The sequence below is a fragment of the Chenopodium quinoa genome, unplaced genomic scaffold (assembly GCF_001683475.1).
Source record: "Chenopodium quinoa cultivar QQ74 unplaced genomic scaffold, ASM168347v1, whole genome shotgun sequence".
NCBI classification, from domain to species: Eukaryota; Viridiplantae; Streptophyta; class Magnoliopsida; order Caryophyllales; family Amaranthaceae; genus Chenopodium; species Chenopodium quinoa.
The window spans coordinates 141,965-214,053 of record NW_018742275.1 but is presented as its reverse complement, the minus strand read 5'-3'; the positions used below and the strand labels follow the sequence as shown (position 1 = coordinate 214,053).

The window sequence follows — 72,089 nt, the reverse complement described above, 5'->3', positions numbered from 1 at the left end:
TTCACAAGGGGTCTCGCTGGACAAGGAACTTCTTCCGCATAAGTTCAACGCCACTGACATCCCTAAATTCAAGGCAACATATAACCCTTACTTCCACCTAAGAGCTTTCAAAACTATAATGACCATTAAGAGTATCGATAAGAAGGTTTTCCCCTCTCTGTTCTCACTATCTCTTGAAACCGTTTGCCAACAATGGTTCTTCTCCCTTGACAAGGAGAAAACCTCTACCTGGGAATCAATAGTAAACGCTTTCGTTGATAGGTACAAGTGCAATATCCAAGTTGAAACCGATCATAGACAACTTGAGATGCTAAGACAAAAAGAAAATGAAGGCTTTACTTCTTTCTTTAATAAGTGGAGGGAAACTTCCGCCAAGATGATTGAAGTCCCCACCGAAAAGGAATCTGTGAGGATGTTTATCAAGAATCTCCAAGAAAAATATTCAAAGCACTTAAAATATCAATACAACTTGAATACTTTCAAGGCCGTCTATGACATAGGTATCGAGATTGAAGATGACCTGGCAAAGCAAAAAGCTACTAACAATAGTAACCACGGTGGCTGGAAAGGAAAGAAGAACGACAATCCTTCTTCTTCCAAAAACGCCCACTCTAGTAACAATGTTAGTACCTTTGATCTCAGTGAAGTTTTAGCCATAGATAACCAAGGATCTAAGAAGCAACTAAGGAAAGACTTCACCCCCATTGGGATGAGTTACGATACTGCCTTCAATCGACTCCATGCCAAAGGACTCATTACTCCCATTGGACCTATTCAAGATCCTGCACCTGAAAAGAGATTGCCAAGTTGGAATCCAGACGAACACTGCAAGTACCATCAAGGTAGGGGTCATACTACTGAGAGCTGTTGGAAGCTAAAGGAGGCTATCCAACATTTGATTGATAATAACAAGCTTCCCATGCCTCCAGTTAACAAGAAGACTGGGTGATGATGAAGCAAATGACACAAGACAAGAGGCGAGCTTCAACGACAAGATTTCGTGACCTCTTTTTTCTATTTCTTTTTCATCTTTTCTTTCCCCAATAAGTCTAGCATAGCACCTTTTCTTTTCCTTTAAATTAATTTTGTAGATTATTTTCTTTCTTTTCCTTTAATAAAATGAGCACTTATTTCCTTGCATATGATCATTTCATTACATTGCATTCAAAAAAAAAAAAAAAAAAAAAAAAAAAAAAAAAAACCATGTCAATTAAGCACAAGGTATACCAATGATTTGAGGCACCCCTTGTAGCCACATCATATCTCCTTTCGCCTTTCTAATTTACATCCTTTCTTCATTAACCACTTTGAACCTCGTCTAATGATAGACCCTTCTTTTTTCAACCTACATCTACCTAACCTTGGGATGGGATGGCGTGCAACTTATGCAATTCTAAAGAGAGCTTGAGCAAATTCAAAAGAAAGCAATAGCAAAAAATAAGCAAAAAAAAAAAAACAAAACAAGTGTAAAAAAAGGGCAAGCGTTCCAATGTCTTTGATATGAAAATATCTTCGATAAGAACACGTCTCAGATTGCGTCTCTTATTGAGTGCTCGGTACCGTGCCTGAGAAACATGAATGCCAAGTGAGTGATAGACCGCATGATCGGGATTGCCCACACTTACAAAAATAAAATAAACGCTAAAGCAAAAAGAGCTAAAAAAGAGTACAAAACCTCAAGCATAAAAATACAAATATTCAAAAGCAAGGTTGCACACCTTGGGGGCTTATCTAGGGTCTTGAGCCTTTATCCCCTTCTTCTTTAAACCTTTAGCCTAACCAAGTTACAACCCTTAAAAGACCTTTTTCAGGTATACACACACTTGTGCGAGGTTCGGCTAGAGCTACGTTCGGCCTGATTCCTAACGGATACGTAGGCAACCTCACATCGAGGTGCGGCCGTAATAAACATGCATTCATATTCACATTCACACACTTGCACCATGATCATATCAAGGGATCTCCAATGCTCATCCCTATTCACTTAGAGCTAGACTTGGGGGCTTGATCGCTACATCATTAGCTTACCTAGCCCAAGAGTCACCATTATTTGGCTCTTCTAACAATAATATCTTTTCACACACTTAGCTCTTGTGGCCTAACTTTAGTGTCACTATCACACACATCACGCATACATGACCAAATATATTTCCCTTAGGAACCCTTTGTCATGAAATCTTAACGCTGAAGCATGGTTTGTCAAAATCACTCATAATTGTCATTGCATCACGAAGTATGAAGTGCTTAGCCTCCGTGCCTAAGTTACCCAAATACTTTCATCATGGAGTCAACCATTGAGATAGCTTAGGATGGATTAATCCTTGCACCTTGAGAGATAGTATCGAATGACGTTTGACTAAGCTCATTCAACATGCATCTTCAAACTTTTTATTTTCTTTTTCACGTCTTTCTTTTCCGGGAGAAAGTCGGTACCCTCCACAAAATGATGGAAATTTTTTGCTTTTTTGGCATTTTCGAGTCGCACGATCACATTACAATGCACACACGAGTCATGTACACATTGAGTCATGTCGTGCCATATCACTTTGATTTGAGTCACACGTGTCATTTCACTTTGAGTCGAGTCAACCTCGAGTCGGTCAATCACATCGAGTCAAGTTTATACCTTGAGTCGTGTCAAGTCAATGAGTCAAGCAATGCTAAACCTTAGGTCAACCCTAAGATAATTAAAAAGATTGGCAAAGTTCTATAGTCAAAATAAATACAGGTGCAGCAGAACAGGGAAGACCCTATCGCAGCGTTTGTGACGAACAAAGCAAGAAATAAAACGGAAATTTAAAGTGATTCCCGTGCTGGCGCTAGTCCCTAGGCATTGGCGTCACATTATGTGCTTGGCGCCAGACGCCAATTTCAGCGCATGGCGCTAATGCCATAAGTCTGGCGCTGATTGATTTTCAGCGACGCCAAAGCAGCCAGCCACCTGTTGAGGTTGTGCTAGCCTTCTGCAATATATTTTTGGGTTCCTTGGTACGCCAGTTAGCCCCTATAAGCAATATTGACATGATTGAGTAGTCGATTTGATTACAACAACAAATAAGTGATCGACTTGATAAAAGATCGTCTCACTTAGCTTAAGGCGCCTAAGCATTGGCTCATTAACAAAAAGCACCGACATACTGGTTCATTTCCAAAAGGACACCGACGTATAGGTTCAAAGCAACGAGAGCGCCGACGTACAGGCATAGCAAAAACAAAGTTCGAGCAAGCTTTAAAGATCGACAAGTGTTGGTCTTCGGTAATTTTCTTTGGAATATTATCGCAACAACTGAGGATGACTTCAAGTAAAAGTTATTTTCGACAGCGTTCACTAAGATTGTGGAAGTTGTCACCAAAGATTTGAGAAGATAGCACGAGATGGGCAGTCTTCGACGGCATTCGCTAAGATTGTGGAGGTTGTCACCCAAGATTTGAGAAGATAGCACGAGATGGGCGGTCTTCGACGACATTCGCTAAGATTGTGGAAGTTGTCACCAAAGATTTGAGAAGATAGCACGAGATGGGCGATCTTCGACGGCATTCGCTAAGATTGTGGAGGTTGTCACCCAAGATTTGAGAATATAGCACGAGATGGGCGGTCTTCGACGACATTTATGATTGGAAAAGTTGTCACTATGATTCAAGAAAAGGCTCAAGATGTAGCAACATTGATCGACGGCATTCCCTAGATTGCGGAAGATCGTCAAAACAAACAGCAAGATGGCGTTCCCTAGATTGTGGAGGGTTGTCACAAAAACAAAACTGAGAATTGTTTCAAGAGAGATAATTTTCGATGATATTCCCTTGGACGTGGAATATTATCATTGCGGAGAGGATAGTTTCGGGCGAAGCAATCTTCTAATTTGGAAGCAGTTACAAGGAGTAGCAGTTTTCAAGCGGGATGTCATTCTCTAGCTTGCAGGAGGTCGTCAAAATACAGCATGTGGTTACTTTCAGAGACGTGTGCTCGACGGTGCAAGATATGTGTTTCTTAACTCTTTTATCTGTTTAACTAACGCTAGTTTGCAGATATCGGCGTTACAAGATTGATTTAGGATCGCAGAACGTTCTGAATCATTCTCCGTCCCTATCGATACTTTGACTTTCGTTTTTCGAAACTTGTGTTTCTCCAAACTCAGTCAAAGTGGGGGCTTCTGTAGACACCCATTTGTGTCTCCCCAAAACCAAACCCAGTGATGAGTGCCTTTCACGTCGAATCATAATCGAATGAAACGAAAGTGTGAAAAGGTCTAGTGTTGCGGAAAGTTTTATTTCTTTTCTTTTCACTTCTCTCTGTTTTTGAAAACTTTATTTTAAGAAAACAGCCAATACATTTTGGTTGGTCCATGATATGGGTCCAATAGTGGTGTAGTTGGATGGGGCTTTCAAAGACCTTTCCAACGATATATTATAAGCCCAATTCCGATGAATATTGAGGAATTTATGGCCAATTTACTAAACTGGGCCCGGTTTGAGTTTTAAGTACGGCCCAATGATCTAGGGGAAGGCCTAATATGATTTATCATTCCTAATGTAATTAGGAATAGTTTTGGTCTTCTAGAACATTCTAGAAGGTTCTTATCATTCTTAATTCAATTAGGATTCTTTAGAGTTTTAATTAGATCAAATAGCATTTTCGACTGAAATTATATTATTTTATCTTCCAGTACGGTAAAATTATCAGATTTTCGAAAACGTGTTAAAAGCCGGTTTGGAGTCCAACCCCAGGCCTTGGCGCCTGGAACCAGGATTGGCGCCAGACGCCAGCCATTGGCGCCTGGCGCTAGCCACTGGTCCTGGCGCCAATGAGCCAGGGCTGGCGCCAAGTTGTTTTTGCGATCTTCAGACTCTGTTTTGATAAATTATCTTTTTTGGCTGATTTTCTCTATAAATATCGTATCAAAAACTCCGTTTTGAGGGACGGATTATCATCTATCATTCACCACTTCTTTTATTCTTAAGTTTTAATAAACTCCGTTTTGAGGGACGGATTACCATCTATCTTCACCATCTACAATCATCATTCATCAACAATCTCTTTACAAAATTATTCATCAACTCTCTTCATCTTCATCATTCATTCATCAATTTTCAATAACATTGATTCTTTAGCATTCTTTCTAAACCTTGCTTTTTCACATAAAATTCCGCATTCACAAGATCTTGATACACCTAGCCATATTCGAAGTTGCCTTCGCCCTAGACGTGAAAGGTTTTAATTTCTAAGGGTTTGGTCCCAAATCTCTATTTCAATTATTTAATTTAATTGCTTTGTTTATTACTTTCCTTGAAGTTACTAACGTGTGTATTTTGTAATTAGAAAGAGGTACGAGGCATCCAAGTAAGTACTTAATTGATTTTATGATGTAGACATCATGTTTATATTGTTATTATGATATTCTTAGTATCATGTCTAGGGTGTTTTTAATATTAAGCGTGATTAAGAGTATGATGCTTCCTACGTTCTTTCTACCATTTATGATTATGAATGATGATGATTATTTATTATGTTGCTTGATGCATATTATTTTATATTGTTATTGCTTGATCACCTTTTATTGCAGGTTAAAGGGAATTGGTATTTGCAATCACGCTTAATAAGATATTAATAATCTTGTTAGGTTAATTGTGATTTAAATTCAAGTGATCGCCAATAATAGTTTATTTGTGCATTAAATTCAACCAACATAGATTAAACAGGTTTAGGGTTAATCCTATTGATTGCATGTTAGTCAGAAAGCGCACATGAATACGAGCAGAATAAAGTAGAGGCCTATTAATAGGGCAGGTTCAATCTCTTTTAGGTTGGATTTGTACCTTCATCCCCGAACCCTTATTTGGTTCATGACCTTATGGAGTTGACGATCTCTTGGATCGTTAAGGGGTGTAACCTTCACCTCGTGAACGGTTTACAAGTTCCTTAAAAACTTGTTGGCGACTCTTTTGCTCTATCTTCTTCCCTTTTGGACGCCACCGTACTTTAGTGTATGATCACAGTGGGGTTCAAGCTAGTGGGATTTTAAAGGCTTGAAACTATTTCCTACAACGGTTCAGGGCCTACAAGTGGGCCGTTGTGCTGTGGCGGAGTCGTGCCGAGCCCGTGCCGCCCACGTGCTGGTACGGCCCATGACCATCTTCAAGTGTCTCCATATGGCGAACTCGTTAGTTTTTTTTTATCACTAGTTGTTTGTTTTTGTTTAGTTTTCTTTTGTGTGTTAAAGTTATAAAAAAAATAATCATCTTTTGCCCTATTATCAGTTCGTTGGTAAAGATTTGTTTGGGCTGGGGCAGAGCCAGAATTTATTCATTAGGGGGGCCAAAGATAATATATGTATTATTATCTTTTGCGCGAATATAATATTGAAAAAAGAATGTGAGAAGCAAAATAAAATTAAAGCTAAAAAAAATATGTTAGGAGTAACCTTTGAATCTCATACCTCTAAAATAGATTTAGTTATTCTACCAAATGATTTATGACACACTTAACATAAAATGTTGCAATGTTTAATACATAACCAAAACCAAGGGTAGGCCATAGCCTCCGCCACTGTGTTCGAGAATGTAATAGTTGTCGAATTTTCAGATATGTTAAAAAAAATCATATGAAAATCATTCTTACTAAAAGGGTTGTATATTTCAGTGATGTGTGCGAAAGATATACTACATTGCAAGATCTATTCAACAATCATCGCTTTGATGAAGGAAATCCTTATTTAATTCAATTTTGACTTAATTTGACTCGAGGATTAACATATCAAATAGGAAACTATCATCCCTTAATTATTATTTCTTTTCTTTTTTTTTGAAAGAAAACTACCATCCTATTTTAAGTCTTAAGATAATACAATCACGTAATTACTTATCAACAGTGTTATTAATTACTCAAATACTCAATTAAAAAAAAATTACTCTATGACTTCATCAATTATTTTTTTTTAATAACAATTTCTATTTTTATAAATTTTACGTATATACTTTTTGTAAAAAAATTTGTATCAATAATTTGTCAACACAAGTTCTTATATGTGCTCGTCATACGGTGTGGCCAGTAATTATAAGGGGTACTTCGTTAGTGTTATAGGAGGTTACTCGATTAGCGTTACAAGGGTTACTTTTGTCAATGTAATAAGGTTACCCGTACATTATTATAGGGGTTACGCGGTCAGTGTATACTGTATAGGAGCTATTTTGTTGTTTTATAAGCGACCATATGGTGTGGCCAGTTGCACACAAGACACATGTTTTTAAATTTGCACCCATTATTATTCATTCTTTTTTATTAGAATAAAGAAGAGTTTATAGGTTAATGGGTTTCTTATATTGCGCACACATGTAATTGCGTGTGTTTCTTAACTTGTATATGACTAATATGGACAGTTCCTAGTCTTCGTACAGTTGATCAACGTAATTCGTCTATAGTAACATACTAGATGAAGCCCGTGCAATGCACGGTTTGTTTGAATTTTTAAATAAATATATATTTTTTTAATTTATGTGCTAAAATTGGTTATATATTTTGATAAAATTCCTAATGTCAAAAGATAATATTTTAAATTTAATTAATTTAAATTTAATTTGCAAATTTTACTTACGTGGCATTTGAATTATTTAATTATAAAAGATTTTAATAATCTCTTATTTAATTGGCTACAACAAAAATTAATAATCCTACATGGCGCGCTAAGAAAATTAAATCCTATGTGACTCTTCAAAAACTCGGGAAAAAACTCCCCTTTATATATATATATAATTTAAATTTAATTTGCTAATTTTACTTACGTGGCATTTGAATTATTTAATTATAAAAGATTTTAATAATCTCTTATTTAATTGGCTACAACAAAAATTAATAATCCTACATGGCGCGCTAAGAAAATTATATCCTACGTGACTCTCTAAAAACTCGGGAAAAAACTCCCCTTTATATATATTAGATTAGATTAGATTAGGCAAATGTAGGCCGATAATTGACATGTTTCTGTGATTATTGGGCTAGCCCATAACCCTGATTCGTGCATGAACCCACTATTTGGGGCATTTGACTGAACTCGGACTTTGAAATTTGAAGATAAACGTACTGCTTGTGACTTTGAATTGTGACAGACCTGACAGTTAAGGGACTTCAATTCTGCGGACATTTTAAATTTTACTCGTACATTTTTTGTGTGTGTACAAGCAATAGTCGAATTTCCTTAAAAAAAAAAAAAAAAAAAAAAAAAAAAAAAGAGCAATAGCCGAAACTTTTTACTACATCATACTAATTGGATTTTTTAAACAAAAAGCTTTTGTATATATCCGGTTTACACAAACATTAGTGTACATCGAGTAATATAAGGGTAACTTTTAGCTAATTTTAGGGTAACTTTTTGTCTTTTTTTGGGTAACTTTAAACATAATACAATTTTTATATAAATCAACAACAAGAAAAGTTTTATAAAGGTAATTTAATTACATTCAATCACTAATAATTGATTTTTAGTCATTTAAAATGTGATTCTTTACTAATAAAGCGTAGATAATTTTTATTTGAATTGGGTTTCTTTAACGCATATTGGGGTAACTTTTATTTATTTCAGGGGTAACTTTTAATCACTTTAGGTTATCTTTATAATGGATGTACAAAAATTATTGTACACCCGATTTTTTTAAGAGTTTGTGTTTTTTAAAAGCTAATTCCAACAGTTTGAACCCTTTCTAATTAATTTTTTCGGTTTTTAAATGCTTCAGTTCCTTGAGAGCATGAACATCTATAAGGATTTGTATTCTTTTACCTTAATTTTTGGTTGGCTAAAAGGTTCCTCAGTGATAAAGATGCAAATATGCAGTTAGAGCTGAGCAAAACTACCTGAAAAACCGAAAACCCGAAAACTCGTTTCGTTACCGTTCCGAAAATTAGGGTACCCGATCCGATAACCATAACGGTTCGGGTACCCGTTCCGATAATTTGTTATCGGGTATGGTTTTTGGGTATCATTTTAAAATTAACGGTTTCCCGTTCCGTTCCGATAAGCAATTATTTTGTTTTTTTTCCTACTTAAATCTATCTTTTCAATATTTAAACTCTTACGTTACTTCGTAATCACTATATAATATCAATAATTAGTAATGTTATTAATAATTTGGTCAAGATCATGTGGTATTGTTGTTAATTAGTGTTAAAAAATATCATAATAACTTTTTTAAGTTTTATTATCACTATTGGATACTTTATTGGGTACCCGATAACCGTTCCGAAAATCCGGGTACCCGAAGTCCGGGTACCCGAACTTATCGTTTCAGGTTATGGATATCACTTTTAGTGATATTGGTTATCGGGTACCCGAACCGTTAGTACTAATGGCACTAGTAGAAAAAACATTATGGGAAGCGGTTCAAACCCCCAAATGGGAAGCGGTTCTGAACCGCATGGGTTTAGGGGGCTTCCCAATTTCCATGTAAATGGCAAGCGGTTCAGAGTCGCTTCCCATTTGGGGGGAATGGCAAGCGGTTTGGCGCCAAAACCACTTGCCATTTGCACTTCACATAACATTATGTCCAGTGCAAATGGCAAGCGGTTTTGGCGCCAAACTGCTTCCCATTTGTAATTTATTTATTTTTATATATATATATATAATAATAATAATATTATTACTAGTGACCTGTTTTGATATGCACATTAATCTATAATTTTAAAAATTATTATTATTATTATTAATATTATTATTAATTAATATTAATAATTAAAAATAATTAATTAAAAATATTACAAAATTTGGAATAATAATAATTCAATAACAATAAAATGCATAATAATAATAACTGTAGACATCTAAAAATGTCTCCCCAAAACCAAACACGATGATGAACAACCTTTCACCGCCATTATTGGTCGGGTTGAGTATTTAATTTTTGGAGTGCTTAAATCCATATTTCCATTTCATAAACCAACCCAATTCCTAGCCCATTTCCCCAAACCATAACTTATTTTCCTCTTTTCGTGCCTTTAAACCCAAAATAATTCATTTCGTGTCCTTTAAAATCATTCATTTTGGTCCTTTTTATAAAAACGTTTGATCCATTTTATTTTGGTCCATAATATGGGTCCAATGATTAAATAGTTGGATGGGGCTTGAAAAGATCTTTCCAATGATATATTATAAGCCCAAATCCAAGTTATAACGAATAAGTTATGGCCAAAATATTAAACCGAGCCCAAACCGAACCTAAGCCCACCTTACCTACGACCCAATAATCATGTGGAGGGTCCAAATGATTTAATCCCAATCCTAAACATATTAGGATTAATTAGAAGCTTCTATAATTTTCTAAAAGATCTTAATTATCCTTTTTGAAAAGATAAGATTAAATAGTTTGAAATTGAATAAAACTCCTTTTTTTTTGAAAATCCTATTTATATCCGAATTGAAAGACGTTTAAAGATAGACAAATATTATTTTCGTGTCTTATAGTTTTTATCCAAATTTTATATGGTTGGATAGCCCTTGAAATTATCTTTCCAATGATATATTATAATATCAATTCCGAGTTATAACGGAAAAGATATGAATAAAATGTCAAACTCAATCCAAAACTGACACCGTCTCACTATTTCATCCATATCTTTTATTCTACAAAATATTTAATCTGATTTTAATTGGATTATAAAGTAGACTTCAAGATATTTCCAACAATATCTTATTCATCTTATTCCGATTTCTGGATCAAAAGATATGATAAAAACAAAAACCACAAAAAGTGTTGTCTATCGCAAGAGTTTTAATCCGATTCGAACTCGATCTTTTCTTGATTTTGATTCTTCGACCCTCTTTTTTTCTCTATAAATAGAGGTCATATCTCCTTTTTTCCATTCATCAACAATCTTGATCATCAAATCCTTCTCTCTTCCTCTCTTTTACATTCAAATTCTTTTCTCTCTCTCTCTCATATTCTAAGCCTTAAACCTATATTCCTAATTACACCATTTTTCCCTTAAGCACTCCAAGGAGTCCATACAATACCTGAATTTCTATACTTTAACCAAGGCGTGAAATGTATAATTGACTGAGGGTTTGGACCAAATCAAATCTACATTTATTTAATTTAATTTCTATTTGATTTATATTTTTATTGAAGTTACTAACAGTTTATTCATGATGTAGCAATTTAAAGGAACGCGCAGAATGTGAGTAATTAATTATTTCAATTACTCTTATTTTAATATTTATATTGCTAGCATCATGATTAGGTTATTATTATTATTTGATTTGAATAACAATTTATTGTTAAATTGCTTCCAATATTAATGTTTATTCTATTGTTATTATTGATCACAACATTACATGTTTAAAGGGAATATGTAATTGAAAATCACGCCTAATAAGATAATTTGGACAACCGGTTTAGGTTCCTTTTTAATCTTATCGTTTAATCAAGTGATCACAATATTTTAGAATTATATGTTGCATTAATATTAAACCAATTTAGCTTAATAATAGTTTGGAGCGAATTGAATATTTTATTTGTATGCCTTTGAGATCGCAAGAATCACTTTTCACTATAAGAATCGAGTAGAGGCCAATACGGGCGAATGTGACTCCATGACTCACTTCGTACCATCATCCCCGATCCTCCTTTCGTGGTTCCGAACCATATGGAGTTAGTAATATCATGGATTATGAATGGGGTGTAACCTTCACGGGTCAATCGTAGTTGCCTATCGTTGTCCCTTAATCTTGGTTGCCTTAAATGATCCGTGAACGGTTTACAAGTTCCTCAAAAACTTGTTGGCGGCTCCCTACTTTCCTTGTCCCTAATCGTGTCCCTTATCGTATATGTCAATTCCCACTTCCTATGAGTGCCAAGCATATTCACCACATGCTTTTAACGTAGGCACACTTCGAGCGACGCCTACAATAACATATATAAAACTCATAAATAATGTATAGTACTAATTACAAATAAGTAATATAATGTACATATGGATTTAATAAAAATAAAAAAGATATAGTAACTAAATATTAATTGTTCATAAATAATAAAAAAAAAACTCAATCTCATTCATTATCTAACTAACACATACATATTATATGTTCTACCTAGATGCCATCAAATGTAACAAAAAAAGCCCATATGTCGGGAATTTCATCAATTTCTTCCTTTGTCAAAGGGTCTTCCCTTTGAATCTTACAAACCTTTGAAAAGAAAAAAAATACCAAATATTAAACATAATCATTCATGTCAATTACAATTCTACTAAGTTTTTGGACGGCTTTTACCCGAAATCGCCTATTTCACTACTACTTTGCCCGTTTTCTACATTTCTTATCTAATGAGCTATTTATCTATCATAACATGTCAATTACAACTAGTCTTAGGTGTGTAATGTTTGAAATCATAGCAAATTAGCATTCGGCTAAGTTTTAGGACGGCTTTTACCAAAAATCGCCTATTTCACTACTACTTTGCCCGTTTTCTACATTTCTTATCTAATGAGCTATTTATCTATCATAACATGTCAATTACAACTATTCTTAGGTGTCTAACGTTTGAAATCATAGCAAATTAGCATTCTACTAAGTTTTAGGACGGCTTTTACCCGAAATCGCTATTTCACTACTACTTTGCCCGTTTTCTACATTTCTTATCTAATGAGCTATTTATCTATCATATCATGTCAATTACAACTAGTCTTAGGTGACTAATGTTTGAAATCATAGCAACTTAGCATTCTACTAAGTTTTAAGACGGCTTTTACCCGAAATCGCCTATTTCACTACTACTTTGCCCGTTTTCTACATTTCTTATCTAATGAGCTATTTATCTATCATAAAATGTCAATTACAACTAGTCTTAGGTGTCTATTAATTGAAATCATAGCAAATTAGCATTCTACTAAGTTTTAGGACGGCTTTTACCAAAAATCGCCTATTTCACTACTAATTTGCCCGTTTTCTACATTTCTTATCTAATGAGCTATTTATCTATCATAACATTTCAATTACAACTAGTCTTAGGTGTCTAATGTTTGAAATCATAGCAAATTAGCATTCTACTAAGTTTTAGGACGACTTTTACCCGAAATCGCCTATTTCACTACTACTTTGCCCGTTCTCTACATTTCTTATCTAATGAGCTATTTATCTATCATAACATGTCAATTACAACTAGTCTTAGGTTACTAATGTTTGAAATCATAGCAACTTAGCATTCTACTAAGTTTTAAGACGGCTTTTACCCAAAATCGCCTATTTCACTACTACTTTGCCCGTTTTCTACATTTCTTATCTAATGAGCTATTTATCTATCATAAAATGTCAATTACAACTAGTCTTAGGTGTCTAATAATTGAAATCATATCAACTTAGCATTCTACTAAGTTTTAGGACGGCTTTTACCAAAAATCGCCTATTTCACTACTAATTTGCCCGTTTTCTTCATTTCTTATCTAATGAGCTATTTATCTATCATAACATGTCAATTACAACTAGTCTTAGGTGTCTAATGTTTGAAATCATAGCAAATTAGCATTCTACTAAGTTTTAGGACGTCTTTTACCCGAAATCGCCTATTTCACTACTACTTTGCCCGTTCTCTACATTTCTTATCTAATGAGCTATTTATCTATCATAAAATGTCGATTAACACTAGTCTTAGGTGTCTAATGTTTGAAATCATAGAAAATTAGCATTCTACTAAGTTTTAGGACGGCTTTTACCCGAAATCGCCTATTTCACTACTTGCTTGCCCGTTTTCTACATTTCTTATCTAATGAGCTATTTATCTATCATAACATGTCAATTACAACTAGTCTTAGGTGTCTAATGTTTGAAATCATAGCAACTTAACATTCTACTAAGTTTTAGGACGGCTTTTACCAAAAATCGCCTATTCCACTTCTACTTGCCCATTTTTTACATTTTTTTCCGTTTGGAATTTTTTTTCACAAACATTGCCCATAATACACTAACAATGCAAGTACGCAAAAATTACACAAAATTGCATGAGCGGTTCGGTTTCTTGAACGGCTGCTGCAGCTGCCTTGGGTGTTGCCTGGGCTGCTGCAGCTGCTGCCTTGGAAGCTGCCTGGTGGCTGCTGCAGCTGCCTGTGCAGCTCCCTGATGGCTGCTGCAGCTGCCGGTGCAGCTCCCTGGTGGTTGCTGCAGCTGCCTGTGCAGCTCCTAGGCTGCTGCAGTGGCCTGGCTGCTGCTGCAGCTGCCAGGTGGCTGCTGCGGCTGCCTGTGCAGTTGCCTAGGCTGCTGCTGCAGTGGCCTGTGCAGCGGCCTGGCTGCTGCTGCAGCTGCCAGGTGGCTGCTGCGGCTGCCTGTGCAGCTGCCTAGGCTGGTGCTGCGGCTGCCTGGCAGCTGTTGCAGTTTGGTGGTTGGCTGCTTGCAGCTGCCTAGCATAATCTGGGTTCTCACTTTCCTATTTTCTGCATTTTGTATCAAATGATCTAATGGCTTTAGAGCAGACCCATATTAACTAGTGTTGGGTGTCTAAGGTCTGTAAGCGCATCAGAAGAAGGTTTTACTAAGTATTTGGACGGCTTATACCCAAAATCGCCTATTTGACTTCTACTTTGCCCGATTTCTACATTTCTTATCTAATGAGCTATTTCTTTATCATAACATGTCAATTATAACTAGTCTTAGGTGTCTAATGTTTGAAATCATAGCAAATTAGCATTCAACTAAGTTTTAGGACGGCTTTTACCCAAAATCGCCTATTTGACTTCTACTTTGCCTGATTTCTACATTTCTTATCTAATGAGCTATTTATCTATCATAAAATGTCAATTACAACTAGTCTTAGGTGTCTAATAATTGAAATCATAGCAAATTAGCATTCTACTAAGTTTTAGGACGACTTTTACCAAAAATCGCCTATTTCGCTACTAATTTGCCCGATTTCTACATTTCTTATCTAATGAGCTATTTCTTTATCATAACATGTCAATTACAACTAGTCTTAGGTGTCTAATATTTGGAATCACAGCAAATTAGCATTATACTTAGTTTTAGGACGACTTTTACCCGAAATCGAGCCGGAAAAAAGTAAAAACAAGTACCTCCTCAATGTGTTGGGCTTCAGTGCACCTATTGACTATGTCATGCATAAACCTCATCACGTAGAGGGCGCAGTCAACGCCGTTGTCTTGTTGCGCACACTAACATGACACAAAGTTAAAATAGTCATGCATAGCCATAACTCAAGGCAATTTTATTAAATAAATCAATATATCAAGGCTTTACCTTCGCATATTTCCACGTGGGACCCGCAACCGAACGACAATTCAACTTCTTCATAACACTTCAAAAAAATAAAAAACAAACGATTTAGGAACATAGCCACTCAATCACTTAGGTGATGATACAAAACAATATATAGGAAGCGGTATGTACCTATTCAATAGGTTATTCACTAGCAACTTCCTTGGTGGCCATATACGAGCCGAGTCAAAGTAGTAGATTGTGTTATTGGAAACACAAATCACCATAAGGCTCCAATGTAGACTACATGTATATTAAAGCAAATATCAATCCATTAATTGTTATGCGTCAACATCTATACTTAACAAACAAATTAAGAGTGACATATTTAAACTTACTCCTCAAAACAAGGGGCTACTAAGAACTTGTTTCCCGCACGCATTGATTCTCTAATACCCCGCTCAAGGTAATCTATCACATCACGAGGGTTATGCAAGCATTTGGTTACGGAGGTCTGCTCGGGGCATAACCACCCAACTGCTGTTTCACCATCGGGTTTACTAGCAAGGAGCTCCAGTAGTGACCTTCAAGAAAGTAATGTGTGAAATTAATTACTAGTTGCATTGTTTTGGTACGAAAATATCAAAAATACAATATGTTTAGAAATAGTCTCGTTAATTTACCTCATGAAAGTTTGAATGATGGAAATTTTAAGCATGAAACCGGTTAGAAATTCCGTCACATCCTCTCTAGAAATGTATGCGATCGCATCCTCGTCATAGTGGAACAATGCCTTAGGCAAGTTCACTTGAATGTGTACCCGTAGGCAACTCACTAACACGGTTGTGAAGAAAAGTACATGCTTTCGAAAGCGACCTAAGGACATTGGCTTGTACGAGTGGAGTACATGAAGCTCTCGAACTCTTCTTCGACATTTGTCCTTGTTCCATCTTCGGAGGACCTTCTTCCTTGGATTTTGGCTTCTCCACCTTCTTCCTTTTAGCGGACTGAATTTCCATAGTAATCTAGTAGCATAAAAGAACATGGTCATTGCACAAAGCACATGGTAATCTTGTTACATACAAGTATTTACATACAAGTAGTGTTTACTTACCCCTTCTACCAACCTCAACCGATCACGTGGCCATTGCACAAAGCTCCCGGTCGCGTCACGCAGCTTAAAAAAATCATATTCCTCTCTAGGCACCGGTAGTGGTAAGACCTCAAACCCAGAAACTATAGAATCGATCCCGACCGAGATGTAATGGGTGCTAATATTAGACTTAAAATGGACCTTGTCAACTGCAACTGTCCACCGGTGTTTTCCCCGTGGTGAAGAAGCTCACAAGGCGTCTCTTCCTATATATTTGGTTAGGAGTTAGGACATAAGTTAAGAAATAACAAACAAAAGCCTAACATAAGAAAAGCTAATTACGTAGTGAAGTTCACCTTAACATCTAGGAAAGGTTCAGGCATTGGATTTTCTCTCTTCAGTGACTCTGCATCCATAGGACTAGGATCCTGCAAAAGTAAAATAATTAAACATGCAAACGACCTCATTAGACGAACTTTATATGACGTAATTCGTAGTTGTACTAAAATTACCTCTCTCTCAACTACTGGATCGTCCTCGAGGCCTCCTGGGTGACTACATCAGTCTACTGGGGTACTCGAGGGAAATGGCAAAGGCGACAAGTTCATGTGCCTCATAATGGCATTGAATTGACTTTGCATCTGTTCTTGCAGCTCCGCGCGTATCTCCGCCTTAATTGATTCCTTTTCCTTCTCATCAATCCGATGTGGCGAATTAACACTTGATCTGCTTTTTGCTGATTTAGTGTATTCTGAACCCATCACCTTCTCCCACCCTAGTTGTTTCCCGCCAAAACCAATTACTCACCCAGGGTGGTATGGTTTTCCCAAAGCTAAGGTGAAAGGATCATGTTCGATGCTTGGAGTCAGCTTGCCTTCTATCACTTCCGAAGTATGCTCGAGCTTTAACAACACAAAAATTTATCAGATCTAAGTACAATGTACTTGACAAGGAAATATAATTAATAAGTAGAAAAATTTGCTTACAAGTGCATCTGCTACTACTTTCTTATCCGGTTGCATGACATACTTGCCGGTTTCCTTGTCCATCCCATGCATAGCACACCACCAGTCAATTGCACGATTAACCAAAGTTGTGACCGTGGAAGAAAGTGGTTTATCAGTTGATGACATAATGGATTTGGGGTATAGACAAGCTTTGACCCACTTTGGTCTTGACTCCGCAAAGGTCTTACAACCCATATGATGGCTATACAATTTCTTTCCGGCATTGATTCTAGCTTGTTCGCTTTTTTCCTACACATTCAGAAATATATGTTAGCATCAGTCATTGTAAGAAACTAAATGTGAGTAGCCAACTCTATTGATAAATAAAAACATACAAGTGCGGTCCTAGTGGAAGACTTTTCCACAAACTTCTCCCAATCATCCACCGTTATTTGTGGATATAAATCCCACGGTTCCTTATCAGGTTTCTCTTCTTCTCCATCTGCAGGCACATTTTTCTATGGTTTTCTCTTTCTTCTCTTATGGATCCATCTTGTCCTCAAGTAACCCTTGAAGTTTTTGAATCTCTCTTGTACAAAAGCTTCAAAGACTTTTCTCTTGGCCGGCTCATCAGGAATATGGAACATACTCTGTAATTGGCGCAAACATCCACGTTAGGCAAGAGAAAAAAAAAAGAAAAAAAAAGGGGGAAAAAACCCGGGAATCAGGTAAGGCAGTAGTCGAGGCAGCTGCAGCAGCCCAGGCAGCAGCCCCGGGCAGTTGCAGCACCCAGGCAGCAACCCCGGGCAGCTGCAGCAACCAGGCAGCAGCCTAGGCAGCTGCCGGCTGCAGCCCTCGGGTTAGGCCCGGGGGAGGTTTTTGCAATTTTTTTTTTTTGGCAAGTGTGATTGAAATAAATACTTACCATAGTATCGTCCCAAAATGTTTGAAGCAACCGTGAGGTATATCGACAAACTCAAGTGTGATTGGTATTTTACGAGTTAGAATGCCAACTTGACTAGAAAATTTGTCGCGCCATTGGCCAGTAGGTTGACCTAACTCGTCAAACTCAAGCACCATAGGAACGCCGGGTTTCTTGAAAGCTTTATTAGCACCCCTACTCCTTCTGTTCACCGGTGGCTTTACCCCTCCTCCACCACCGGTGTTTTTCACTTGCCTTTGCATTTGAGTTTCACAATGTGAATCACCTACAACTTCGGTAACCACATTATCATCAATAGGTGGGGTAGTTTCAGCTATACGCTCAAATTCATCAAGCTTATGTTGGAACTCGTCATAAGCTTGGTCTTCCGGTTCCCCCATATCCGTCTCCTTATTAACATCATACAACTCGTCACCATCATCATCATCCATATCCTCATCAGAATGAAGGTTCTCAACAGGATCCATGATATGTGCACACCTACAGTAAACAAGTAAAGCATGTTGTTAGTCATCAGTAATGGCAATCAAATCTGACGCACGAAGAAAGACAAACACTTACCCAACTTCTTTGGTTTCATAACAAATTCACATATAATCCTCTAAACAATTCATATATTTAGTTCATATTACATGCTTATACGTTGAAAATACAAAAAAATAAAACACTTCCCGAAATAAACAAAGTTGTTGGAGCATAAGATATTTAGTAAATAAAACATGCATTAATAAAAGTACCTCATTCGTGTATTCCCTCATTGTGGTCAGATCGAATATAAGGTCTATCATCATCTACATCAGTTGCTACATCAAGTGTAGGAGCAGTGAAAGGGGGAGAATCATCAAATGCATCATATTCTTCTTCGTCCTCAACCTCTCCAACCCCTAATATTCTCCTTTTGCCAGCCAGGAAAATGGACCATCTTGGATCGGACGGGTCAGTTACTTGCTTAGTTTGAGATGCAAGGATGAATGGCTCAAGACTATCCCGCAAGTGGCCAAGATCTACAAGAGTGAAGTCATCATTTCTCACGTTGCGCTTATTATTATCGACCTATTTACACTTGAATAGACCAACCTTGAATTCACGTTAATCTAGTTCCCATATTTCCTGAATTCGTCCATAGTATGATAATAGTGCGTCAACTGGTGATGTATCCTTCGCACTTGCAAACTCTCTTGATGAAGCCACAAGAGTGACACCACTATTTTGAGTCGATGAGGATTTCTGATCCCGACTTTCAGTCCAAAATGTGTACCCATTTATATCATATCCCTCAAATGAATGAACATCTTCCTTTGGACCATAAACTAGCCACTTTATTGTATCAGACACAGTCTCATCCAATTGACGCATCACACGATCATGGAACCACTTCACAAACATCTTATTATGCAATTGCATTAGTGCTCTTTCCCCTTTTGATGGATATTCAACACGCAAACTATCCATGTGCTCTTCTAAATATGGGTGAACCTCCGCAATATGATGAAGCACAAATAGGTGAGCTTGCATGATTTGATCTCGAGCAGCCCAGATCCTTTTTGACCCGATTGTGCCATGACCATCAAGTCTCCCTTCATGTCGGGAAGTGGGAAGCCCAGGTTCGGCAACGACAACATACTCTGCCACAAAATTCCCAATCTCCTCGGACACAATTCCTTGTATCATACTGCCTTCCGGATGGGCTGGATTTCTTACTTTATCTTGCAGTGTACCCATGTGTCGTTCAAAAGGGTAGCACCACCTCATAAATACTGGACCGCACAACTTAATCTCACGAACCAAATGCAGAATCAAATGCACCATTATGTCAAAAAGTGAAGGTGGGAAAAACATCTCAAATTTGCACAAAGTTACCACAACAGTCGCCTGGAGAGCATCAAGTGTAAAGGGATCAAGAACTTTGCTGCAGATAGTATTGAAAAACCCACAGAGGCTTGTTATAACTTCACTCACGTGCTTTGGTAAAATACCACGAAGTGCAATCGGTAGGAAAACTCGCATCATCATGTGATAATCATGGGATTTCATACTTGTCAACTTCAATTCTCCATTTAAGGAAACAAACCTTTTCATGTTTGACGAGAACCCAGATGGAAGCTTAATGTCATATAAACAAGCACAAAACCTCCGTTTTTCTTCCTTTGATAATGTGTAGCAAGCTGGAGGTAAATACACCTTTTGGTTCTTTCCTTTTCCATCACCTTTCTTCTCTGCGATACCCGTGGCCTTTTCCTTGCGCTTCCCCTTACGGTTTTGACCACCATCTTCGTTTCCCTTTTCCTTAACCTTCGCCATCCCTACCTTAGCTTGAACCCACAACTCCGGATGAACACCCCACTCTTGCAAATCTAACCGCGCACTCTTGCCATCCTTCGTTTTTCCAGGAATGTTCATAATTGTCCCCATAATTGCATCACAAACATTCTTCTCTATATGCATCACATCGAGACAATGTCTAACATCATGTTATTTCCAGTACTCAAGCTTCCAAAAGATTAATTCCTTTTTAAAGAGAGCGTATGGGTCAATTGGTTTCGTTGTTTTACCAAAAACACATGGAATACCCTTCACTCTCTCATAAACCTCCTTTCCACTCAATGGCCTAGGCGCAACCCCCTCCTCAACTTTCCCATCGAAGGCCTTTTTCTGCTTACGATACGGCTGATCGCGCCTAAGAAATCTTCGGGTCCTCACGTACACATCTTTGCCATAGTGGTCAAGGTACACGTTCGGTGTGTCATCAATACAAATGAGACATGCTTTATGCCCTTTGTTCTTGTACCCGGACATATTTCCATATGCAGGAAAATCATTGATGGTCTACATAAGGGCAGCACGCAAAAGAAACATCTCGTTCTTATGGGCATCATAAACGGTAACACCTTCGTCCCACATCTTTCGCAAATCATCAATAAGGGGCTCAAGGTAAACATCAATGTCGTTTCCAGGTTGCCTTGGCCTCGTTATCAAAAGTGAAAGCATTATATATTTCCGTTTCATACACAACCACGGAGGCAAGTTGTAAATCACTAAAAGTACCGGCCATGTGCTGTGTTTAGTACTAAGAGTACCAAATGGATTCATACCGTCCGTGCACAACCCAAGACTTAAATTTCTGACTTCACCACCAAATGCCCTAAACTTCATATCAATGTTCTTCCATTGTGGAGAGTCAGCAGGATGCTTCAACAAACCATTTTTCTTTCTTCCCTCAGCATGCCATCTCAGGTTCTTGGCGTCTTTTGGTATTGAAAATAGACGCTTTAACCTTGGAATAATAGGAAGATACCCAACACCTTGGCAGGAGGTCCTTTACTACCAGCATTGCAGCTTGATCGCTTGTAACGCGACTTACCGCAACGTGGACACTCCTCCAACTCTTCATATTCATTTCGATACAGAACACAGTCATTAGGACATTCATGTATCTTTTTATACTCCAAACCAAATGGACACATTAGTTTCCTTGCATAATAATAGGAATTAGGAATTTCATTCCCATCTGGCAACATATCACATAACGCAGTCAACAAAGAAGTGAAACTAGTGTCACTCCAGTTATGCTTAGAATTAATGTAAAATAGTGTAAGCACGACTGAGAGTTTTGTGTATTTTTTGGACCCGGGATACAAAGGCTTTTTGGCAGCCTCTGATAATGACTCAAATACATCAGGTCGGTCACCAAATTCACCTTCAACATCACGCATCATCTCATCCAAGTGATCATCACCACCACCATCCTCGGTGTCATCCCCTTCACCACCATCATCACTCCCATTTTCTTCTTCAACATGAATCTCGACACTTTCAACATGCGTCTCATTGCCAACAACATTCTCCCTATATGATCCCTTCTCACCATGCCAAACCCAAACATGATATTGAGGCCTAAACCCATGACATTGTACATGAGCCATGATGGTATCCACACTACTGACCCTTATGACATTATTACAATTGACACAAGGAAAATAAAGGTAATTGACACCCGTTCTAAGCTGATACTGTGAAGCACTCTTGCAAAACTCTTGAACCCCATTAAAAAATTCCAATGTATCACGTCTACCATACATCCAACCGCGATCCATTGACGCTTTAAATTGCCTTTAAACATACCAACACATTTCAAACAATGATAAATGTAACATATATTATGTAATCAAAGTACATAGCATATATATCATCCATATATGGTAAAAATGAATGCTCCCAAAAGGTCCTTATCACTCCAACCTAACCCATCCTTGAACGTCTAATCTCACTAGTGAATGTATGTCAACTTTTCAATTTTAAGGAAAATCCGGCAGCATTTCCCCCCAGTTCTCCAAATACACGATGTACGTAATAACTTACCTACATATGTACCCAGAGAACATGGTGAGAAAATGAGAATCCCGGATATTCCTTAAAATTGAAAAAGAGACATACATTCACTACCTAAGTGAGATTAAACGTCCAAGAACAGTCCCAACTGGGGACTATTCAAGACTTTCTCCTATTGAGAAAGACTCGAACGGGTATCTAGGCAAATGATGATGCAAGCATTCAATTATTATTTGCATTTATTTGACATTCAACAATAAACAAGTTCATTCATTTAAATAGGGCTAATAATTAAATTAACATACATACAAAATCAAACTAAGTTTACTTATATATATACATATATATATATATAGCAATCCATTATATTCATACATTGCAATTTACTAACCACGTTTAACAAACTAAAATGTTAACTAATATATATTCTATTCATAAATTTCATTCAAAGCTACTCAAATTCAAACAATATATATATACATATGAAACTTGGATTAACTACTTGCAAACCCTAACTTGAAATTTTGGAATACCAAACAATTAATACTAATTAATACATATGAAACTAAAATTTAGCAAGAACTCACCCTAATTTGAGAGTGAGAAAGACAAAGATTGAAGATTGAAGAATGCGTGCTTGGGCTCGGTTGAACAACACCCTCGAACATGCACCACCACCAAACACCGGCAGCCTCGAGCAACCACCAGCAAACTCGACCAACCAGCAGCAGCCTCGACCCACCACCAGCAGCAGCCTCGACCCACGACCCCCAAACGCAAATTCAATAGCCAAATAAAAAAAAATGAATATCAATGGAGTGGTGGTGGTGGTGGCCAGAATCTGAAGAAGTGAGAAGAGAGGTGAGGACGAGGGAGACAGAGAGGAGGAGTGAAGGCGGGAAACAGAGAGGAGGAGTGAAGTGAGAACGAAGAAGTGAATAATTGAAGTGGTGAAATTTCGCAGGGAGGAGAAAAGGGTATATCTCGCTTTTTTTTTTAAAATGGTAAGCGGTTCGGCCTTGAACCGCTTGCCAATTTAACTAATGGTAAGCGGTTCAAGGCCAAATCGCTGGCCATTAGTTAAAAGGCAAGTGGTTCGCGCCAAAACCGCTTGCCATTTCACTTCCCTCTTTTTTTTTTATTAATCTAATGGGAAGCGGATTTTGTAAACCGCTTGCCTATAACCGCTTCCCATCACATTTATTCTACTAGTGTTTCCTACCTGGGATCTCATTGACCCAAATAATCTACTATTATTATTATTATTATTATTATTATTATTTAAAAAAAAACTTAATTTATATAAAAACTAGTTTCTATTCTTATTGTTATTATTATTGTTGTTAATTTGTTATTATTATTTGTATTATTATTGTTGTTCTTTTTATTATTGTTATTGACTTATTATTATTATTATAAATATTAATCGTGGCATCAAACCCGAACGCTTCCTCCTCCTCTAGGAAAGCTAAGTCAAAACGTAGGGAATCATCAAATCCAAACTCTTCAATGCCCCCCCCCCCCCAACATACCCTTTCCCTCCCCTAACATGCCCTTTACCTCCCCTAACATGCCCTTTCCAAACACTCTTACACCCTTTTCTTTCATCCCCAAACTACGGGAGGGTTTGAACAAATGGATGATATAGCTCTTTGGACTATGTCTAGTTTGGGATTTCAACAAAACCAATTCTCACCTCATTTATACGGATCACAACATGAATTTTCTATACCTACTAGCCAAGGTAGCCAAACACAAGCCTCAGGGTCGAGTGAACAATCCACCCAAATGTCAAACACCCAAATTCCAAACCTATGAGATGAGTGGTGTACTGAAGAGGAATTTTCCCAAACCAACCAAAATACTACGTCCGTTACAGGTTATGTGCAACGATTAGACATTTTTCCTCTCTGCTTTATGTCAAATCGTTGCACATAATCTGTAACGGAGGTAGTAGTAATTTTTGGGTACATTATTAATTAAGTAAAGATGGACTTAAAGCCAGGTGTCGGACTTGTAGGAAAACTTTCTCGGCCAAAACCAAGGGAGGGACGGGACACCTTAGTAGACATGCAAAAAATGTGGTGGACCATCTAGTGACCCAACCAACCCAACCCAAAATTTCTCATTTCCATCCACAAGGCTTCACTTATAACTATGAGAGAAATAGAGATGAACTTGGGAGAATGATAGTCCATTCCAAACAACCTTTTCTTTTCGCCGAAAATGTTGCCTTTAGCAATTACATTAACCGAGAACTTCAACCCCAACACAAAAAAATCTCCCAAAAAACCGTTCGTTCTGCTGCCATGAAGAATTTTCAAGAGTACAAATTGAAATTAGAAAATGAATTAATCTAGTAGAATTTCTTTAACTGCCGATGCATGAGATAGTGGTTACGGACTTCACTATTTCTGTGTTACTTGTCATTGGTTGGATAATGATTGGTTGTTACAAAAACGCATCATTCATTTTATAATGCTTGAATACCCTCATACCGGTCTTATCATTTCTCAACATTTAATGCAAGCTATTGATGCATATAGTCTTAGGGATAAAATCATGTCTATGAATTTTGATAATGCAACTTCTATGACATTTAGTAGAAATTTGGTTAAACCCTAATTAACCGATGTAATATTAGATGAAGGTGCACTTCATATTAGATGTATTTGTCCTGTTCTTAACTTGTGTGTGAAGGATGGAACACAAGCAATTGATCCATTTAATCACAAAATCAGAAGTGTTATTATGTCTATCAATAGTTTTAACTTGAGATATCAGGAATGGAAAGGTTTTTGCAGGAAACACAGGGTAAAGGCTATAAAAATAGCACCGGATTGTCCAACTAGGTGGAACTCCACCTATGAAATGTTGAGTAGGGTAATCGAGTACAAGGTTGTTCATTTAACACATTTTTATAATTAAAAATTTCCACAATTTGGTTTACTAGAAGATGATTGGGGTAATTGTGAAAAATATATTCAGTTTTTACAATTATTGATAGTATGACACATTGTTTTTCTTCCGTATATAATCCTTGTTCCCATTCTTTTCGATCTTGGCAATGCATGTTTACTTGCACAACTTTTTGCCGAACACCGATCACAACACGATTATGATGGATATCTTCCATCTACGGAAGAAAAATGGCGTAAATATTACACTACTATTCGTATGATTTATATTTTTGCTTCTATTTTAAATCCTAGACAAAAGTATGATGACACTTTTTTATTAATTGATATTTATTATACTAACATGGATTTAGAAGATGATGTTGAAACTTTTAAAACTAAGGTGACCAATGATTTTTTCTCTTTATATAGAGTTTATGAGTCTAAATATGGAGCCGTATCTCGATTTACCCCTTCTCAAACGTCCAAAAACGTAAGTAAAAGGGTCAAAGGTTTATTTGCACAAACTGCTAATATGATGTCTAAGTGTAATTTTCAGTTACGGAATCATCATCTAGGAGAACTCAAAGCGATGTTTCGGAGTGCAAATGTACTTAAGTTATGACTTCATGAAAGGCATGCACGATGAAGAGAAGTTCGGCCTCGATATCCTTGATTGGTGGAAATCACAAAGCACAAAACATCCAATTGTGGCGGCAATGGCTCGTGATATTTTTGCTATCCAAGTCTCCTCCGTTTCCTCCGAAAGAGCTATTAGTGCGTTGGGACGAGTTTTAGACGATAGAAGAACAAGACTAAAACCCGAAACACTTGAAATGTGTGTTTGCTTCAAGGATTGGTTGGATGTCGAAACTCGTTCCCAAGATCGTATTTATGCACAAAACGACGACGATGAATTGAAGGAACGTAGGGTTCTACTAGTTCTCAATCAATTCAATTGGCCGATGAACTTGAACAAGAAGAAGACAAAGACGAAGACAAAGATTAATAATTACATATTTACATTACATACTATTGTACAATTTTTGTATCCGTATAATAAAATGAAGTTATTCACCAATTATTGTACGATTTTTAATTATCATTAAGTTTTTGTATTATCGATTTATCTTATCGACTACTGGCATGTAATAAAATAAGTTATCCATAATTTTTTGTGTTATCGGCTTATCGCACTCATAATTTTTTTATAATTATATGCATTATAATTTTTTGCTAAAGTAATAAAATTATGTATATAAACTTAAACATAAATTATTTATATAAACTTAAACATAAATTATATATATAAACTTATTTAATTAAGGTTGTTTTCCCTAAAAAAATTAAATTAAGGTTGTTCAAAATAAATATATTAACATTAACATATTCATCAATTTTTTTTATTTATATATCGATTTTTTAATATGCATTTATATTTAAAAAAACGGGTTGGCCCGCAGCCCAACATGGCACGGCCCGCCAGCCACGTGGGCCGGGGTGTACCAAATCTTGGCACGACATGGCACTGCCTGCCAGGAATCCGGATCGGCACGCCCTCCACGCCGGCACGCCCAGGCACGACCCGGCATGGCACGATGTCCATCTTTAGAGACACTCCACCACAGGGAGATGGATGAACATCTACACTACACGTGTAGATTTATTGATGCCTGAAATGTAAAACAAAAGAAAATAAGGGAGAAGTGTCAGAAAGACCATTTCTGGTCTAAACGCAAAAAATTAGAAAACCCTAGAAGAGAGGAAGAAAGGATTAGAGGAGATGAGAGGATAGATATACAAAAGTTTCATTTTTAGTTGCTGCCTCGACAAGTACAAGTCCTTGCAAGCTAGCTTACAAGTAAAAAAAAATGGAGAAATTATAAAACAATCAATGTAAAACTTGGACACCTACACCCTTAAATTCACACTCATCTCAATCATCAAACTTGTATTCAATTGTCTTATTCAAATTATTCATAATTTTGGATCTCATAATTTTCGTTCTAGCATCACATTGACATGAGAATTTCTCGACCGAGAGCGTCCCAAAATACCGCATTTTGTTACCAATCTTCCCACTAACCCTAAGACATCCTTTAATTAAGACTGTCCCCTTCCTACAATTGAATTTTCTTACTAGAACTAGAGATTAACTTCACATGACATGACTACACTAGCCTGCACGATCCTTATTTCTTATCCATAGAATATTCTCATCCTAGGTTTAGGATATATTTTGTATAAGATTATCTTTGATATCTGTACATATCTTATAGTTACCTAATATGATTAGGTTTCTCATTGTAACCCTATAAATATTGATCAATGGAAATCACTCTAATAAAGGAGTTTATATTATCTGACATGATATCAGAGCTTAGGTTAGATCTTGGGATCATATACAAAAATTCTCACCCTGCCGGTGGGTTAGAAAATTAAACCCACCGGCGGAATATACAAAGTTTTTTAGGCTTCCGCAAACACACATATAGATTTTTTTTCTTTTCTCAAAGTTTTTTTTTAAGAATCTTTATGTAACCTTGCGCCTCCTACCAACAGTAGCAATCGCGAAAGTCTCCTCCATCGTTGTTGGCAATCGCATACACTACCGCCTCCCCCTACTGGCAGTAACCACATCTGTCAACCTACTCCATGTGCCGCACTCTATTTCCACCTCCCCATGACCAACAATGATTCTTACATTGCCTCATTGGTTTTTTTTTTTTACACATAATCACATAGATTTTGTTTTGGTGGTGGTATATCACAATAAGGTCAACTTTTGCAGATCTCTTTTGCTATCAAGTTAGCTCCTTTTAATGTTGCAGCACTTGGAATCCTTGTGGAGTATTAATTCTTGCTACCTGGTTTCTCTTTTGAGAATTGATTAATTTCAAGCGGTGGGATTTAATCTTTTCTTGCGCAATTTTATTTGTTTTTCTTCAACTGTGATTTCACGTAGTAGTGTAGTGTCTTCTTCCCGATGATGGTTTGATCCCTTAGCTTCTTCTTCTCTGGATCTGCAACTTAGCCCAAGTCTGTATGCGGCTCTTCTCCTTCTCCTCCGGCCTAGCAGTGCTTATCTCTACTCTATGTAGGTCGTGGCTGTTGCTTCTCTCGTCATCATCAGCACATTTCTACTACTTTCTCTTTTGATCATGGGTTACTATACTATCCTTACCGTTCGATGCGTGATTCAGATCCAATCTGAGCATCCGATTTTCTCCCGCTCTAACTGCGGGGGTATGATAGAGAATATCCATAGAATAATCTCATCCTAGGTTTAGGATATATTTTGTATAAGATTATCTTTGATATCTGTACATATCATATAGTTACCTAATATGATTAGGTTTCTCATTGTAACCCTATAAATATTGATCAATGGAAATCACTCTAATAAAGGAGTTTATATTATCTGACATTGAGCATAAAGAAGTTAAGAATAAATGATATCTTTATTTTAAAAAATGAAAATATTTCTTTCATTAAAACAAAAATGAAAACATTTCTAATACAGGCCAATTATACGAACATTTTTAGAGATTTCTTGGAATTCGAGTGAGTTTATTGAGCGTAACGTTGATGGGTCTTCTACCTAATATTCTGCTTCAGCACGACTGCACGAGTCATTTTGAGGGACCATCTTATTGCTAGCTCATGGAATTGTAGTCCTTGTAGGTCATGTAAAGGGGGCTACAAAGTGCTACTTTTATAATGGATTGGCCCATTATTTTAAGAGCCCAAATTTCTATTATTACTTGAGAATTAATACAAATAGTGTCAAATACTGCTCTATTTCTCCCTATAGGTCGGGTCATTTCGAGTCGGGTCAAGTTCGGGTCAAAAGTTATCGAGTAAAGTTCGGGTTGGGTCATTTTGAGTTTCGGGTTGATTTCAAATCAACTGATAATCCGGTCGGGTTGGGTTTGGATCGGGTCAAGTTTGGGTCGGGTCATTTTTTGGGTTGGGTCAATCTTTTGGTCCAATTTTCGAGTATGCATTGGGTTAAATTCAACTCTATATATATATTTATATATGTTTTGACGAGAAACTCACTATATTTATTAATTTATTAATGATACTTTTTTAATTCATGGAATCCAATAATTGTTTGAATTTAGATTATTTTGTAATTTCATTTGGAATTGAACATTATGTTATGTATACATTATTATTATTATTATTATTATTATTATTATTATTATTATTATTATTATTATTATTATTATTATTATTATTATTATTATTATTATTATTATTATTATTATTATACTATTTTTTTTCTAGACTTGTGAGAATTGTGACTTTTATTTCGAACTTTAGTTATTTTTTTAAGCTTATGGACAAACTCAGTAGAATAGTCGTTAAATTTCAATCTTTTTACGAATTTTTAATAACTTATAGAGATATAATGCCGAAGAAATCGAGAAAAGTAATGCTCAAAATATGTAAATTACTTACAGTGTTACACATTACAAATTAATAAAAAAATTTAAGTCAGTTTGATTACGGTTTTTTTCTATTTCGTTTTGCTCAGGTCAAGTCTTTAGCTTAAATAAATTCTGGTCTTAAGGTATAAGATAATTTTGGATCAGGTCACTTTGAGTTTCGAGTCTATTTGGGTCAATTAATTCAAGTTAAAGGTCGGGTCACTTTGGGTATCGAATCAACTTCGGGTCGTGTCAACTTTGGGTCTCGGGTCACTTCGGGTCAAGTCATCTCGAGCTGGGTCGTTTTGGGTGTGGTCATTTTGGGTTTCGGGTTAAGGTTAGATCATTCCACTTCGGGTCGGGTATGGGTTGATTCAGGTTTTGGGTCAATTTCGGGTCACTGTTTACGAGTCGATTTCGGGTGATGGGTCGGGTCATCGGGTCAGGGTCAGAATAGTCAGGTCTATTTCTTCCTAAATAATTAACACATTTGACTTTAAAGGGTGGTTATATCAAATATTTAAAAAAAAAAAAAATTGAATCAATTTTTGGTGCTTTAAGAGGTGATTATTTATATATTTTTTTTTAAGTAAGAGGGGATGATTTTTTTTATATATATATAGTAAAAAAAATCATAGATAAAATGTCATACGACACCTATAAAAAATATTCGATTTTAACAAATACATAAGATAATGAATCAAATAAATTTTCATTCGTAAAAATTAAAATTGTCGAGTAGATCTTTCACTATGTAAAATCTCTCGCTTATATCATTCGAAAATACAGCCTTGTTGGAAGGATAATATAACGATCCTTTGTAGGCTTGTAACAATTGTATATGAAAACCCTTTTCACGAAAGAAACACTAAGGGCCTGTTCTCATACTATTATTTTCGGTTCATTTCAGTTCAGCTCTAATCAGTTTAGTTCAATTCAACTCTAATTAGTTCAGTTCAGTTCAGTTTAGCTCCTAATTTCCTTCTCTTATAAAATATTTAGTTCAGTTCAGCTCATTTTAGTCAACGAGAGTATACCCTAAATATATTTGAAGATATCAATCTAAAGTAGGGGATATTAGATGATTTACATATATTAGCAATTGTATTTGCCGCATGATTTACTTTTCGGTATGACAAATATTCCGGTTGTCAAACGGCACGATGACTGCATCAAGGTTGTTAATGATGTACTTAAGCGTTACGAACAGTAAAATTTCATTTTGTAATTTTTATTATGCCTTAACCCTGAGCTAGAGTTATATCATAATGGAGAGTCGTGGTTTATTAGATAAAGGTTGTTTTAGAGCTCAACTTATGAGCGCACAATAGTTGACGAGGAAAATTTGAACATTGACACCGATCATGAGGGTTTTTCCAAATCGAACTGTTATATGGACTTTAAAATAATGGGAAAAGGAGCATCCCATATCGAGGATGATTTAGTTTACCTAATTCGTTTTTATTTATAAATTGTGTAAACAACCATTTACGAATGATGTTAAAAGTATTAATTTGATTTAAATCTTAGAATGGCTCAACGCAACAATATTTGGTACAATTATTTCACTCTTACATCACAAAAAACAATAAATATAACTCCTTTATCACACACAACGATACAAGTTAAATAATGCATTTTAGATATATCTTCCTTACTCCCTATTACATTTTAGGAGTAATGCATCACCGGACTAACTCTGCCGTAATAACTCAAAACTGTCGCAACAAGCTATACAATATATAGCCGTTGTAATAACTCAAAACCGTCGCAACAAGCTATACAATATATAGCCGTTGTGTTAGCTCATGTCACTGCAACGTTGATAACATGTTAGTTGAAACGAACACTACAAGAGGGGAGGAGAATTGTAGGTGAGTTCCTAGTGACTACTTTTGCAAAATATAAAACAGAATATAAAGGAATTTTGCAATGCACACAGGATTTTACGAGGAAACCTTCCAGGGTCCAAGTGGAAGTAAAATCTCGACCCTTCTAAGGGATTTCCAAATCAAAATCAATTCACTATAATAGGGCAAATACCAAGTTACAAACCTATTATAAAACAGACCTTTTACACACAAGTTCCAGATTGAACTTGCTACACAGTAGGATCCTATCCTACCCAGCTCAAGTTCCACACTTGAGTTCACTCGTACTATCACAATACTACCTCACAGCTTTTCACTCAAAGCTCACACACCTGTATGCAATATAATTTTCACACACACACCTAATAACCCAACCAATACAGAATGTAAACACCTAGAATATGTTAGGCAAGCAATGCACGAAACCCGAAACTAATATGACAAGATTAAAAACTTGGCAAACTTACACAAATTAAGCTCAGAGATTTCTTCACGTAAAACTCACAAAAACTTATGATGATAATGTGATCTCTACTATTTATACAAGATTAACTCGTATAGTAAGTAGGGTTTTTCAAAAGAGCTATAAGTTAATTTAACTAAATCACAAAATATAGTTTTATGTAAATCTTTTTAAAGAAAATCTTTTCGGATAATAAGATAAAATAAGTTATAGCAAAAAGAATAATATCTTTTGTTAAAACCGATTTTAAGAAATAAAACAACTTGAAAATCTTTTCTTAAAATCTATCTTTTATCTTTTCCGTTAATTAAATTTGCCAAATAACTTGTCATGATTCTATTAAGTTCCGTGCATATCTACTTAACATATTTAACGATAAATCTAGAAGATAAAATCTTAACTAAATAAATAATATTGTTGTGCCGCGTTTCTGTACTTTTGGATTACTTGGGCTTCACGCAGACTATGACCAAGTTCCTGCTGTCATTTTGCTCCAGTCTTCAATTGGAACTTCGCAGACTATGACCAAGTTCCTGCTGTCATTTTGCTCCAGTCTTCAGCTTGCTTTCTCCAAGTTCCTGTTAAGGAACTCAGTTCTTGTTAGAGAACTCTTCTTCTACTTTGTTTGACTTTTCTTCAAAGGTCTCTTCATGTTTTCTTAGCTTGAGTTACTCTTCCACCATCATGGTCTACTTCACCTGTGCTAATCAAATACTTGAAAACCTTTATGAGTTGAGTTTGCTTTAGTTTAAGTTCATCATCATCAAAATCTTTAAGCTTCAACACATGTTCATCGTTAAACTCGATTATTGCAACGGCATTGCCTTTTCTCATTGCATTATCCTTATTTCAATGATTGTGTTTGATTAAAATTGTAGCATTAATAGATTAGAAATGAAGTACTGATTAATAACAATATCTGTGTTTTTTAATTATTTTATAATAATTGCAATATTTTTCTTATCAATGAGCGGTTCAAGATTGATCCTTTAACCTCTAAATGAAAATTTAAATATTTAACCAATCATTCTTTTAAATTTAATATCTCAAAACAATTACAGCTATATTTAAGGTGATAAATTCAGGGCTAGACTAGCTCCTATAAGTTTCCATGAAAATTCTCTCTTAATTGCTTACTTTTGTAAAGAGTAGACCTTGAGATCTTTAGGTAAACATTGAGAAAGTTATGTAAGAGAGAAATAAGGTAAGCAAAAGATTTAAGTGAAGATACAATTTAACATGAAAAACCCTTGAAGAGTGGAAAAATACCCACGAACGATAGCACCCAAAAAAATCCAGTATATATTAAATAGGAGAGTGCATTAAACCCTAACTTATTACGAGAACCAATGCCAATATTTATAGTTAAATCTTGAATGGAGGTTGAAAGAAATGGCTATAATTATTCTTGTACCTCTATTGTTGTAGAATTTAACAAACCTTTGTTTTTAATTAGTTCCTTCCAAAATCAAGAATTCTCTAATGTTCAACAAGCTTGCAATAATACAAGATTGTCGATAAATCTAGAGAAATAGAAAATCATGAGCAAATAAACATTAACCTTACTCAGTTGCTTGAATTATATGAAAGGTTTTTAAACACGCACAAAAACTTTACTAAGATATTAAACCAATTCAAGAAAATTTGGCCCATATCCATTATATTATACAATTATCCTTTTGACGGTTTGACCTAATAATGTCAATTTGGATAAATTAGGTTTGATGAGATTAGATCAAGTCGAGTCCAATTTAAATTTAAGTCCTTCATACTCCCACTAAAAATTTCCAAAAAAAAAAAGAATAAACCATGCACACACATACAAGCTAAGTGTATGTAGTCCCTCTCTCTCAACATTATCAAAACTTTTATTTGTTTTTAAGGAAAGCCGAAAATGCCTTTTCAATCCTCCACTTTCTCTGATTATCCAAACAAAGGAGTATGGAGAATTATGGAGTGAGGAAGATCTCAAACATAAAAGGAAGCAAAAACCAAAAATGCTTTGGGAGGTTAAAATGCATGGCACACTTGCCAGTTGCCGGTCATGAGAAGGTGTGCCATGAGCCATTCAACCCTCCCATGTGCTTTTGGTAAAAATAATACAAAAGCAAACTTCAAGCACTTGCTTAACTATCAATGTGTTGGGAATATCTCGATTTCCATAAACTAAATTACTAAATTAATATTATGATTAGTAAAGTTAAGGACACATGATCTAGTATAATGACATTAATTTATTTATTGGGTTTTTGAAATACCATGTTTTAGTGAATAAACAAAGGGTTAATTTTAATACTACATACAATACAATACAAGTAGTTAGTTTATTCCCCATCATTGGATGTGCAGAAGGCTTCTGCAGTTGCCCTAAGGAATTGGGCCTTACTGTAAAATGTAATCATCATATTTACAGAAACCAGGCACACCACCTCTGCTATTGCTGTTTGTTTCAGGTTTGGCCTTTGTGCATTAAATCTAGGTGCTATGTGAGCTATGTTTTTCACAAATTTTGTGTATCAAAAGGATGAACAACAAACTCCTCATACCCCTAAGTACCTAACAAATTTTTGAAATTTTTGAAAAGTTTAATTGGTTGTTGGTAAGGGCAACTTTTATATGGATGTACTAAACGAGTGTTAACATTTACTAGTATAATTTTATGTGAGTACCAATTTAATAAATTAGCTAAATATCATTGACTAACATCAAGTGTATCTTGGCTCATAGCTCATAGAGTAAATTTTTATTTTTTTTTTATAATTATTTTGTGCACTATATATTATACATATTATACCATTAGATTATATGTTGGCTCATAGCTCATATATATTATACCATTAGATTATATGTTGTCTTAGTAGTACTATTATATCATTTGATGTATAATTTACATATACTTAGGGTATGTTCTCATTGATTGAACTCAGCTGAACTAAACTGAACTGAACTGAACTGAGCTGAGCTGAATTGAACTAAATTGAATTGAACTGAAATGAAATGAATATTTTATAAGAGAAGGAAATTAGGAACTGAACCAAGCTGGACTGAACTGAACTGAACTGAGCTGAACTGAACTGAATTTCAACGTAAGAGAACAAGCCCTTATTTGTACCATTAGAAAAATATTTACATCACCACAACATCTAATGGTTCTTTTTACCTTCTTGATTATACTTTATACTTATGTTAATATTTACAACTTAACCATCATGTAAGGAATATGTCTTGAATCAGTGACCGAATTAGTACACGATCGTGTAGTTCGTGTTTAATACACACGACCCTGTGGTTCATGATACATAGTCGTGTAGTTCCGCTACTATAAGACATATCACATGGCCATGTGGTTAGGGATGTCAACGGGGCGGGGCGGGGCGGGTTTTTGCATTCCCATCCCCATCCCCGCCTCACATTTCCATCCCCATCCCCGTCCCCATCCCCACGGCGGGTCTGAAAATTATCCCCATCCCCGCCCCGGCGGGTCCAACTCCAAAACCACCCCCGCCCCATCACCACGTGGATATCCATCCCCGTCTCAACCCCACGTAATCCCCGCCCCGTACCCGCCAACTCCCCACCTTAAATCCACCACAAATAACATATTTAAACCATTATAAAAAAAATAAAAAAATATGTACTACAGTCTACAGGCCTACAGTTAACAGCTCAAATAAAAAATAAAAAAAATTAGCAGTACATACTTAACATAATTAAAAAAAAAACACAGTAACTAATATAATACACTCTAAACAAATAAATGTAACTCTAAATTGTCTAAAGTCCAAATATTAAAAATACATAATAATAACTCTAAGCCTTCAATTATTCTGTGTAGTGCAAACTTCACTTGTACTGGAATCGATATCTCATGTTTCAAATTCTTCCACTAATTCTCCCACCAATTTAGCATATTCATCATCCTTGTATTCTCTACAATCTGAAAATTCAATGTGACTTAATTAAAAAAAATAATAATAATATTATTAATTAAATAAGATTTATAACCACCCACAATTAAAGAGACCAGAACAAGGGTAATAAAAATAAAAGTATGCCCTCTGTCCAGAACTTCAAATTAAATGAAATTATCAAAACATTTTCTAAACTAATATCAATATCATGCAACTCAAAAGTACAAGTAATTACATTATACTCGGAGTAGCAAATTAGCAACATGTATATCCTATAAACTAAAATTTGTAGTAACTCATAAATCATAACACCAAACAATTCAAAGTATCAGACGAATTAGAGTCAAATTAAACATTCAGAAATAGATTAGTTAGAATCTAGGACAGAATTATGGCTAATCAATTTCTTAGTTGATTTGTCAAATTCTTTTTCATCAATAATTGGGGAAAAAATAATTGGGAAATTAAAATAAATAAAAAAAAACGAGTAAGAGAGATTGAGATAGTACCGATTATATAGGAAGAGGTAGGGATTATGTAGATCGGAGTGTTGATCAGCGCACAACTCAGCGGCGAGATTCAGAGGTGGTGATTGTCTGATTGATAGAGCTTGAGAGGAGAGGAGAGGAGAGGAGAGTGAATGAGTGATAGTGTCGGCTAGGGTTGAGAATGAAAATGAATATGGTTTTTTTTTTTTTTTCTTCTAGAAGTCTAGTGTCTAGAGACTTCCTTAATCAAGTCAGTAACATTTTTTTTTGCTGTATAATATTTAACGAAATATGTTATTGCATTATATGGGACGGGTCGGGTATAATGCGGGTATGGGTCAGGTGTGGGGTTGGTCAGGCGGGGCGGGGCGGGGCGGGTATGGGGTGGGTCAGGCGGGGCGGGGCGGGGATGGGGCGGGTATTACTTTAAATCCACCCCCGCCCCATCACCCATGGCGGGTATGGATTTTAGACCCATCCCCGCCCCGCGACCCGCCAAAGCTAGACCCATCCCTGCCCCATCGGGGTGGGGATGGGGCGGGTCTCCTACTAGACCCGCCCCACTGACATCCCTACATGTGGTTCAAGGTACATACACAGCCGTGTGGTTTTCCACCCTTGTGGTTATTGTTTGTCTTTGACCCAAATCCAGATTTTGTTTTGGAGAGTTATAAACACCACTTATGGTTACTCCTAGCCGAATATGTTGAATGGTTATCTGGAAATCTGGGGGTCATTTAATTTGTGTAATTTTCATCCGTGAAATACAAGAGAGATAACATTAGAAATCTAAGAGATAATCAACTGTTTTTTTTTTTTTAATGATTGGTCTCAAATCTATTCTAAATTTGGAATTTGTTTTCCCAAGATCAATAAAACTATTGCTCTCGCCTGCCCATGGACATAGCCAACACATTATTGGTGAACCACATAAATTTGTGTGTGTTTTTCTTGTTAATGTTGCATTCAATATTTATTATGCATCCATTATAACAAATTGGTATCAAAGCTTAGGTTTGGGGCCGGGCCTACATACGGTTTAATTATGGTGAAAAAGATGACTATTTTGAATGTTAAAATTGACAAATTCACAAGGAGAAATTATTTTAGTCTGTGGCAAATTAAGATGCGGACCTTGTTGAGGCAACAAGGATTATGAGCGCCATTGACAAAGAAGTCACTGGGTCCGGATACCTCTGAGATTGCCGTCTTGGAGGAGAAAGCACACTCAACAATTATGTTGTGTCTTAAAGATGATGTTATCAATGAGGTCGTAGAGGAGGAAACCACATCAAGTCTGTGGTTGAAGCTGGAGAATCTATATATGACGAAGTCTTTAACCAACAAGTTGTTATTGAAGCTACATATGTATGGTCTGTGAATGTTTGAAGGTACATCCCTTAGAGATCACTTAAATCAATTAAATTCTATTATGTTAGAATTACGTAATAACGATGTTAAGGTTGAGGATGAAAATATTGCCTTAATTCTTTTAGTGTCTTTCTGGTGTTATATGAGAATTTTGTGTAGTATTGTATTATTGGTAAAGAGACAATTTTTCTAGAGAAGGTTAAATCTGCTCTCCATACTAGAAAGAGATGATCAGTTTGCTAGATTAGTATCCTATGAAGGTAATGGACAAGGGAATTCAAGGAGAAAATGCAGGAAATCATATTCTAGGGGTCCAAACCTAGTGATGTCTATAATTACTATAAGGAGAAGGGGCATTGAAAATCTGAATGTCCCAAGAAGATGAGACAACAGTAAAATTATGAGTTTGTAGATATTCTAGAGGAGACACCTATTTAGAAGAGGATCATGTCTAGATTGTTGATGAACATGCGCATCACTATGATGTGTGGGTTAGAGATTCCGGGGTGTCTTATCATATGTGTTCACACATAGAGTGGTTTACGAACTACAAGCAGGTTGATGGAGGCGTTACTATGACCAACAACGAAGTCTGCAAAACAGTTGGTATAGGGTCCATTAGAATTGCACCTTATTAAGAAATAAAGGAAGCTTTTGTGAGACATTGATCAATATAATCAAGTTCGAAATAATTTACAGAGTATGTTTCTATTGTATCATATTTGGATTTTTTTTCAGTAAATAATAATGCCCTATACGTTTCATAATAATTGTGATAGTTTGACTATTCACATGCCAATGCCAGTCCAATGCACACCTTTGACTATTAATATTTGTATTCATATATTTGTAAAAAACTATAAAATTTTGATATATTAAAAGTATACATAATCCAAAAATATTTCACGCTGCAACATTTTTTTTAATATATTGGTAAAATATATAGTCAAAGTACAATACAATTTTATAAATGTTACGACCTATTACACTATACTATCTCCGTTGGACTTTTGCATCATGTTGTTATACGGAGTACTAGATGTTATTTTTTTTACTATAGCAACATTAATTGTTTCTATATTGGTAGAACATTTAGTTAAACACTTAAACATAACGTAAAAGTCACATTATTACGATTATTATAAAATAAAGACATGTGTAACAGGTCATAACGAGTATTGTAATGCCAATTGTTATGCTTTGTTCTTTTGAGTTGTCTGCTCTACTAAAATCTGCTCTATTTTGCTAAAATCTGCTCTATTGAGCCATACTTTGTTGACTCAATTTGCTATACCTTGCTCTACTGACTCAGGGCATGTTCTCATTGACTGAATTCAACTGAAATGAACTGAACTGAATTGAGCTGAACTGAAATGAATATATTATAAGAGAAGGAAATTAGGAGCTGAGCTGAACTGAACTGAACTGAGCTGAGCTGAATTGAACTGAACTGAGCTGAACTGAACTGAATTTCAAAGTAAAAGAACAGACCCTCAATCTACTTTTTTTTGCTCTACTGAAACCTACCCTACTATGTTCTACATGCCTAAAAGCTTAAAATAAGGAGGTCGTACCTGCACTTGTATTATCCTTCATTCTTGCAGTTTAAAATTGAACAATACTCTGTAGTTTTGATTGAGTGAACATGTCAATGAAAAAAAAAAAACTGCACTTTCATAAAGGTCATTTAGAGTTGGGAGTATGGTATGCAAATGTAATGTAACTGTCAATATTAGCATGGTAACAAAGCATAGGTCTCTTTCTCTCTTTTTCTTAGCTATTTTAGATTTTCCTACTCCTGAATTTATGCCTTTCTTTGTCACATCTCCCTATGTAAAGATAAAAGGAAAGGGAGGGAACAGCCTGCAGGAGTTATCTTCTCTGATTCAAACAAAATTCTAAATTTTTTATTAAAAAAAAAAAAGTTGTACTCTGTACTCCATTTCATTTAATTACTGCAAATCATTAAACGCCAAATTCAAGAAATGAGAAAAAGTGGAGAGGACTTGAGTTCGAGTTCTATCTTTTATGAAAAATCAAAGACAAAATATTGATAATCCGTAGAAATTACAATGTTATACTCTTCTCATTTCTTACAAGTATTATTTTCCCTGTCACATATATATTTGATTAAAGTTTAGGTCAAAATTTTGCAAGTGAATAAGATTTGTTTAAGGAACAATTCAATTAAAAGAGTTAATGGTTAGTGTCTCAAAAAGTCAAAATTACTTCGTAGTTTTATACTTTGGACTTATTTGGTACGGAGTAATTAATTTTGTTTAAGGATCAATTCAATTAAAAGAGTTAATGGTTATTTGGTAATGTCTTTTTACTTTACTTTGAATATAGTTAAACAATCAAAATATATGTTTTTTTTTTGGGTGCTAAAAAACCAATTTTTCCACCAAAAAAAAGTGTTTTTGTGTGGGCTATTAATGCTTACAATTACAATTTTGTGTTACATAAGTAGCCAACAACCAACTTTATCAAACTTATATATCTAGGTCCAATAGCCAAACAACCAACAAAAAAAGTCAATACAAATAAGTAATCAGACCAGCTAAGAGAAACAACCAAGACACACATGCCAAACAATGTCTTACTCCCTCTATTCTTATTTTATTTGCCTCATTCCAAATAATTGAATCCTCTTAAACTGTAAATTCTCTTTAATATATAAGAAATAATATAGTCAAATGGGGTTTTGTTGGATTCGTCTCATCATATATTTTATTAATACCTAATTTATAATTTTACGAAGTTATAAGCGTTTTAAGACACGTCTTGTAGACCATAAAAAGTCAAATGAAATAAAAAATAGAGATAGAGGGAGTATTAATCAAAGCTGTTAATGGGAGCAACAAGGTATATATATAAACATGGGCAATGGCCCGTGTCGTGCCGCCGCTGGCCGTGCCTGGCCGTGCCGCGGTGGTGGGCGTGCCGTGCCGTACCGGCTTCGCGACGTGCCGTGCCGTGCCTTAATTTGGCACACCCCAACCCACGGCGTGGGATGTGCCGTGCCGGGCCGCGGGCCAAACCGTGCCACTTTTTTTTTTTTTTTTTTTTTTTTTTTTTTTTTCTAAATGAACGTAAATAAAAAACGATATATAAATATTTTGTAGTACAACTTAATTTTATATAAATAATGTTATTAATTTATGTTTATGTTAATGTTAATATATTTTGTTTTGAACAAACTTTATTTTAATTAAAGTTATAAAATTTATTTATCTAATTATGTTTAAGTTTATATAAATAATTTTATTAATTTAGCAAAAAACAACAATACATATAATAAAAATTAAATTACCACTGCCGTGCCAGACCGTGCCACGTGTCGTGCCGGCGTGCCGACCCACGGGCCGACCACCGTGCCTCGTGCCGATTCCCAGATTTTTGTTCACGGCACGGCCCACAGGTGGGCCGCCGTGCCGTGCTGTGTCGGCGATCGTACCGTGCCGGGCCCGTGCCGCCCACGTGCAGGCACGACCCATGCCCATCTATATATATATACAAATAAAGACAGAAAACGTTATTCCCTTTGTTTTTAAATACTTGCTTTCATTTTTGAGAGTTTTTATAAACTTGCTCTATTTCCTTATTTGGAAAGTTTTACAATATTTAATTCATTTCTTTTAACTTTTTTTTTTTGAGGAAATTCATTTCTTTTAACTAATGGACCCAACATAAGTTTTTTTTTTTTTTTTTTTTTTTTAGGACAATGGACCCAATATAAGTCATATTGCCTTTTATTTTTTATTTTTTTTCCTAATTTTTAATTTTTCACCTAACCCACTACCTCCATATTTTATTATTTTATCTAATTTTTTCAAAAACTCTACATGTAGAGAAATGAATCAACTATTTAAAAATGGAGAGAGTATTGATTTGAAACATCTTTAAAACAAAAATCAGAAATTAATTAAAGTAGAAGTAATTAGTTGAGTATTAAGTCAGTCTTCTCTCTCAACTGTCTAGTCTGACTATTGTATCTTACTTCACAAGTGCTCTAGAGTCTAGACTAGAGACTCCCCTTTATCTCTCTACTTTCTCACACTAAAACACATCTTTCTGTCTACCGTTGCAGTGTGCATTTACCTGCAAAAGTTATAAAAGAACCCACACACCCCCATCTGCCACACACAATGACACAAAACTTGTAAAAAAACCCCCAAAAATCTAACTCAATTAACAAACAAACACCCCCACCAATTACCATAAATTCAGCTGATTTTACAACTTCTAAACTCTTTCCTCCTCTTCTCTCTCTTTCTCTTTCTACTTTCTCTCTCTACATGGACTTCATTCTGAAGCAATGGAGAGATCAGCAGCAGCAGCATGAGTCAGAGGATGAACATCAGCAAAACTCTGCCAAAATCCCAAAATATTTGCTCCTTGATTCTCCCCAACAACATCACCACCACCAACACCAGCAACAACAACAAGAAGTTGCTGCTCTTCCTTTGTTTGTGTCTTCTGAATCCCAAGACAATAAAATCACAAACACCCATTTGTCTGTTTACCCTGATCACCATTCTTCTACTCCTCCCACTGCAATTCCCACCAGATTTCCAAGTAATTTTTCCCATCTTTATCATACTCTGTTTTCCCCTGTTTTCTTTGTGTTTTCATGGATCAAAAGTATCAAAAGATTACATTCTTATTCTATTTTTCTAATATAATATTTGTGTTTAATGATGTACATATTGCCACAAAATTTATCTTCAAGTATTTGTCAAGCTGAACACATCAATAGTCTACTCCTAATAGTGATGATCAGTTATTCCCCTCTTTGATTATTACTCTGTTTTCTTCTGTTTTTACCTTTCCACTGTTCAGTTCCTTGTACAAAGAAAAGTGTCAGTACTTAGAAGCTCAAACCTTTGCGGAAAATTTCTTGGGTTTCACAAAACTACATTATTTCTCCCTCAATGTTATCAAATCAGTTGCACAAATTTAGTTGTCACATCACTAGTTCAAATTACATTATCAATGCGACCAATGATTCCGGACCATTTGCCGGATTTCTATGACTAATTACTACATTTTGGATTTTGACCATTTTATTGTTGTTGTGAAAATAGGGTCCGGAGGAAGGTATTCATTCAGCTTAGCACAATGGCAAGAATTAGAGCTACAAGCACTAATATACAGACACATGGTTGCTGGTGCATCTGTTCCTGCTGAACTTCTTCAACTGGTTAAGAAGAGCCTCTTTACTTCCTCTAATGCACCTTATTATCTCCATCATTACTCACCTCATTTTCAGCCTGCTGCTGCTTGTGAGTTTCTACTCTAATCATTATAATATGCCAATTTAAGCTCATTTATATGAAATTATTTTGATAATAAGTGCTTTTTCCAATGTTGTCTGTTGGTGTATGTGCAAGAAAAACAAAAACATGAATTTGGTGAAAAGTGTGAACTTTTTATATATTTCATGATGATATATTGGTTGGGGTCATTTGGTTATGATTTCTTGAATTTGTCATCTTTTCTTGATTTTGAGTATGTGTGTATATAATGATTAGTAGTGCTGCAAGCAGGGTATTGGGGAAAAGGAGCAATGGATCCGGAACCGGGGCGGTGTAGGAGAACAGATGGGAAGAAATGGAGGTGTTCAAGGGATGTGGTAGCTGGTCACAAGTATTGCGAGCGCCACATGCACCGTGGCCGCAATCGTTCAAGAAAGCCTGTGGAATTTCCTGCTGCTGCTACTGCTACTGCTTCTGTTTCTGCTAGTAATGCTCTTGTTGGATCACTGAATAAGCCTTCTGCTGCTGCTACTGCCTTTGCTGCTGGATCTGCTGGTGCAGAAACTCGGTTTTCGCTCTCTAGATCAGGGGCTTCGTCTCTTGATGCCTTCCACCTTAATCCAGGGTATGGACTATTCTGTTACAATGTTTTCTTGTTTTTTTGGATGATTTCGAAATCGAGTTATTATTGTACATACTTCATTTTGATCATAGTAATTGGTCCAACTTGCTGATGCAATGAATTGTTGAGTTAATGGTGCCAAATTATGGTCCCATTTAAGGTTTTTAGGATGGTTTTGGCTTAATTCTGAAGTTATTAAACCCTTAATTGATGTTAGTGGTTATTCATTGCCCTTCATTTGAGGTGCACTTTTTGGTCGCATAGTAGTACAAAGAATAGCGTGCTTAACATCCTCTTGTGCTGTACTAGTTGATACTTTCAATGTGGTCCGAGTAATAGAGAGATCTACTTCATTTTCTACATTAAATATGGCTTGTTGTGTGACACATGTTGGTAGTAGAAAATATAGGAATCACTGGGGACCATTATATTTATGCATAACTCTATATGTTACGCTCCGTACGTATATTTGCATAATCTATTATATTTATACTAATTTAAGTATCAATCAGATTGGATTCAGATCAAGTTGTAATTATTTTGATTTGGTTTTTGGTTGAGTCGTGTATAAGTTTGAGTTTGTCAAGTGGCAATTTACTTATACTCCATAATAGAGATCTACTAATTGGAGTCTTAGTACTTCTATAATTGGAATTGTTCGGGTTTGGGTTAGGTCATCTCAAGTCATGTCAGTTTCCACGGGTGTAATTCTGTGACTTTTTTTAAAATCAATTAATTTTTGTGGGTGGGTGATTTTGTTCAGGCGAAACTTTGATAGATGTACAGGATGATTTTTAACAGCAGGAAATTTGATTCTGCATCTCACTTTGAGTGGTGGGGGAAAAGGGGAGTGGCAAGGCTGAAGAAATCTATGCTAAAATCTACTGGACAAGAAAATTTGATTCTGATAAAACCTGACTTAAGCCACCTCTTTCAGGAAGCAACTGCCATTTGTGCTTTACTTGTACTGTACTGTTAGATTCCCTCTTGTTTTTTTGTTTTGTTCCTTGCTTTAACATATGGTCTATCATCTCACATGTTGTTTTGTTTTTTTAGTAGGTCATCTGACAACAAAGCTCTATTTGGACCTCAACATGAATCATCATCAGCATCTGGGGATGGTGGAAAATCTAATGCTAATAGCAGCAAGGTGTTAATGCAATTCTTTGACGACTGGCCAAGATCTGACAATGGCGAAGGAAACAATCTTTCATCATCGACAGGACTTTCAATATCAACACCGGGAAACCCAACATCGGATTTCCTGAGGTTGTCAACCGGGAATGGCGATGAGCAGGGTCTGAGGGATAGTTATGGGAATGACGAGAGAGAACGAGCTCACCAATTGAATTGGAGTGCCGGTGGGTGGGGAGCAAATCCTGTGGCTTCAATGGGAGGTCCATTAGCTGAAGCCTTGAGATCATCAAGCAACTCATCTCCCACTAGTGTTTTACATCAGCTACCTCGTTGCTCTGCTCCTGACACTAACTTTGTCAGTGCCTGAAGATGATCCAGATTTCATTTTTTTTTTTCTTTTTTTAATTTTCTGGAGAATAAAAATAAAGAGTTCTTTGAATTTTATGCATAATCTATTGGTCTTTTATTTCCCCATCTTGTATGTTTAGGACAGTACAACACTAAACTTACCCCACAAGACATAAACTGCAGCCTGCAGGTGTGTAAGCTGCTGTTTTGGCTCTTGTATGATGTAGCAGAGTTCGCCACATCTGTATTTATTATCTGCATCATACCATTTTAATTTCACCTGAGTACATTTTAGTGTCATCTATGAAAGATTAAGAAATCACAAATTAAATAATATCCAAGAGTAATCTGATTGACATTTTTTTTTCATGAATGTCAATAAATCTTGCTTGTATGATTGAATTTTCAGCCACTACAAGATCAAGTATAATAATACTAAAGGATACAAATGAAAGTCAGTGACAGATTTAGCAGCATGATGCCACAACTTGAGCTTCCCTAAATTTGAAGTACTCCATACTTGATGCCCTGAATGCTTGTTAAAACCGTTCGACGTCATGGAAGAAAAAAGGAACGAGATGTTGCTCTGCCAGATGGTATTATCAGAATAATTACGACGTTATATTATGCTATAAAAAGAATGATCCTGAAGCAAAAGCTATGCCTTGCATAGATAATAGGATAAAAGCTCTAAGACAAACTTATTCTGGTATTTCTAAAACCCTATTTTTTTTTATATATATATATATCCTTGACATAATTTACATAAAGATACTATAAACATTTACAGAGGCTTATAAGGGCAGAGAACAGCCTTCTAAGCCCTTGCGCTCATTCTGCAATGCTTCGTTATTTTACTTCTGCTTTTTCGAAGTCTTCATTCTGTATTTATGAAGCAGTCTATCAGTGGACTCACAGCAACTACTGTAGCCCCTAAATGTGATTTTGAGTGCAAGCTGCCATGAAAATGCCCACAACAGAACCAAGACCCTTCTTCTATATCCCACTACATTATTCTAGATAATAAATCTGCAAATGAAGCTTAATCTTCAGCTGGTTCTGCGTCATCTTCAACTACTAGATCCTGCATAGCTAGTACTGTATCATCTTCTACAAGATCATCTGAAGCTGTTTCTGCATCATCTTCTACTAGAGCATACACCACTGCAGCCCTACTAGGAGCATATACCAAGAAGGAACAAGGTCGATTATCATACGATCCATCCTGCACACCGTGTTTTAGTAAGTTTCAATTGACACGAGAAGTAAGTTTATGTAGCATGATTAGCAATGGATATCACTACTGCCTTTGAGAGAACTCAGTTCACATAAAAATTCACTTTCACCCCGCCCCCCAAAATTCCAAAAATAAAAAATAAAATACAAGAAACATGCTTGTACACAAAAAAATATCATCTTACAAAAGTGAAGTGTTCAGCATTGTGGTCAATTCTGTTGAATCCACCAAACAATGGATCATCTGAATCCAAAACAATCTGCAAAATAACAGCACAGGTTTAACCATCTAGTTATGACAGAACTTTCAGCAATTCTGAAGAATGATGAGAACTACACTTCTCTGAAGATTTACCATAAGATAAGCTGCTTGAAAATTTTAAATTATACTAATTCTTGCAGACATAAGAGGTCATATAATTCCCTTTCATAATGACCAAGATCTTTTAAGCCTTCAAGGAATAATATTTCTTTTGATTAAGAATGTAAAGTTACACTCCAGTCTCAATACCACAGCCAACTGAATAAATGTATGCTATTTCAAGATTCTATGAAAATTTAATGATGTCCCACTACAAAAAAATAAAAAATAAAAAAAAATAAAAAAAGGGGATAAAATCAAATTGAACGGTTGAACCTAATGCAGCTAGTTGAATACACAAGAAAATTCTTCCATCATAAATTATGCTTTGCCAAACAGTTCCTTATTCTAACTTGGCAATTCATTAATGAACAATCGAAAACTAACTCCTTTCAGAAGTCTATAGAAGGTATTAGTCTCATACACTAACAATTGAATGGGAGTATTATAAGAAACTACAAACTAAATTAGAGTAACAGAATGAACAATCACATATCCTAAATTCAGAAGCATACCTTATATTTCCCTGGCTTCAAGCAACCAATCCGGTAATCAAAGTAGCTACTCGACCAGTGAAAATTGAAAACAAACACCAAATTTCCCCTTTCAAAGACTATGATCCTATCATCTTCGGCTTTACGTGATATATACTGGTGCTCTGAAGTCATGAACTGCAAAAGATACAGAAATAATCTATAATGTTGACTTCATTGTCATGTGGTTTTCCTTAACCAGGATATGCAACATATTGGAGAAAGAATAGAGCAGAAGCTAATATGCATTAATCTTAAACAGAGACATATCAATCAATCAATCAAAGCCTTAATCCCATAAGCCTTAAACAGAGACATATGTACAAAAAATCAGTTTCTAGCAGCTAGGTTTGAGGCATGTGTATCCCATGCACTTACTAAGTGTTTTTTTTTGGGACTCTTAATTCTTAAATCTCAAGATTAGATCTGCTAGAGGCAGGAAGGAATTCATGCAATTCAAAGTGTAGCAATATGGGGCTCTTTTGGATCACACATCTAGAAACTGTTAATGAACATCTCATAATTGCTGAAGGAGGGGAGGGGGGGGGGGCATTCAAAGGATCATATAATTCAAAACCACTAATAGTGGTGGATGTCTACAGATATTGGCCATCCCAGGGGGAGAGGGATCTCTACTGTCTCCTTACCACATCCAATAATATACAAAAACTCCCTCACCTCACAAAAGTATTGTTCATACCTTTGATTGACAAAATCTTCAACCAAGTCATTTATAGGTCTGTTAACTTCCTTTCAGATGCTAGTACGAGTAGTACCAGTTCTATAATAATTCTGCTACTTGCATTATATTTTTTACCGTCCCTCATAATACTAAAAATGAATCAATCAGCTTCCTTCTGTAAAGGCCATTGAGGGGAAGGAGCAGAGCTGTACCCAATCTGGTCTTCTTCCTAAACTCGTGTCCAAGACTTATGAGATTCTATTTTTCTGCTGACCCAAAAAGTTATTACAGCCAACAAGAAGATACACAAGGACTTTTTCTTTGGGACTAATTAAGATAGAATTTGCAGAGATAAGACAAGTGCATAGAACATTTTAGTTGGTTGACGAAAGACTAATTGCTACGACATCTGATTCCTGAGTCCCAATCAAAGCTTGGTATGGATAAGGTGATTAAATACCTATCATCACAGATCACCAGAGGGCAGGCTAATATTAGCCAACATGATCCCTGGATTTGAAAAAATGTGACAACTTAGCATTCAATTTGAAGACAGGGGTTCACGCATTTCTTATGCGGTCAGAAATGAACGTGTTTTGTGTTGTTCAAGGTAGGTATGCTAGACATGGGATTAAGGATAAATAATAGCTTTGCATGAACTTATTGATATAAAATAAGTGTGTTTAATGCATGAGAGTAATGTACGCTTCTAGTATTTTCTTTCCAATGTTCTTTTGCTGCAGCAGCGTGGTCCGAGGCAGTTCATACAAAATGTGACAACTGTTCACTTATCACCACAATGTACCAAATGTTCAATGATCACCATAATGTGGATGTGGAAAGATTAAATGGAAAAGTGTTCAGCACTTCTATAAAAGTCAAAGAATATACACACACAGTGTGAGCTTGGTGTGTGTGTGTGTGTATAGTCCCTAGTTTTGGGTAAGGTAAAGGTCATCCACTATAAATTGTACGAAGTATATTGTATATGATTCCCCCATCCCATCCTATTCCTGGCTTTGGCTATGGTATAGATCATCCCTGGTATAGACACAGAATGACATCCTGTTAAGCAAATAGCTTTCTTTAAAAGAATATGTAAGAAAACATACACCATATTTTTCTTCCAGATGCTGCATAGCTTGATCAAATTCTTGCAGTCCACGATATCTAAGATAGTCTGCATCACCCTGAATACACCAAAAAATAAAAAGCTATTAGGATGGATAGATTATAGCACATATTCCACAAACAGGCAGAACTTCATTTGCTCAAAAGTTTCATCTCCTATTGAGTTTCATCTCCATGATATTTGTAACAAAGACCAATCTAGTTCCTATCCTAGCTTGTTTTGCTGTAGAACACTAACAACATTTTCTACTTTCTTGACAGCTTGTGCAAAAATCAATCCCCTTTCTCTCCTCTCTTATAATGGGATTCTGTCAAGGAAATTTTAGCAAAAACTTTTGAAATTTCAAGTTGAGTTATGTTCTATCATTCATCACTCTTTATTTCAGTAAAAGGAAGGGTTGCCTCTGTGAGTTGCAAAGGCCAGTTAAGTTGAGTCATGAAGGGATTATCAATAATTACAGTTTGCACCTAATTTTTGTAGTATATTGCATCATCTCCAACGCCCAAAGACACCACCGTACAAAATTTGACAAAACCCAATCAATCAATCAAAAACACAAGCATCAACTTTGTTGCTATTGTTTCAGCTAACCTGAGCACTAGAACTACTATTAAAATTGACAATTTCCAATTTCATAGACATTAAGAAAATTATCTCTTGGCCAATCAATTTTATGTGCTAAACAGATAGTGACTTATGCTTAAAATTCAGAAAAAATGAATAATACTTGATAAACTGTATAGAAGTCAACATTGTCCAAAATACAACAACAACAACAACAACAACAAAGCCTTAGTAAGAAATTATTTGGGGTCGGCTAACATGAATCGTCATAAGGAATCATACCAAAATGGCTTATAGACAAACAAAAATGTTTCACTACAAAATGAAGCTACTGTAAGTTAGGAATATACCAAGTCAAACCTTCGCCGACATTTATCATAACTGTTATTGTTTCCTGGGACAATTTTACCAGTTGGAAGATGTTGATCCCCTCGTGGAAAATCTATCCACTCTGAAATGTATCAAAAGTCGAATCAGCGACCGTACAGAACTTAAAGATCCGATGTGAAAATTGCAAAATTCGATCAAATGTATACTAATACAGTAAAAAAAATCATCAGATTTACCTGGGTGGCCAAATTCATTTCCCATGAAGTTGAGATATCCTTCTCCACCCAATCCCATAGTAATAAGTCTGATCATCTTATGCAATGCAATTCCACGATCTATTCGTGGTGTTGATGGTCTATCCACGGCCATAAAATCATACATATCCTGAAATCATTAGCAGATCTGCATTAAATCTGCTTGTACGCTGCAGACATTGACAGGAAAGCCATGATAGGGTATCCGTGTATGACAAATTATAAACATCTGACATCTAATATAAACTGCAAGGGATATATTTTTAAGGATGAAGAGAATGACTTGTGCATTAGGGGTACTAATCGACAAGGTTGAATAAAATATGCAATCAGCAGGGTAGGATATCTTCTAGTCTGGAAAGGACTATATATAGGCTTACAGGAGTTATAGTCAACAAAATGGCAGTATATGGGACATTCATTGCTGTCATTATTGTAGCTGCTATATCAGTGTCATAACCAAAAACATTTATTCCTTGAATGTTATATTGTTTCTTCTCCAATGTTATACAAGTATCGTTTTTTTCTCCACTAGGGTACAAACTTCATGTTTTCACCATAGTATTTTCATCTTATAAATTTTTGAAACATTGCAAAGACTGTTTATCATATTCGTGTTTCCAGACAATAACCGGTAATCAGTCTGCCATCCAATTAATAAAGCATTGAAACTACCCCACCCCACCTACCCCCTACCCCAAATGTAAAGTAAAATCCCCGAAAGCCCAAAATAAATAAGTCTCTGACCAATCTACACATTTAACAAGAAAAAATATTTTAGTACAATAACCAAACTATAGTGTTAATATGACTATATGAGTAGATAACCACGGGGAAGGAGAGGATCAATGAAGTCCTGTATTGCTTCTGCAGCCGAAAGGCATAAAATTAAGAGCACAAATGGAAATCTCACTAAGCAGGATTTTTATTATTTTAGTCCATCCAGAAATGACAGTAACAGGAATGGGATCAAAGCTGCCTTTTGATCTCAGGTATGACAAGTCAAATTAAGGGAAATAATGTGATAGTTATGCAAGCACTTAGAGGTCAAATCCACAATACTTGGGGGAATCTACTATCTACCGAGCTATTACTTTGAAAAATAATTAAAATAAATAATCACCACATAAGTAGCCTGAGCCCAGAGGTATAGACTTACAGTGATATTACTCAAGAAATCATACATGTTAAGTAACGTATGTTTGATACATAGTATTCATTGATTATTAAACATAATAATTCAATAACCTTACATATCACCAGCTTGTTACTATGTAGATGTCATCTACTGCAAATTTGAGCATCAAACCAAAAGGGGGTTTGACATGGAACCTTAAGTTTTTGTAGTTTAGCTTCTATAACTATAAGAAAGATACCATATGATGCATCTGCAAGAGAGCGTAAAGAAACTGAAACAAATCTGAAACAGTACTCATCTAACCTTGTCCATCAACCAAAATGCAATCGTTTTGTCACCGACAAGAGCTTGGTCATGACTTTCAGCATATGATACACATTTCTCAGCCCATCGCCGGTTGGTCAGTGTGTGAACGATGTCACCCATTCTCCAATCTTCATCTCTTAATCTGCAGATGTGGTTGTCATACAAAAATGTCAATATCATTAATCAATTCATGTTTAGATGAAAAAACACTTAAGAAAACTTTGCACCTTTCTAGCAAAAGCTAATAATATTTGTTAGTAATAAACAAAGATTGATCCTAGATAGTGTTATGTTAAATAAAAATAAATACTAAAAAAGACTCATTCTCAGATTATTGGTTGGTAAAATTGAGGACATGGAACGAATTCTTTCTCACAAACTGAAAGTATAATATTATACTTCACAGTTAAGATATTACATACAAATCTGTTAAGAGAGAAATAAAAGCATGTCTCCTAATATACAAAAAAATATCAAGGCTGCCTAAACTAGTTGATTCTTCTTATGTTAAGCCACAGCAGACAAATTAAGTTCCTTAAACATTGCATAAACAAATAAAGACTGAATGGATTAGACTTTACTTCAGTATATGCCCTGGAAAGGTTTTAACTGTTCCCCTACAAATCAAGTTGACACATATTTTAACTCTGTTATATAACCTCTTGACCACTTCCAAATCCTTATCCTAACATTAATGAATGGATAGAAGTCCGTCTAAAATGTGGTTCTCAAAGAAAATACAGAATTTGATCACATATGAATACAAGTCAAACATGATCACACATGCAAGTCCTATCAACAACTGACATAATATGAATATGATACAGGTCAGAACATACTGGAGAAGCTCTATCCATTTATCAGCAATAGCCATATGGAGACGGTAATCAAAACCAACACCACCATCTTGCGTTGGAAGGCCGAAAGTCGGCATTCCACTGACCTGTAAGCAGCAGGCAACAAATGTCTTTAAAAACATAATTTAGGAGAATAAAATACACCAAGGTTAGCAGAATACAGCTCTTCTTCCCTTGTTCAGGCCAAAGACAAGCCCTTCCACAAATTGCTAGAAAAGAAAACATGATGATAAAGTTACATACAAAATACATAATTAGAAAAGGGTTTTTTTTTTTTTTTTTTTAATTGCAGAGGTACAAGAACAATATTTTCATCGCCATAATAAGCAAACTTCAGACTATGCTCAGTTCTTTCACCTTCCACAAAGCTAAGCTTGTGCTATCTTGTTAACAATAAGTATACTTATTGTAGTTGTGAACTGAACTTAGGAAGTCTTCATCTGATCGTATTGGAATGGCATCAAATCTTATTTTTCATGAAACTTGCTTTATATTAAAACACAACATAGGAAAAATAATTTTGATCTCATGAAAAAGGGGGGAAAAATTATTGATAAAAGAATTTCTTTTAAAAAAAATTAGACAAATATACACTACATCAAACATTGAGAAAATGAGTGATATTAATGATCAAAATGTTTGTCCCCAATAATTTCTAAATAAAATAATTAACAAAAGTTAAATCAGCATTTTTGGTAATTAGAAGTACACAAGGAATCAATTCAGACTTTAAGTGATCAGCAACAAGTGTTAGAACTCAACAAAATAGAACGTTTTATTTAGGCTAGAAGCAAACACCTATCTCCTCGTAGCCCTTGTTGGCAACGAAGTTCTAGCAATAGATTGCGAATCCAACAAGACTCAGAGACAACATTTGCAACACCTACTAAGCATATATCTTAAAAAGATGAGTGACATACATCTTCACCAATGGCTATAGCCTCAGGAAATAATCCGTGTATCATGTCATTCACCAGCATTAGGTAATTCACAGCATCCACATCGGTTGCAAAACCAAAATACTCTTCGTAATTTCCGGTAAATGCTACCTACAACAAACAAAAAAAAAACAGAAAAAACAGCTGTCAATACATGATTAGAGACCATCAAAGAGAAGGGTCTACCACGGAAATGATGCTAACAAAATAATTTCAAATTGAAGATGAAATGCAAGTTTTTTATATGATAAAATCTGGTAATTTCTAAATAGAAGATGAATATAGAGCAAGAACACAAAATACATTTTCATGACATTTGAATTCTCTAGACAAAAAAAACAGTATATTGAGCAGAGTTTCCATATTTTTACTTTCCACAGATACTAAAATTAAGATCAGAAATCTTGTTGTCTTCAAGAACAAATTTGAATTTAATGTCAATAAGATTATAATTTGATGTGATAATAAGTAAAACAAATAAGCGAAGTGCAAATTGGAGTTCTTGAAAAAGGGAGGTCAAGTTTTACCTGCAGCCCATGATGAGTGTACATCATTGAAGTTACACCATCAAATCTGAAGCCATCAAATTTGTATTCTTCAAGCCACCATCTCGCATTAGATAGAAGATACCTGAGCACCTACTGAAGATGACACATAAATTTACACAGACCAAAAATGGAACGGAAGCATACTATTCACAAAGTGGAGGAATACTTACTTCCCAACTTCCATAATTGAAAAGACGAGAATCCCACATCCAATGATACCCACGTGATCCAGAGTGAAAGTAGTGGCTATCAGTTCCATCGAACATGTTCAGCCCATCTAGTACATTGTTTGATGCATGGCTGAATTTCACAAAATATTAAAAAAAATATAGCGAGAATCGTACACAAGTAAAATCATTATGACTTCCATACTGAAGAAACCTCAAAGCTCAAACTAATGTTCATAAAATCAATTACAGTTTTACCTGTGCACAATATCCATCAAGACGACGATACCAAGCTCGTGAGCTCTATCTATCAAGGACTTGAGATCTTCTGGAGTACCAAAACGACTGCTTGGTGCAAAAAAATTTGTCACGTGATACCTAGGAACAAAATATGAAACATTAATACATATACAGATACAGCATATGAGACAGATATTGAGGCATAAAAACGTATCCCGAGCATGCAACCACCAAGCTTAAGAAAGAATATAAAAAATATACGAGCAAAAGTATTTGGAAAAAGAGAATCAATAAAGATGTATTAAAGGTACCCAAAGCTAGCATAATAGGAATGTTCCTGAATAGCCATTATCTGAACAGCATTGTAGCCCAGTTTTTTTATTCGAGGAAGCACATCATCTCTGAAGTTTGCATATGTATTAATGATTGGTTCCTGCAACTCACATAGTACAGCTTTCAGAAATACAAGTAACTGTAAAAGAAACATGTGAGGAGAACTAAATAGTTAACTTTGTCACAATTCTAATGATGAATTGATGACTTAAGACACTCAAAGAGGAATGGATACAGTGGACTAGTGGAGACTGTTTGTTGGATGACTTGACAATGACAATGAAAATGGATGAAAGCAATGATCTGAAGTTTCATGTTATCATCGAAATAAAATAAGATTGCCTTTTAAGTTGACGAGAACATGAACTGACCCATGTCTAATGGAAAGCGCAATGTTGGGTAAGACTATATAAAGTTGAATCAAATATGGAGTAATACCGATGGAGAACATCTCATTCTGAAATTATAAATAAATCAATACCCCATATTATTACTAAAAAAGACTGCATTGAGGGATTGCAAGCTAAAAACTACTTGAAGAATAAGAAATGAACATCTCCAAATGACTATCAAATAAGCTAACACCTCTATTTTTGATTTTCTATTTGGAATGTGCACACTTGACCAGTTTTTACTTATTATATTTTCTTCTTCGAGACTATTGTGAACGAGTAAAAAAAAAATCCCCTTTTTCTCCTAGTTTTCGACTTTTGACAAATATTTAAAGTGGAAGTACATCTTTCTTGAATGTCTTTGATTAATATGTTGTAGAATACACACACACACATATGTTCAGATAAAACATACGAGCAGTATTATATTACACTAACAACAACGAATACAAGGGAAGATCAGCAGTCCCAAGACTATAGTAGAAGCAAGTACAACTAACAATCTCTTTGAACATCTGACAAGGAGACCACTGGCCAACATCTACATATTCACTCATTTTCACAATAAGGTTAATCATGAAGGCATGGTGTACGCCTTCGTCGTAATTCCTATACATTGTTAGACTGTACTGCAAGTATAAGAAAGTTAACACAGTTAAGAACTAAAGAACTACTCAGATACATGATAATAGACTATTAGTATGTCTCAATACCTTAAAGTAAAAGCATTTAGGTAATAAACGTAAAAATGAAAAAAGGAAAAGAAAAAAAAAAAAAAAAAAAACCCTATCCCTAGAGTTATTTAAATTTTATGTGCATCACCGTATAAGACACATAATATCCAAGTTTTACAACATTTAGTGATCATGTGATTAAGAAAGTTACAATTCCAAGGAAATTATTACCTGTGAATTGAAAAGGTATTTTAATATAACTATAGGATAATGGGAGTAGGACTTCCCAAAAAATAATTCCCCTTGCTCGGTAGGGAGTAGGTGAGTCATCTCATCTACATTATGGAAGTGGAACTTCCCCCAAGAAGTCGCACTTCGTATGTTTTATCAATCAAACAGCCTTGTACCTTTCCACTGGTCTGGAAATTTTATAACCTATGTATTTACATGTCCACTAAACAAGCACTTAATTGAACAGAGAATAGCATCTCATACATCAAGGCAACAACTCAGCAAAACATCAAAAATATTAAGTATTTAACAAAAAAGAAAAATAAAAGAGAGATATTAAGAAAATGATTCAGTATTTAACATCGTCATTCCCAGGGAGAGAAGAAATGCGCACCGTACTACTCATGCCAATATGTGACTCATAAATTCTTAGTGATTTTGGTCTCTTTGGTTGAGGGTGCTTGAAAACGTACTTTTCCTATAAAAATTACAACACAGAAAGTATTACTTCACTGATGGAAACAGAAAATAAGAAATGTTAGCACAAAAGCAACAACTCTTACCATATCTGATATTAAACAGTATGTCTTACCTCTTCTGGTGGATCATAATAGATCCCATTGTATGGGATTTCACCTGGTGCCTGTACAGAAAATTTGATCCAAGCGGGGATAGAGTCTTTGATTCCAGAAGGAGTGTCCATGTGAATCTAAGAAATCAAATCAAAATTTAAGAAAAAAGCCATATAATTAGATATTCAGTATACAATTTCTACAAGCTGATGTGTCAAAGTTTTCTCCACAAATAAGCTGGAAAACCCATCTCCTACCCCACGATCTATTCTATAATGAACAAACATTACATTAGCACATTAATTTACACAAGCTCTAGTTCAAACATTACCTTCACCCGAGAGCCATGAGGGATAGCCGATGAACCATCTGCATTGTTCGGCAAAAAGATTTCCCAAACACCAAATTCATTCTGCATTCACATAAGCAATTGTGGAAGTTGAAGCAAAGGAAGTAAAAACATACCAGTACACAGTAAACAGTCAGGCTTTAAACTCATTCTCAGATACTAGCCAAGACCAAAATCAGCATTAAAAAAAAAAAAAGAGAATACCTACTTTAAAAAGCTCTTATCTTACAGGGCACAACAATAATTTACCCTTAAAGACACTAGGATACATACCAGAGCACCTAATATTTTCAAAAACAGAAACCAAAGTAATAAAGAGGTAGAAACAGAAGGTTATCTTATCAGGATCCCAATCTCTTTTAATATAAAACAGGACAAAAGTAGAGCAGTAAACAGCTAAACACATGCTTCCTCTAATCTTTTAGTTGTTTTGACCATCACACTGGCCAATTCACTACTTTTACCATCTATATTTTTAATGATATACAGTATCAATTAAAAAATTGTAAAAGGTTGATATTTTCAAAATATACATTGCAACTAATCCAACAATCTATTAGAAATTAACATTTTTTTTTACAAAGAAAAATTAACATCTTTTTAATATGAGTAAAAAAATATGGTCAAAGTAGGGTGTATGATAGTACAAAAGTCAAAACATTGCATTTAAACTAGAACATACAAAATATTACTACACATGTTTTAGATAGACAGCAGTTCATCATAAAGCTCATTCTCCATGATTGGAGTTTGAAATTGGTATGGCTTAAGCCAGAGCTTCCACTATCATGATTTACAACTAGTTATTCAATGTTTTCATTGGATCTTTTTCTTATTATTTGAAAAAAGATGGGGAGGGGAATGGGTAAGGAGATTAATAATTCAGCGATCTGATCATTTTTGATTTCTCATAGACACCACCATTAGGAAATTGGATTCAACAACCAGAGTTCCACTGGGAAGGAAGCAACTATAGCAACAAAGAAGTTCAATAAAGACGTACATACATCAGTAGCACATCAGATGGGTCAATAATTTATCTTTCTTGCCTCCCTACCTTAACAAGACCTATCATACAGACATACAGCATTCCATAGATGTAGTGGCCAAAAAAAATTAAAAAAAAAAAAAAGCACTGAGCACAATTTTCAAAAACAAAAATAGCATCATGGTCAAGAGGAATAGCATACCCGAGTCATAACATCAGCATTAGGATTCCAATTGTTGAAGTCTCCAACCAAAGATGCTGACTGTAAACAAACAGAAAAATGATGTACATGCAGAGAGAAGAAAAGAGGAGGAACAAACAAGTTCCTTAACGACAAAATTCAAGAAAAAGGGTAAAGGATACCATGGGTTCTTATTTTATTTTACTGACCAAAACAAGAAAATAATAGTTTTTTTTAAAAAAAAAATAAAAATAAATAAATAAATAATATAAAAAAAAAATTAAATAAATAAAAGAGAGAGAGAGAAAAGGACAAATGTAGTACAAAAAAGCCAAAGATGACATTGCGACCAAGGCAGTATCAATAACAGCTCTCAAAAGCCCACAAATTCTTCCCCAATACAATTATATAATGCACAAAGAGTAAATTATTACAACGAAAAAAGATAAAACCCATGCCAATACAGTTGAGAATTGCCACAGCGCCACTCAAATGCTACCCTGACCACTTATTGCTAGCTTAACTGCTACCTTGCCAAATACATTTAGTTTTTTTCTAACTAGTATTTTAACCTGATTAAAATGCTAATTGATACCTAAAACATTACTGCTGAACAGGGCCTAACTCATTGCATTGGTACAATAACTTCACCATTACTGCAATTGCTACACAAGTTACCTACATCAATTTGGCTGGCCGCTCAGACCAATTATGCCACAATGCATTTACTCAAAAAGGTTAGAAGTGAAGAATTCTTTCTTTTTATGTTGTAAAACTAAGATACTGCTCCATAGATATGTTAATATTTCACAATGACATTACCTTAAGTCTTTAATTGTTTACTGGCCACAATAAAATCCTTCAAATACTCTTCAGGTTACAAAAAAACCTCTCTAGGTACTCTTATATTCATCTAGTTCCCGCCTATCTTAGTAATCAGCATTAAACAATCTGTACAAGGTAGTTTCACTCAACATAATAAAACCATAGACCATTTGCACTATGCATTTTTTTCTATGTACGTAAGCAATGACCAAATTAGATACAGAGTCAAGGCAGAACAAACCTTTGCTCCAGGTGCCCATTCTCTGTATGTTATCCCTGCAGCACTGCGTAATATTTAACATGAAAATTAAGAGATGGAAATTAAAAGCAAGAACACCTCAACAAAAGATGACATCAGTCACTTCACACGATTATTTGTGATGTAAGGAACTTGATGGACATATAGTAATGAACTCCAGCATCTAGACATTTTGTAAGTGATTTTCTCAATTTTAAAGATAGAAATAAAAATTTAAAAAAAGAGGGGGGGGGGTGGGGTGGTTTAACTGATTAATTTAGCAATAAAATAGCAGGGCACCAATGTCATAGCCCCAGAACAAATAGAGAGTTTGTTATATACACCCGGGTGCACCGTACACCCATGAGTATTTTGTTCTCATTTTGATGATTGTTTTAACTTTAATCATCAAATGAAAAGCAAAAACTAACCTCGGGTTAGTTGGGTGTACAGTGCACCTGGGTGTATACAACAAATTCCAGAACAAATATCATAGTCGCAAAGTTAATTGTCATTACTTATAAGGGACTACCATAAAACTATGCTACAAAATGATGATCAACGAGCAGAAATATTAATAGATGACCAGGACCACAGTAAACAAGTCATAAAAGAATCTCAATCCACATTCTTCAACAGCAACCAGATCCCAATCATAAACTCGTTGACAAAATCCTATGGTCTTATAGGTAACAATTGCAAAATTCTGGCTTCCTTGAATACTTCTTTCCAAGTATTTAAAGTCTTTCAAACTAATACTAACCGGAACACTCCTGCCTCCAAAATAAATCATAGGGAATTGTATACAGCCTTACACCTAGGATAATATATAGGTTTTCATCAGGGCCGTCTTAAGTATTTTGGGGGCCCTGTGCTAATTTAAATATGGGCCCTTCGAATATTAACATCTTAACTCAGCAATGGTTTATTTATCTAATTACATATTTTTTTACTCTTTTTTTAAAAAAAAATAATTAAAATCACGATTCAATACTTCAATCATTAAAAACAGTCTATTAGAAAAATATTGGACCAAAACTTGGTGACAGATATCTAAAGCAATAGAGTTTCAATTAAAAAAAAATTACTGCATACTACTTTCACCAAATTTGAAACTTACAATGAAGATACATTACTAATTATTCTGAAATTCAATGTAAAATTGTAACCTTGTATATAGATGATTATATAAATCTCCAAAAGTGAAAGGCATAGATAAAGTTTGCTTAGTATTAAAAAATAAAAAGTCATACAAAACAACTAAAGCGCAGAACACATTCTTCAATTTTTTTTATTTTCCTCTAATGAAAAATAAAAATAAAATTGTTGAAGATGGGAAATGCATGAAAGCACTGATTGAATTTTGAGAGTTGGGTAGTTATAAATTGTAAAAGAGGTGAAGAACTATTGATACAATTAATTGTTGAAAAGTTAATGTAAAAGAGGTAATTGTTGTAAAGTTAATGTAAAGATGAAAGGTTGAAAAGAGAGAAGAATTAAAGGCAAGATGATTTAGTTATTTAAAAACAAAAAAAGACTTCTTAAAGGAGTCGATCCCGCGACCCACGCTGGCCCAAGGATATTCTAACAAATTCAGTTCAACCACTCCGACATTCACCCTATATTGGGTAAAAGTTGCAGGATATATTATATATACACAAAAAGAGAAGAGGCCCTTTTAATTTTGGGGCCCTGTGCTAAGGCCCACCTTGCACACCCTCTTCTACGGGCCTGGTTTTCATTAGACCTTTGATCCAAAACACAACAGCTATAAACCATCTACCACATCGCAAAATAAAAAATTGACGCACAGATACACAAGTCATTTGAATTTTATTTCCTGTAACCCAAAGTCAAAGAAAAGTAAACTTAGGCTAAGTAGATTAAAGACAAATGATTGATTTTACGAATGACAACTTCCAGTACTTAGAATCACAATATTATACAAGCATAATATATACCCCATTGTAGGAGTAAAATTTAATAATATGCTGGACACCATTATGATATCATCTAAAATCTGAAACATTTTCAAATTTCAAAGCCAAATTCAAAGCTATTAGAGGATGAAAATTGGCCAGATAAGAAGTGACTAAGTGAACATAGGGTTTGAGAGGAAGGATTCAATTAACTAGTTATCTAATTTAATAAAGTACCTTTAAATAATACCCTTTATCTATTTCTTAAACTTAAACAACACAACCATAACAAATCCATACTGCTTCCAAAATCTTATTCAAGCATTGCTTCCTCCACAGTTGTTAGAGCATTTAGTCAACTTCAATTACTCCATTACTTGACATTTATAATTCCAATGTGCTATAATTCAGCAAAAAAAGCCAATGTAATACTCACATTGCCATTTTAAATTACCAATGCAATATTACTTGTTTGCTTTAAACGCCAAATAACAAACAACTCCTTAATGTGTGCATAACTTCAAAAGACACTTATTATGAAACATAGGGAGTAAGATGAATTTCAAAATAAAAAATGGTTAGGAAACAAAAAAAAAAAAAAAAAAAAAAAAAAAAGTTAAACAAACTACATTTCTTTAACTCTAGGTTTCCCTAAGTTATATTCAATAGTATCCATACCTGCGAGTGAAACCCATCTTTTCATATCCGCGAGAAAATTCCTCCATGCCACCTTCATACTTGTTAATTTCTTCACGCAATTTTCTGTACATTGAATATCTACAAAAGACAAGCGATCAACATGTAAGTGTCCATATAATTTTAATTCTTTTTATTAAAAGTGAGCAGCAAATAAACAACTAAAACAAGCCAAAAGGAGCGTATGTTAAAAGACAAAATTATACCACTTACTATTTAGTCAAATGTTCTCAGGTAAAAAGGAATATTTATAATTAAAGAAAGTGATAAAGTTAGCAATGTAAGTATAATAAGAAAACTAATTCAACTTCTTAATGGATCCTATGAAACAACTCCAACGTCTTTATTTAAACATGAAAAATTACGGAAAGAATCATAGCGTGACTCCTAACCCAAATCTTATTATTGGCATAGTTGCATGTACTTGCACTGAAAATTCCCTCCATTTTGAGATAATGCTTTCCTGTGAGTTTTAAGGCCATAAGTACTGCCCACTTCAATCCAGTGCATTTGTTTTAACATAAAATAAAGAATACATTTTATCGGTTAAAAAGCAACATCTAGTAAAATCTTTATTTCTTTTGTATTGTATAAGCTATGTAATCCCAGAGATTAAAGATTTCAAGTAGATGAAAATAAAAGAGAGTTTTTGTATTTGACTGTAAGAATAGCCAAAATCAGCTGGATGTAAGCAAGGCCACAATCCCACACACACACTACACAGGCAGCTTCTTTTAAATTATATGGTTTCAGGAGCTGGAAAAAAAATATACTGTATATATTCAAAAGAGGAAAAGGAAAAAACTCACACAAAAATTCACCATCCCTCTTCTTTCCCTCTCATATATATATATATATATATATATATATATATATATATATATATATATATGCCAACCATATTGTTGAATGATTCTTCAAAATGCATGAATCAAAAAAACAAACCTAAACCTCCACTCTTCTCTCCAGTGACACTCTCTTAGGCGTGAATAAAGCAACCAGAATCACATGCATAACAAAATATAAACATAGGGGAGAAAATCTCACCGGTAATCAAGATGTGTACGATAATTTTTCAAAAGTGGATCGATCTCATATATTCTCTGTCCATTACCAGGTGGAGGAACTGATCTTCTGGTGACAGAATCTTGCACATCTATATCTTCGTGAGTATGAATTTCAGCCATAGATTTCTTATCAGCCACACTATCTGTGCCTCCTTTCACAGTTTGTACATGTAAATCATGGACACCCTACAGAAAGAGAAAAAACAGATGCACATTTAAGTTGAATAAAAGTGCATATTACAGGCAATCAGAATGTGATTTAAACCATAACCTGCCCTACTAAGCATGTAACCTTTGGAAAATTAGAAAACACATACTATTGCATGCCTAAAGTGCAGTGGGCTTTCAGACAGCATAACATAGTTGGGAAACCAAAATAGTTACCAGATAGCAGCCAAAATAAATAAGTAAACTAGAATAAAAGATTTCCATTAAGGTTGCAGAGCTTGCAACTTTATATCTCCAACTTATGCACAACTGTATGAATAGTTGTTGATCAAATTAATCCTGACACATTGTGGCATAGGTTTTAGGATTTAAGAAGCTGGTTTTCCCTCCTTTAATAGTAACCAACTATATATGTTTCTCGATAGCAACTACATTGACTGGTGCAGATGATTCTTGCCATCATTTTTCTTCCCCTAAATTAGGAAGTAAAAGGCATACCCAATTCAATCATCAGCTAGATATTATTAGGGGACACAAAATATTGACAAAGAAACCAAGTTCGCACCTCAGTGTCATTCAAATTTGAATCAGAACTTAAGCCTTCATCAGATGGAGAACCTTCAGCGTCACTGCCTGGAACAAGTACTTTTTGAGATTCTGTCAATGTTGCTGATGAAGAATCAGAATCATAGGGCTTCTGGGCGTAAATCTTCCCTAGAAAAAAGGCCAAAGATAAGAAGTTAAGAGGCCAGCATATAGGGAGTGGTGATAGTAAGAGGAACAAGAATGAAAATTGAACTCCTGCCCCTAAAGCCCCAGCAAACAGATATTGAACAGAACAAAGCATGAAAGACATTAAATAGACAAATAAATGTGCCGATTAGAAATGAAATCTGTAATTATAAAAATCCTCTGTATCTTATTCCCCCTCAAAACAATTGATGCTTGCATTAATAATTCACTTAAGCTAAAGATCTACACCTTAAATACAATTGTTAGATATTACACTTTTCAAACAGCACTGCCATCTGCAATCTCAACAGTCCCATAAGAGTATTTCCCTTGTTATGTATATCTAGTGCCTTTACAGTTGTGAGATGCAGACTTGTATCTCAAGGGATGCTTCCCAAGTATGTAAAGCATGGTTAGCAAGCATTATTCATCCCATTGACTATGTTTAGAGGCCTCTCCTCTATTATCATAACTCTTCGTTTTACTGCTCCACTTTTTCTTTCTCAAAAAATGACTCAAGCCTAACCTTCAATTATACCGAAAAGAAAAGAAAAAGATTTTCAAAGAAGAAAGAATTATGGCTTGTTGTTGCCATCTGACTTCTAAGTGCATCAGTTAAAAAGAAAATTTGGTCGTCTGCTATACCACTCTAGATCAATCACTTCAAAGACGCCATAAATTATGTCCCGAATCGGACTTGTCCTCTATAGCATTTCCTACTACACGAGATCATGGATCCAACTCGTCAACATGCCTTGGACTGTAAGATAAGTATGCCACTGATAATACACAAAAAAAATAAGACATGGTCATATCAACCAACAACCCAACCTCTCATTGTATGAATCAATCAAACACAAACAACACCTCCAAAATCCTACCACTCCTACAATCAAGCACAAACAATTGCGAAGATCAGAATTGCCCCGTCCTAATCATTACTCATTAAATTTCTTCACGAACTAAACCAATATACTACCAATTACCCAAAATTCCTCAAAATTAACATAAAATTCGAAGAACGACTGAGAATTTCCACAATTTCTAATGTCATGTGTACCATCAGCCAACCAGACAACATAATAACAGAACAAAGGCTCTAAATTGCGAAAAATCATGATATAAATCATTACTATAATCAAAACTTTCAAACTGTCATAATGCTTTCCCAAATATCATAAATGCAACGCCAAAAATCCTTAATATCCCAAAATCATCCATTCAGCATTCAAAATGTCCAACACAATCATGCAATTTAATACTAACACCAAAAATTGATAACAAAAACCACTAATTCTCGATTTTTCATGAAATTCACACAACAAAATCAATGTACATAAAAATCAACAATGCAGAAATCAAACAAAAAATCAAATTCAACAACACAAAAATTACATTTCCAAATATCAATCAAAAATCATCAAAACATTTCCAAATTCCAATCAAAATTCATCAAAAAAACAGCAATAAATCAGAGAGAAAAAGTGAATACGAGAAAGAGAAGCGGAATTCTTGTTGTTGTTAAGGAAGACAGAGAAAGACGAACTCCTCCGATTATCGCCATGAAAACAGCTCGACTTATGAATAGAAGGAACAGTAGTCGGAAGACGAATTCCAGAGATTGTATACACCATTGTTGAATGCTCGATTTCTTCTTCTTCTGAGTTAGGGTTTCACATAAATGGAGAAGAGGAGAGAGAAAGTAGAGAGAGAAAGAGGTGGAGAGAGAAAACAGGGTCGAGCTTGGAAGTGAGTGAGAGGGAGTAGAAGAAGGAAGAGAGAGAGAGTATCGAAAACTGCCAACCAAAGGAGGGAAGATCTCACATGACACAGAAATCAGAATTAATCAATTTATTTTATTATTTTATTGGAGTACTAAAAATGGAGAAATATTAATTAATTTATTTAAATTTAAATACGATGTAAGATATTTTTAGTTTATGGAAACGTGTGCAGCAGAGATTGCATGGAGATTGGGTGACTACTCGGTTTGTTTGTTCCTACTCACTCTTTTTTCACCTTTCTTCATCCTCCATCGTTTATTTTTTTCTATTTTCATCTATACTTGTTTTAATTTGATCCGGCATTTCTAGTTTTATTTTACCTAAGTTTAGACGTTTATGATACTTGCTTGAACCTTCTGTTGATTTTTTTTACTTCCTCCGTTTCATGATGTCCGTGTTTCGTAAATCGATGTATATTTTTACCTATTTTTTACCGCAAATATCTTTAATCTCACATTAGCAAAAATTATAAAAGTTGAATCTTAATAATCTATTCACCAAAACGAATTGAACTAATCCCACATGACTATATTTGTTCATACAAATTAAGATAATTTCAAAAGATTATCTTTTTAAAAAAAATCAAAGATTCCAAATAAGAACATCATTGTGGAACTGAGGGAGTACTACGGAGTGATATAAATATGTTATTTGAGACGTTATTATAATAGCTTTGATTTTAGTGGTAATGAAAATGTTATTGTGATTCAAACGTTATGAGATCTATTAGAATAGATTTTTCATACTACTTTATTTGTTTTTTATGTTACAGTTATGTTAATATTTGATTCATCCTTTCACTCAAGAACAATTTTATGACGATTTGTTGTAATATAACATTTCTATATCTAATTGTTACTCCATGTGCGTTTTCAAGAACGTTAATGGACCTGTCCACACACACACACACAAAAAAAAAAAAAAAAAAAAAAAAAAAAAAAAAAAATATGTTAATGGTAATACTCTAATACAGAGTATTTGTACCTCCATCTCACTAATCTTTTTACACTATTTTTATTTTATAATACTTGTACAATTATATTTTGAACACAATTATAGGAGACACAAGTGTGATGTACATAGAAAGTGATTTTTTAATGTGCAATTGAGCTAATTGGACGTATTTAAAATATACGTGGAAGATAAAAACAATAAGAGAAAGAGTGCAACTAAAGTTGGTAGGAGATAACAATCAATAATAATAATAATAGTCACATATTTCTACCTTTTAAAAAGTTTAAATCTTATAAGTTATAACAATGTGCAGACATTTATACCCTTTAAAAATTTTGATTTTTACTTTAAAAGCAAACTCTTATGAATTGTGTGCAAAATTCATATTGTGTATGAATTGTGTAAAATATTTGTTTACTTATTTGTTCTCATTTAATATTAAGTGTGAACAACTAAGTTTGTGGCTTATGGCCAAGCTGAAAGAGGTTCCATATATAACTAGCTATGACGTGTGCATTGCATACATTGAGGCACCCTAGCTAGTTATAATAAGAAGTGTTTGAAGCACTAAACATCTCTGCTAAAAGAATACAGTGTTGCAATATTTTGGAGTAGAGTAATGTATGATCAAATTTGTCAAATTCCACCATTTTTTCTATTATTATACTCCTTTCGTCCTTAAAAGATTGTTCAATGTATTTTGGCCGAATTTTAAAAAATGACCATAAATACATAGTGATATAAATCCAACAAAATTTCACTTGAATCATTCATGTCATTGTGCATTTTGTTACAATTAACTTTTTTATATTTTTGCATGTGTGAAAATGAAAAAAAAATTACAACATAAGAACTCCGCCCACCTTTTTTCATCCATCAATATTCAATTTGCTCACACTAACACTTTTTTTTTCCTTTGAAGGATGTCATTGGCGAAGTCAAGATGGGAACAATTGTCCTTCCACTTTTTAGGATAAATAATAGTTTATAAACAATTTGAGTGGAGTTATGTGATAAAGGAAAGGAGCTAGTCTCGTGGTTAATGTGTTAACAATAGTTGTTAGGAGGTTATACGTTCAATCCCTCAATAATTGTTCATTTTCCGATCCTTATTGATTCAACTAGTGATAGTATTATACTATTATTTACTGAAATCAAGTTCTAACTTCTAATTAAATTATCTTAGCAAAGGTATTCAATCCTATTAAAATATCTCAATATAAATCAAATTGTTTTAAGATTTTTAGAGGTGTGGAAAATGACTCAGGTGGATCCACGCATGAATCAAATATCACGACTTCCCAAAATCACAAGTGAGTATGAAAGATAGAAATATATATACTTCGTATTTAAAAAAATAAAAATAAAAAATAAAAAATAAAAAAAAAAAGAAAGAAAAAGGCATTGGGTCCCCTCACTACTTCATCTTCTTCGGTGCCCATCAGCCCATGTCCTTTCCTTAAAGAGTATCTTTTCGCTTTCAAGGTTTTTTTTTTTTTTAAAAAAAAAAAATTAAATTTATTATTATTATTTTTATTTTTACATTGTTTCCCTTTCAAGTTACTCCGTGACTCCGTGTTACTTTCACTGGTTCAAACTTCCTTGGTTATTTGGTTGATTTACAAATTTGACTTCTCACATTATTTATAAATTTCATTTTAATTAAAGAAAATAGGAAACATGTAAAAGAAAATGAAAATATTAATAATAAATTGATTTCAATTACATTGATCTATACATGATTTTATTATGAATTCCAAATTTAATTTTATTTTAGGAAATATATTTAATGTTTATATATAAACTTAAGGGTTACAGTACATATATCATTATCCAAAAAAAAAGTACTCCCTCCGTGTTTTAATAAGTGTTACATTTTGACCAAACACCCATGTCGAGATAGATTTTGACCATTAATTTATCTAATTATATGTTAGTAAAATTATAGGGAAATTGATATTATAAAAGTACACATTATAACAAATCCAACAATGTATTATGCAATAACATTTGTCTTTTATATATTAGTAAATTAATCTGGTCAAAACTATTATTTGAATAGTTAAAAAATTCAAAGTGTAACACTTATAAAAACACGGAGGGATTATAATGTATTGTTGACCTATTGTGAATTTGTGATCATGTGCTAAAAAGTTAATGTTAATTCTGATCTTATGTGTCAACTTCTACTAGCTTAGTATTAGGCCTAAGGGTGTCAATTCGGGTAAATAGTTCAGGTTTAGGTTGAGTTTATCAGTTTCGAATTATGACCGGTTGAAATGATTAACATGTCGGTTTTGAAAATCATCGAGTCAGTTTAGGTTTTTTTTTTTTTTTTTTTTTTTTAAAAAAAAAAAATTGCGGTTTCTATTCGGGTTGGGTTCTATCGAGTTGGGTTGTAGTTGGTTCGGGTCATAATTAGTTTGGGTTCAACTAGGTCGGTTTGAAAACGAGTTTAGCTAGTTTAAAGTGGGTATCGGTTCAAAATAGTTCAGGTGTTGATCGAGTCGAATTGTAATCGTTTTGGGTCATAATCAATTTGGGTTAAACTAGGTTGGTTTGAAAATGGGTTTTGATTCAAAACAGATTGGGTAAAATCGAGTCAGTTCATTATATATCAGTTTAGGTCATAATCGGTTTGGATTGAACTTGGTCGGTTTGCAAACGAGTTTAACCAATTTAAAGCGGGTTTTAGTCCATATCATATTGGGTTAAAATCAACCAACATTAATCAAGTTGACAGAAGAACGGGTCATGTTATAATCAAGTTAAGTCATAAATAAGTTTGGTTTATTGAGTAGTGGGTTTAAAAGGATCTAAACATAAACATACTGGGTTATGGGTTGTAAACTACTTAGTCATAACAGGTTAACGATCGTAAATGGTTCGGTCTCAACGGGTCGTAAAAAGTTTGGTCTCAACGGGTTACAAGTTGGAAACAATTAGGTCACAACGGGGGTTACGAGTTACAAATTGATATTTCCGATGGTATACTACAAGAGGGGGGTGAATTGTAGTATGTTTCTAGTGCCTAATTTTCGCGGAATATAAAACAGTTATAGTTAGGAACTTAAAGAGTGAAAAGAAGATTTTACGAGGAAACCTTCCAGGGCCTAACTGGAAGTAAAACCTCGGCCCTTCACGGGACTTTCAAACAAACTCCACTATAATAGGCAACTCTCCTAGTACAACCTATTATTACAGACCTGTCTTGCAAGTTCCACTAAGGACACTTGCCACTTGATAGGAACCTATCCTACCATACCCAAGACACACTTAGGTTCCTTTCACTCGACCCAAGACATACTTAGGTTCCTTTAACTCGACCCAAGACACACTCAGGTTCCTTTTACTCGACCCTAGACACTCAGGTTACTTTAACTCGACCAAGACACACTTGGGTTCTTTTAACTCACTGTGCACTCACAGCTACCACTTGAATTTAGAGAAGACACACTCCTCAACGAATTTTAGAGAATTCAAACTCATCACACCCCAATACCCAAAATACTCAAACCCTTTTTCCCATTACAAGATCTCATTGAATAACTCTAAATACATATATATGAATAAAGAGATAAAACTAATATGTTGGACGCTCGATATCTGTCTGGAACTCACTGAACGTATTGTAACCAAAACCTGATAGGAACTTTGACCAGGAGGACTGACTTAGCTTCGTGGTGAAGGATAAAACCATTAAGCACGACCACTACACTTCGTCAGCCTCAACCTTAAATGAATATATATGAGCATATTTATAGTACACTCGAATTATTCATTTCATCTTGAAAAAGATAGGTTTTATGTAAGTTTAAAAGATATTTTCGAAAAATAAGTTTTTCGAAAATATTTCTTTTTATTAAGAATAAAATCTGTCAATAATAATAATAAGATATAATTAATATAAAAATCAGATTTTATTCAAAACTTATCTTTTTGTTTAATAAATACTTTTTAAACAAACTTATCTTTTTCCAAAAGGGATTTATTAGAAAATAAATATCTTTATACAGTAAAACCAAATCCCTAAAAGATATGCACGTATTAGATAAACATATATCATTAAAACCGACTTTTAAACACGTGCATACTTAAGTTCCTATTAGGTTCGAAACTCTGACCGTCTCTAAGTTCCTGACAATTCAGTAACTCTAATTTTATTGACTGTCTGGAGTTCACCTTGGTTCTATATAAACTTGTTCCAGACCGACTTTTATGTCCAACATACTTACATGAATCCTAGAGCAACATTCTTCTATTTCTCCATCTTCATGTTGCTTCTCTGAAACTCTTGTTCTGGAATCCTGTAGTCTTGATATATTCTGGATCTCAGTTTTTTCCCCAGCATTACACCGGAACCAGGTACAAACCGTTGATATGTTCCTGTCAAGAAACACCTTTTCCCCAGCATTACACCGGAACCATGTCATTACAACCCATTGATATGTTCTTGTCAAGGAACACCTTGAAGTTCCATTTTTGGAACTCTTCTTCTGCTTTACTTGTCATCCTTAGTCTTCTAAGGTTCCTCTGTTTCAGTCCTCACTTCAACTCCCAGAGTTTACTTATCCTGCAAACATCAAAACACTAAAAGACTCTTATTAGATAGAATTTTTCTCAATCATTAACATCATCATCAAGACCAAGTCAGGGTCAACAATTTCCGCCTTTTTTATGATGAAAAACTGAGCAAACTTTTGAGGATAACAGAATAAAACAGATTTTTATTTATAAAAACAATAAAGAAAACTAAAACAAAACCAAACTAAGCTAGAGCTAGCAAACTGGAAAACTAAACTAAATTAATTAAAAGACTCCTACACATACATGACCTATATATGCATAGGATACTTACCTCGTGAAGCTAACATATGTAAACACCTATTTACATAGTTACCTTCATGGTTCCTTCGCCATCATCATGTTCATCAATCATCACTCTTTTTTTTTTTGGTGTTCTACCCGGTTCACCCTTTGGGCTAATCCGGATTCGGGGATCAGTTCTGGGTGGTTAGGTTCCAGTCCCCTCCCAATTGTTGTTGCGGGGGATCGAACACATGTTCTCCCTACCAAGTGTAGTCCCAATCACCACTACACCAACACCCAATTGGTATCAATCATCACTCATCATTGCTCTCTTGTTCCCTCTATTGTTTATCATATATTGTTCAAGTTCCTTATATATATGTACCTGTCATTACTCAGGTTCCTTGTACCCTGTTCCAGCATAACTTGTTCTTTCTATGCACAACTAAACAAACATGTTAGATAGATAATCATCATTAATTTATAATCATCAAAACCTAATTACTCAACACAAATATTTTGGTCACAATGGGTTATGGGTTAGATCAATTCAGGTTTTTCGACTTTTCCTGGTTTAAACATTTTTCAGCTTAAA

The 72,089-nt window shown here is 34.9% G+C and overlaps 3 protein-coding genes across 5 annotated transcripts; 1 reads left to right on the top strand and 2 right to left on the bottom strand.

The window, feature by feature from the left end:
- Positions 1 to 18,007: 18,007 nt before the first annotated feature.
- On the bottom strand, positions 18,008 to 23,518 carry LOC110684719. The gene is made up of 2 exons (XM_021861164.1): positions 23,082 to 23,518; positions 18,008 to 18,645 (listed from the first exon to the last, which is right to left on the bottom strand). The coding sequence occupies exon 2, from the start codon at positions 18,630 to 18,632 to the stop codon at positions 18,144 to 18,146; it is 489 nt and encodes a 162-aa protein (XP_021716856.1). The 5' UTR covers positions 18,633 to 18,645; positions 23,082 to 23,518; the 3' UTR covers positions 18,008 to 18,143.
- A 17,939-nt stretch (positions 23,519 to 41,457) lies between these two features.
- Positions 41,458 to 45,622, top strand: LOC110684705 (growth-regulating factor 3-like). 3 transcript variants are annotated; one of them, XM_021861153.1, is made up of 4 exons: positions 41,458 to 42,509; positions 43,019 to 43,216; positions 43,469 to 43,814; positions 44,871 to 45,622. In XM_021861153.1, the coding sequence occupies exons 1-4, from the start codon at positions 42,230 to 42,232 to the stop codon at positions 45,313 to 45,315; spliced, it is 1,269 nt and encodes a 422-aa protein (XP_021716845.1). In that variant the 5' UTR covers positions 41,458 to 42,229; the 3' UTR covers positions 45,316 to 45,622. The 3 variants fall into 3 exon arrangements, with proteins under 3 accessions (XP_021716845.1, XP_021716838.1, XP_021716851.1); XM_021861146.1 differs by having other exon boundaries at positions 41,478 to 42,509; positions 44,868 to 45,622; XM_021861159.1 differs by having other exon boundaries at positions 41,480 to 42,509; positions 43,481 to 43,814; positions 44,868 to 45,622.
- Positions 45,623 to 45,943: 321 nt separating this feature from the next.
- On the bottom strand, positions 45,944 to 65,796 carry LOC110684699 (1,4-alpha-glucan-branching enzyme 2-2, chloroplastic/amyloplastic-like). Its single transcript, XM_021861140.1, has 22 exons — positions 65,440 to 65,796; positions 63,781 to 63,929; positions 63,028 to 63,233; positions 61,963 to 62,061; positions 59,369 to 59,411; positions 58,324 to 58,383; positions 57,116 to 57,196; positions 56,805 to 56,921; positions 56,607 to 56,690; positions 54,894 to 55,015; positions 54,601 to 54,720; positions 54,346 to 54,475; positions 54,155 to 54,265; positions 53,610 to 53,738; positions 52,672 to 52,775; positions 51,830 to 51,974; positions 50,371 to 50,518; positions 50,155 to 50,255; positions 49,221 to 49,298; positions 47,409 to 47,564; positions 46,718 to 46,792; positions 45,944 to 46,521 (listed from the first exon to the last, which is right to left on the bottom strand). The coding sequence occupies exons 1-22, from the start codon at positions 65,579 to 65,581 to the stop codon at positions 46,339 to 46,341; spliced, it is 2,583 nt and encodes an 860-aa protein (XP_021716832.1). The 5' UTR covers positions 65,582 to 65,796; the 3' UTR covers positions 45,944 to 46,338.
- Between the last annotated feature and the right edge of the window lie 6,293 nt (positions 65,797 to 72,089).

Bases quoted from the DNA above. Each gene is read 5' to 3' on its own strand.
- LOC110684719 (XM_021861164.1), bottom strand. From the start codon at position 18,632: ATGGATCCTGTTGAGAACCTTCATTCTGATGAGGATATGGATGATGAT.
- LOC110684705 (XM_021861146.1), top strand. From the start codon at position 42,230: ATGGACTTCATTCTGAAGCAATGGAGAGATCAGCAGCAGCAGCATGAG. The intron at 42,510-43,018 runs GTAATTTTTCCC...TTGTGAAAATAG, and splicing joins AATTCCCACCAGATTTCCAA to GGTCCGGAGGAAGGTATTCA. The intron at 43,217-43,468 runs GTGAGTTTCTAC...AATGATTAGTAG, and splicing joins TTTTCAGCCTGCTGCTGCTT to TGCTGCAAGCAGGGTATTGG.
- LOC110684699 (XM_021861140.1), bottom strand. From the start codon at position 65,581: ATGGTGTATACAATCTCTGGAATTCGTCTTCCGACTACTGTTCCTTCT. The intron at 63,930-65,439 runs GTATTCACTTTT...CCTTTTTTCTAG, and splicing joins GAATTCCGCTTCTCTTTCTC to GGAAGATTTACGCCCAGAAG. The intron at 49,299-50,154 runs GTATATTCCTAA...TGGTGTATTCAG, and splicing joins GTCGGCGAAGGTTTGACTTG to GGTGATGCAGACTATCTTAG.